Source organism: Myripristis murdjan, chromosome 15 (genome assembly GCF_902150065.1).
Source record: "Myripristis murdjan chromosome 15, fMyrMur1.1, whole genome shotgun sequence".
In the NCBI taxonomy this organism is placed as follows: domain Eukaryota; kingdom Metazoa; phylum Chordata; class Actinopteri; order Holocentriformes; family Holocentridae; genus Myripristis; species Myripristis murdjan.
In genome coordinates, this window is record NC_043994.1 from 3,700,468 (window position 1) to 3,772,500 (window position 72,033).

The window sequence follows — 72,033 nt, forward strand, 5'->3', positions numbered from 1 at the left end:
CCCTCACTACACACTTTATACACTTTTCTCAGACAGGCATTAACATTTTCTCACTTTTCTCTCCTGTTTAAACTCTCAAAGTTCAAACCTTCGTAGAAAAATAAGTCCAGTATTATAGTGATCGAAGATTTATGTAAATTCGGCAAGCTGAACGCATTCTGTACTGTACAGGAGACATGGCACAGAGGAGATTGATTGACAATGGTCTACAGTCCCTTAGCCAATCAGGACGCACAACACAATGCACGGGCTCTCCCTTAGCCAATCAGGACGCAGAACACAATGTGCTGTATAAAAAAAAAAAAAAAGCATGCAAAATTGTACTAAAAAAAATCCGCAAAACTGCGAGGCCGCGAAAGGTGAACCGCGTTATAGCGAGGGACAACTGTATTTGCAGGATAAATACTCATTAATTAGGGGACTGTAACAGGAGGAGTTACCAGAATATGTATGGCTCATGATTTTGGTGACATAATGATGGTGAGTGATTTAGGGTTAGGGTTAGGGTTAGATTTATAGTGTAATATGGATTTATCCAAAGAGCCTCAGGTACAACAATTCCTCCAGCCCATCTGAGCTCACAGGTTGTTTGTTCCAACCCTCACATATGACCCAAAGGACCGCTGCTGTGAGCTAAAGTGCTAGCAACTAAAAACACTTGGTAAAGGTTAGGAAAAGGTTATTGTTAAGGTTAGGCAAATGTTTGTTGTAGCTAACATTTGCTAATATTAAAATGAACACTGCTCGCACTTGGATTTGAACTCAGGTCAGCTGAGAGGAAGTCACGTCGACTGACCCATCCAGCACCATGCAAACCTTCTTACATGGTTATATGTTTACACTTTTGGAGTGCTTTTACAAAAACTATCACACTAGATAATTAATTGTCAAATGATGTGATAAAAGGTTTTGTCTGTCTGAAGGAAGATGAAAAACATACAAAAACAATAAAAAGAAGAAATTATTATGACACTCACTATTTCTTTACAAGAAACACTGCTTTATACACTTTATTACATTTTGACATCTGCAAAGACCAAACACATGGATGAATAAAAAAAAACAACAAAGAGTGAGGAGCAACTTGCTTTGGTGAAACAACAAGGGCAAGACAAAGTGGCAACTCGAGAAAGAAGCTCTTGCTCGTTGGTCGTGAGCGACTAACACCAATACCTTCACCACTGATGTTTTAATAGGAATAAGAAAAATGGACATAACAACAGCACAGATCCAGAAAAGCAAGGTGTTGAAGCAAAGTTAAAATATGCATGCTTCCTTACATGTCAGCTTTTCTGAAGGAAGACAAGTGGACCACCGATCTTCAACCCATCAATATTTAAATAAAGACTTTCTAAATATTTAATGGAAAAGTGCCTAGGAAGCCCTTACTTTTTTCAATAAACAGCAACACCAACGCAAATAGCCCCTCTAAAGGGATGCTTCCACATTGTCCTGTAGACATTTTAGTCTCAAAACATCCCTAGGTCTACATTTACAAAATTCATTTAAAAAAATGTCAAACAAACAAACAAACAAAAAAAAACCCAAAAAACATCCAGATTGCAGAAGATATACCCAGCCCCCAGCAGGATCAGACAGATCTTTATAATTGTGATCCTGATGTTTGGCCCTAAAGACTAAAGGGAACTAAATTAATATGTAAAAGTGTGATGTTTGTGTTTAGATGTTCCTTCACAAAACCAAACAGACTTTTTTTTTCCCACAAACTTTCTTTATTTAAAAAGTTTCACATCTCACAAGAGCAGCTGTGTTCAAGCTCAATACAAAATCAAACACTGTATCATCATGTCACAGTTTCTATATAAAGCTCTTTGTGTTTAAAAACCTGTGATGATCCTCAGCTACATTGATTCCACCTCTACAGTTGGATCAGGATCATCTGGATTTCTGATGTCAGAACTCTTATCCTCTGACTTCTGAGTTTTGAACACCTGATGTGGTTCATATCACACCGCTGGGTGGACGTTACCAGTGGTAAACCCTCCCCACAGGTATAGGCAGGTCCTTAGTGCGCCTCCTAGTGGGTCAGAGTCACTTATCATTCATTCCTATCATCAGTCTGTCTTAACCTGTCATAACAGACATGCCATGACGTGAAAAAGAGACCAACAGAGTCAGTCACAGGGGATGTGCTGGGTGGGTCAATCACACACACCTTCACTCCAGAGCCTGAGATCGAGTCCTGACTCAAGCAAGAGTGAATGTTGAGTTAAGTTTTCTAACCGTTAACATGACTGGGCCCTACCTCTTCCTAAACTTAACCATCATGACATTCCCTTTCCTAACCTTAACCATGGCCTCTCCCCAACCTCAACCAAGTAGCCAACTAAAGCTAAGCTAACCAAAGCTAACAAAAGTGGTTAAAGCAAACATTTGATTGGTTAAGGGCAGCTGATGACAGGAATAGATGATAACAGCTTATGAACCACCAGAGGGATTAGCAGGTCCCCACTGGTGTCAGTTCAATGGTGTGATAACAGCCAAAGGTTTTGAAAAATGTAGAAACAACATTAAACTTGATTAAATAATAAACTAATCCAAAATCACAATCTGAATGATCACAATCTGATTTACCTCTTTAGAAAAACCCAATTTTCAGATTTTCTCGGATCCCATCAGAGCCTATAGGTTTTGAAAACGTGGCCCCTGGTGAGAACAACTGTCATGTCAGCCTGGAGCCTGAAAATTCCTCAGGCTCCCCAGAGTCCTTCAACGCTGGTAGCCTGCCAGTCTGCCAGATATAAAAACAGTGTACAGTGATACCAACAGAGATGCCAGCATGGCAGTGATATTTAAGACGGGTCCAAGGCAAACAGAAGCTAGCAGGAGACATGGCTGTGCCTCATCCCAGGAGCTCAAGTGGACTGTCACTGAGAGCCGCCTCCAACTTTCACCCTTGGACAACCATGCCCTATAATATAGAAATATTACCCAGTATTATGTGATTGTATGTACAGCAGTGCACCATGTATCAGTCTAAGAACGGAAAAAGCATGAATAATGGGTTTTATCCAAATATCTGCTGCTTTCACAACGCATTCAGTATTTTTTTGTTTTGTTTTGTTTTGTTTTTGTTTTGTTTTTTTCAATATTGGAGTCAAAACATATTTAATGGAGAATGTGGTTGGATTTGTTCAGCTCATATAAAGCAGTTCTGAGTTACAATAATGAACTGTATTTTGATTGTTTGCAGCAAAATGAACTCATTTAGTGTTGATACTGCTTTGCATGTGATTAGCAGCAGCTCCACCGGTCTGCTGCTGCTTGTGTTTTGTTTTCCACAAAACAACAGTACCAACTGGAAATGGCTGCTTCATATGAACAATATTGGTGTCACTGAGAGATTCTCTGCTTTTTTTCATGGTTAGATTATGAAATCTGGCATAACATTCTCGACTGACGTGGGTTGGGACCTGGCTGTGCAAACAGAGCACTAATTATGAGCCAGTGTGGGCGGGGCCTATTTGCATATTCTTAGAACTGGGCGTTTTTAATGAGGGATACATTAAAGACACAAAGGGATGTTTTTTTTAATGGAAAATGTGTAATAAAGGTGTAATATGGATGAAGAGAGATTATTTTTTAGGGGCTTAATAAATGACCAAGGGACTAACCATATTCACTTACATTTTAAACCATATTCATTTCCTGTTTTAACCTAGTCCAAAGGCAGATATTTTTGCTAGCTGAACAAAAACAAATGCAAATAAAAATAGCGGCATTACTGCACAACCGTATTCGAGGACCATCTGAATGGCACCAGCAACATCAAAATCACAGTGACCAATGTCCTCACAGGTATTACTGCTTTCATAGAGTGGTTACTAATGTGTGTGTATTGACTGAAAATTTTCCATCAATCTACAATTATATAAGGAGTAATAAATAAATAATAATAAAAAAAACATCTCACCCAAAAACTTTTAGTATTCAGACTACTTGCATACTTACAGAATAATAAGGAAGTTGGGAAAACCTTTGTTTCCCCTGTCAAGTATCTTTAATCACAAAAAAATATATGAGAATATCAATGTTTCTTTCTAAAAATGTCATTTTCCCCTTACGGAAAAACAACATAGGTTTTCATGATCATGTTACTGTAGTCTCTCTTAAAGAATGTGAAAACCATGTTTGGCAACATTTTTAGCCTTTATGCTTATGCTGATGGGAAAATCCAAAACATACATACATACATGCATACAGACATAAATAAGATTTGTGAGTAGAGTGTGAGGAGTGAGAGAGTGAGTAGAAAATGACCAAAAAAAAAAGAAGTAATATTTGGGTTAATTGTTCCTTCAAGGTTACAGTCAATTTGATAGTTACATTATCACATATCTATTTTTTGCAGGTGCCAATGCACAACTAAAAGAAAAACAACAACAAAATTCCATTTTTTTTAAATATATCTGAGAGATGTCAAAATGCTTGATTGATGCTGTGTGAGCTGTCTGGATAAGCTCGCTGGATGCTTTTTACAGAGCAGCAACACGACGGCATCTAGTCTGTGTTTACATCCCCTGTTGTTAACCCATTTCGCCTCAGCCCCTTTTATAAATACATCTGACTTTTCTTCACTGGACATCCTCTGATATCAACAGAGGTGTCACCATTCCAGCTTCATGATGCTACCTCACCCTGATATCATCCCTCTGAGAATTAGCACTCAACGCGGATATCAGCGTATCAAAGGTTGGTCCAAGTTAAACAGCAGATGGCAGGGGACGTCCCACAGCCAGCAGGAGGGCGCGCGGTCACTGGGTTGGAGTGAGAGCTGACACTGATTCTGCTGGTGCTAGTGGCAGTCATCACAGTCATGTTGTGCATGTATGCATGTATGACACCTCTGTATCACATGTATGAGCACGGCTAAATATATTAAGATAAATATATTAAGATACTCAGTTTTGTCATGCTGACAAGTGTTTTTATCAGTTCAGTCCCCTCCTAGTGCTTTTGCCTGTTTTAGCTCATGTGCACTGCCTGGTGCAAATCATTCATTCATTTATTTTTCCAAATGTTTGGTTTATAAACCTACCGTAAAATATTCATGTCAGGGGTTTTATAAGTTATGGATGTGACTTACAGTAGTGGCATAGCGACATATACATAGTTGCTAATTTGTTTGAATGAGGTTATCTTGCATTCATTTCAAATGCTATTACAATATGTACCATATGTTCTGGCTTGGAAATATTGTTCATGTCAACATGCATTTGGTCATTACAACTGGAAATTTCATACTTTCCTGAAAACGTATATAGCTGAAATATCCAATGAGTTGGTGAGTCACAAAAGGCATCCTTGCATCAGTTGCACCCTGCTAGTAAATGTAAATAAATCCCAACATAATACAATTTTTTAGCACATGCATGATTTTCTTTAACTACAAACCAAGTCTGTCGTAATTTTTTTTTTTTTTTTTTTTTTTGTTAAATAAGCGGTCTAATAGTGTTGCATTGCCACTTGCTATAGACTTGAGGAATGTGAATGTTACCTTAACTTTAACTTTAGTTTCCTGTTCGGGACAGTTTGATCATAGCGATGGGAATCCACATGCCTTCCTGTATGATGTGAACACAATGTTAGTCACAGCGTTAGACAGGAAAGCTACCTGCATCTATACAATTTTTCAAGTGACTTTGGAAAAAAATAAAAGCAAAGTTTCTTCCTTTTTTTTTTTTTTTTTTAAATGTTATCTAGGGGGAAGTGCACTTGAATGGCAGGAGGCTAACAGTTAGCATTTGGAGCATCCAGCCAGTATCCAGCACTCAGTAACAATGAGAGGAAGAGAGCACCACTACTGTCCTACAGAACAGCTGGGGGGGAGGTGAAATATCAACATTTTCAAAATGAGTATCCCTCTAAGTTGAGTTTTTACAATGCGCCTTTATTGCCCAATAAGATGAACAATCCCCATGGGGAAACTGGATTGTTCAGAATACAGCTGAGAAAAATAGAATATCAACAGAAGAATGCAAACAGCTGAGGTAATACAAACCTAATATGCAGATTAGATTTTCAATACTAACAGTTGTACTTAATTAAAGATGGATTACTCGTGAGTATATTAGGCATATTATCAGTGCTAATGCACAGAATCTGTCAGGTGATATTTCAGACACCACTGGTGTGATCAAAAGTTAAATTGTGATGATGCATCTTTGCACTGTGTCCCTGCATTTGAAAAAGTTATCGATTTGTAATTCTTAGTAGGACTATACAAATGTAACCTATCAATCAGATTTCATTTTGAAGTGGAATCTGGTGAAAGATGAAAGAGGGTGACCAACTAGGTCATGCTGGTCAGATGACGTGGGTGTTATTTATAGGCTGAAAATGTAAGTTATTTATATAAGTGACACAACAGGAGAGCAAGACTGTGTGTGTGTGTGTGTGTGTGTGTGGTCAGATGTGTGTCTATGACAGTGTGTTTGCATTTATGGTTTGCATACCTGTGTGCGACTCTGTGACTTCATCTGACGACAGTGTCTGCATGAGCTTCCGCACTTACACTATATGTGTGACTGTGTGTGTGTGTGTGTGTGTGTGTGTGTGTGTGAGAGAGAGAGAGAGAGACCTGTTGTAATATTTACAGTGGCAGCAGATTGCTCCTTGTTGCGTCACCTCCCTTCCATCTGTGATACTGGTCACACGTTGATCTGCACCGCTCTGCAAAGGCACAGCCACTGTCCTTAAAAATGTCTCGTCTAAAGGTCAAAGGTCATGACTAGAGCTTGACTTTAAATGATACTGTATCTTTTAAAGGATTTTTTGTGAAGGGGTGGACATTATGTGATTAAGTAATATCATTGTAGCTGATGTAGCTGATAGGAATCCTAAACAAAAGTCATGCCTCTTGACACTTACATCAATCAGAAAGATATTACTGCTTCAGTTTAGTTAGTCATGTGGTGACTAACTCATGGCTTTATAGGGAAGTGGAGGCCTAACACCTCACTAGATACACTCATTTACCTCAACTCCTCAGTAAAAGAATCAGGAACTTGTTTATCCCCATCACGCTGACATTGCCTTTTTTTTTTTTTTTAAATACATTTATACAATGTATAAGAAGTTAAGTCCCTCCTTGTTTTTATTATTTTGATGCTATGATTTTTTTGTGTGAGTCAGTAAAGAACTATGTCTGCAAACTACATTTCCTTCGCAAGACATTCATTTTTTTTTATGCTAGAAAGGATAGGCCACAGTGTAGGCAGAGACAGTGGACGATATGTAGGGAGATGTGAGGCCGCCTCCACAGGGCAGCACAGAGCATTGAAACTGTTCCAAATAAACAGCAGTCAATGGGACTTTTCCAGAAAGTCAGCTCTTTAAATTATATTTTTTACTGTGCATTAATGAAAATTACCAGATAGTGGTTAAGAAGTGCCATATTTCTATGAGCTCAGATGAAGGAACCCTTATAGTAATATCTAGAGTAATATCTGCAAAATGTATATACTTCGCATTTTCGTTAGTATTTTCCCAAAGCCAGCAGTTGTATTTTAGAACTCCAATATCATTTTTATACCTTTTATCCAAAAATTGGTTTGATGGCTTGATAAAAATGAACTTTCACAGATTTTAAACTTTCTTCACACCAATATTCCATCACCCTGCGAGAGGTTGCCTGCCCACCCCCGAGCAGTCACACTCTGTCCCTCTCACAGAACAGGATGACTACCATTAGCGTGTGAGGTGTAAAGATGGCAACACCCCTGGCCCAGATGGGATCACAGGAAGGCTGCTCAAGAGCTCTGCCTCAGTGCTCTCTCTTGTTCTCCATTCCATTTTTAGTGTGTCACTCCAGACTGCAACTTTCACCACCCTCTGGAGAACCTCTACCATCGTTCCTGTCCCCAAGAAACCCTGCCCTTCTGACCTGAATCACTATAGACTGGCAGCGCTCACCTCAATCACTGCAAAATGCTTAAGAGAAACTGGACCTGAATCCCATCCTCCCAGTTGTTCACCCACAGGTGGTTCGCTACCAGTTTGCTTACAAGGCCAAAAAAAAGGGTGTGAGGATGTTGTGACATGCCTCCATCACGCTCTCCACCTTTAACACCTCCCAGCCGCATCTGATGATCGCCAAACTCCACCATCTCCATGTTCCACCTCTCCTCGTCTGTTGGATCCACGGTTTCTTCAGTGACAGATCCCAGGCACCCAGAGTGGGTGCCACCATGTCCCCCATCATCCTCACCCACACAACCTGCCAGCCCTCGTCAGCACTGCCACCACTCGCAGAGCAACTGAGCACACGAACCCTGCCACCCCCTCAACCCATGCTTTGCCTTCCTCCCCTCTCGCCGCAGACCTAGATTACCTCTCTACAAAAAATACACTTCGTCAAGAGTTCAGCGCCCTCATCTATTACTGCCTGAAATAGCACATTTTAACAGACTGTGTTGATGTGATGTTCTTATATGTTTATACCCTGTTTTAAATGTTATTTTGTGTACAGACTGTAAAGCAAACTGTCCTCTGTAGAGAGCAATAAACAATGAATCTGAATCGTCCACATTAGTTTCCCTAAAAGCAACAGTGTTGTGTTTTGATGATTTGAAATTGTGAAAAATGGCCTTTTCATCAGAAAATACTCCCAGGGGAAACATTTGTTTTACAAAGACAAATAAGCAGTTCTTTAGTTTTTTAATGTGGACGATTTTCTTAGCCACCAAAGCCAAACATTATAAGGCGAGTGTTTCAACTAAAAATTCAACTTTGGGATTTTGATTATATTGTAAAATTGTAAATTGTAGTAAATAGGCCAAACACTGAAATCATCACTGGTTTGGTCCTTTTAGGCTGGCTTTATTTTCAAGAAACCCCATTGGTCCTATGATTTGGCCTTGTAGTGATCAGAAGTTAACTTATTGAGTCAGAGCTTCTCTGTGGCACCACCCGTTCACTCTTAAAGATGAAGGACACTGTGCTTCTTTTGACTTCTGACAGGGTCATTGCTCACTCCATCCGCCTACCTGTCCAACAGATCCCCGTCCCTTTCCAAGACCCAAGCTGCTCTGCATAACCCTTCAGAAGCAGGGGACAAAGTCACTCATTTGTCAGCCTGACGGATCATCACCCAGACGTGTCAGACTCCAAAAACGGCCGCTGAGTGCTGCGTCATGTGCTGAGTCACCCGTCCATGATGTCATCAGCCAATGGTGACCGGTCAACAGCCACTCATTAGCACATTCCAAAAATGGTCACCACAGTCGTCATGGGAAAAGGACACAAGTCATGACGATCATCATCTTATCATCTTTTACTGTCAGTTACATGTGTGTGTGTGTGTGTGTGTGTGTGGAGAGAGAGAGGATTTTTTTAAATGAAAAAAGAAATTGCCTATTTGGATTTTGACTTGATGACAGTCATAACAGCGGTTATTTGAACTGTTACTCATGCAGGTGAGTTTGACGTAGCACATCAGCTATTTTTACCAATAACATTTCACTTCTGGAAGCTGCTGAGTGCAACCACAGCCTTCAGGTGGGCCATTTGGGTACTTTCATTTTAATTGGTAATGTACTTAATATTTATGTATGTATGTACTGTGTACTGGGGCTAGTTCCATATATCTGATGGCCAAGGAATTATGGCTTTATCATATTCCAGGTTAAGTGTTTTATGAGGAAACCAGAGTGTATTTTATTTGTTTGTTTGTTTGTTTGTTTATTTTTACTATTTGTTTTTTAATTTGTCAATAACAGTGATTTAGTATCCAATCAATCAATCACACCCAGATAGAATTCTGTGTCAAAACATGCTGCTGATGATAATGTTGTTTTTGTCCAATCAGTTTGAATCTTCCATATGCGGGGTAGTCTTAAATTTTAATGTACCAACTTGTCATCTCCACATGCACTTGTTCCTCTCCCATTTTCCTCCTTGTTGAGTTTCTTTTTCATTTAGAGTCTGTTTTCCAGTTCACTTGAGCCCTTGATTGCTTTTCCATTCATTCTTTCAGATGCGATGATTAATTCATAAACCCCTTCAGGTAGTTTTATTAGTGCTGCTAGACACCGACTGTGTCCCAGTTCAGGGGCTGCATCCTTGCAGAGCTGTGGTCTGCGTTGGTGTGGCCTGCGGAGGATGGAAGACAAGCGCTGAACCTGCACCCACAAACCAAAATCAGAATGCCCACAGTGCATCTCCAGTTATGTCACAGCAAGTTCCCACGTCTCCACACAACATTAAACACAACACAAAACAAAACAAAAAAAAAGGTCCATAAACAGTGCAATGCACTCTTGCATTAAACAAGTTGAATGATTGTCACAGGAGCGTCTGCATCCCACTGTCATCGTCTGACTCTGATTTATTACAGGATTGACATTGCTGTCATTTCAAATTTCAATACAGCAATGATCCATTTGAGTACACCATTAACTGTGATCAACCTTGCACAGTCCTGGAGGCCCTGAAAACAAGTGACAAATACAATGCACGAAAACATCCAGATGAAAATGTTGTTTACTGTTGTGAAATCTGTTAGCCTCCTGCCCCTGAGGTGGACTTCCCCCCAGCTCCCATTCTTAAAAATATCAAGATAGCACCACCACTGTCCCTCATAACAGCTACGAAAGGAAATAAAATAATAACAGAGATATACATAAAATATATAAAATTGTATACAGTTTTTCAAAATGAGTGAACTATGCCTTATAGTGACTTAAAAAGAAATCCAATTATTTATTATTTAGAGGGCCGAAAGGGCCCTCTAAATAATGTGCTGGGGGGGCCTGTACAGATCATCTTGTCCTGGGCACGAGCAAGACACACAGTGGCTCTGCACCTGCTCATCAGCACACGCAACACATGTATATATAGAACATAAAGTCAAATTGATCAAGTTGTATTCCTGGTCCGAACACACTCACACCCACACACACACACCTATCAGTCAGGAGGATAAATGGTGTCTGGGTGTGTTGCTGACGGCTCGCTTCAGACATCGTGGCGGTGACTCGGCTGTAAGACAATCCCCTCTCCTTCCCGCTGTGCGGTCGCCTCATACAGGCAGACAGACAAATAGCCAGACATATAATGTCAGGGAGGTATTGCTGACATGTAATGGATTACGGTTACCAGGTCCTTGTAAATTGATGCCATTCATTATAACATTACATTAATTTTATGTTTACAGTATTTATAAGTTCTTAAACTGTAATTGGATCACTGCAGCCTACTACATTCTTTCTGTATAATTGTATTGGAGTAAAATGATCACATTTCTGCCATCAAACTACAGTAATCCCATTAAACATAATCTGTTACAGCTCAAACTGTGATCTCATGGCTGCACTGCGTGTGCCCTTCAGTGGATTAGATTAAACAAGTTTCTTTCATCAGATTACATTTGCACAGTTAAATGTAGAATAATTACCTTACTGCATGTTTTTGGTGTTATTGCACTGGGTTAGGGTTACTGTTCTTTAATGGGTGGACAGATGTCCTATCCCACATAGTCTGGTAGAACTAAAGTGCAAGAGGTAAAACTCCCCAAACTGTGGTCTGAAGACTCATTTAAATGAATCAGTGATTCTCTGTATTCAGATTACAGCTATTATGGTAATTATATTACAGCAAAATTGAACTGTGGTAGAGTGTTGGGTTTTATAGATCCCTGACTGGTGCTATGAGTCCACATGGTGGTGAAACATCCTCATCAGTTGCTTTGTGCTCCACTGGGCTGCTGATCCACAACACTGGATTTCTATCTCTCCATTCACTTCCATAAAGGTACAGCTCCGCAAAATAGCACTATTAGCACATAAACAAACACAAATAAAGCACATTATACCAATGCAAAGATAATAAGTCCCTGCATACATTTTTTTTTTTTTTTTTTTTTTACATGTAATTAAAATTATTTGTGAAAGTACTATCAGGTCTTACATGTTTCCTGCAGATGCCATACTGGATCTGCTTTCCAGTTCCAATCGGACAAGAGTTGTTTAATTTCCTAAAAAAAAAAAAAAAACTATCTTATGTGCTAAAAGTGTTACAGTATTGTGGATGAGCAGCCCAGTGAGCACAGAGCAGCTAATAAGGTTATTTCACCACCATGTAGTCTTATACAATGCCCAGCCACTACCAGTTCAATAGGCTTCAAGTTCAATATGGCTTTAAACGTAATGTGTCCCTGACCAGTCCATGCTGACAGACACATGGTGTGCCACCTTACTAAATGGCTCGGGGATGATTGTGTGCCACTGGAGACACATTTATCTGTTAGCAGCTGCAGCCTGGCCCTCACAAAGATAAGCCTGGCACCACTACTGTGTTCACACAGTAGTGGTGTGATATATAGTGTATATAATTTATGTATGTATGTTTTTATGCACACACACACACACACACACACACACACATATATATATATATATATATATATATTATCATTTATCAGTCTTCTTCTCCATTCCTCATGCTGTGAATTTCCCCAGGTGAGGATCAATAAAGTTATCTTCTAATAATAAAATCTTATCTTATTGTTCATTTTTTTTCTTTTCATTGTTTTTTTTTTTTTTTTTTTTTTTTGGAATGGTGGCTTTACAGTTGTCTCATAAGTTCTCTATATATCCTCGTCCAGCTCCACCATGACGGTCCCGGGGAGAATTGGCTGGAGGCCTACATGTGTAATTGCTAATATCCAAGTTACAAAGAGGGAAAGGTAGAACATAGGCTTAGATTGTTTCACTTATAATGTATAAGAATATTCTTATCAGGTATGTTTGTTTCCTAATGTAAGCCTTGTCTTTAGTTTCTACTCCAAAACACCCTGAGTTGCAGCTTGACAAGAGTTAGCTCATTTAACATCAGCAAACTGGGAGCTAGCTAAAAGTCAGCTGGCAAAACAGTGTTATTTTTTCCCCCTCCTGCATTCTGCAAAGACCCGTCCATCCTCTGCCTCTGATTGGTTAACCAGAACACTAACCATTCACTAACCCTAAATAGCTCCATCAATAATTCAATAACCATCTATAATTCTTGGCCCAAACCAACCAAAACCCTAACCTTAACCATTTGGAGAGAAAACTGAATAACATAGTAGACCTGACCCTAACCTTAACTAAGTTTAACTAAACTCAGACCTTAAATAATTCCTAAATTAGGCCCAGACCAATGTAAACCCTAACCTTAGCCATGTCAGAATTAAATAACAGATTCCTGACATAACCTGACCAAACCCTTACCCCGACTCAGACATACAAGGCAGTGAATGTAAAAGTGGATCCCATATAGCACTGTTAGAATGAGGGAGAACTGCTCCTTCTAATTCATTTCCTCAATGATAAATTCCTAATAAACCTACTGTCACCGACTGTTGCAATAGCACTGGGAACCACAGGTTCTCTGATCCACAGAGAACCTTCATCACATGCCCTATCCACCAAACAACCCCATAATCACTACCGACAATACATGTAGCATATCTGGCAGGATAAAGGATCCCAGTTTGTTGCAACATGTAAAGACTAAGGGGATGAGATGATTCCATAAGGCTGGACCAAGTCTGACAGTTCCTGCCACCCTGAACCAGGCACCACAGGCTGCCACATGGTTTCACATTAACTCAGAACCGTTAACGTGTCGAGGCATGTTGTTCATCAGGGCGGTCGCAGATAAGTCATGGACATGGGCCAGTGCCTTTTCTCTTGAAAGCTCTCATTGCAAACCGACCATACTACTAAAATGGAGATGGAGTAGGTGTGAAATAGCAAGTGTATCATTCCTAACACCCAACCTTAACCAACATAACCAATAAAGGCAACGAGTTGAGCCAATCAGAGGCAGAGTAGGGTGGGCCTTATGGGTGGAAAAAAAATGGGGTGGAGTCAATGTTAACATGTGACTGCTTGTGATACTAATAGATAGAATGCCAGTGACTGTGATTACTAGTTAAATACTAGTTACTAACAGTAACTCTAACTCCAGACAGGCATGGTAATGTGCAAATGAAATGTGTTAACAAGAGGGTGATGGCTACGTTAGTTGACCAGATACTGTGGTTAGTGAGCTGACATTATCTAAACATGAAATTCATCAGCTCTATCAGCAGGGAAATGATCAGTTCCCAATCAAAACAGCACAGACATTAACAACTATTTCAATAAAGTAGGCATCTAGGGTTCTGAAAGTCAACTTCCCATTCATATTTGACATAGCAAATGTGATAACTGGCCATAAAATATTAGTTATTCAAGGTACACCGCCAGTTATAATGTTGTTATAAGGTAGCGCTCCTCCAGAAGCCATTATTTACTCTAATTTTAAATTCATTTTTATGAGACTGACTTCATTCCCAATGCTACTGCAGAGGTACTACATTACCCACAACTCTTGAAACAAGTTCCAACAATCAGAGAGCTGTTACCATGGTGATAAAAACAATGTTGAGTGTGTCTGACAGTGAAGTTTTTCATTTGTCATTGCTCGCATGATTTCATTGTCAGATATTCTGTGTTTTTTGGGTTAGGGTTAGCTGAGGAGAGTATCAGCAGGGGTGAGGGTTGAGGGTTAAGGGTTGAATAGCTTATTTTTTTAGCTCTTAAAATACAATATATACAATGAAAAAACACACAGATGGACTAAGACAGCTATTCTGGTATTGACATTAAAAAGCCTTTAATTGGCTAGTTCATAATAGAACAATTAAAATGCCTGCACGTTTCGGCATGTAGCCTTCATCAGGGCAAAATGGCACATTTTGTTGTTCAGTATCAATTTAAGTCATGATCTATCTTGTAGGGGACTGGTGCCATTCAAGTAGTCACATTCATGAAATACATTTTTTTGGTTTTGTTTTGTTTTGTTTTGTTTTGTTTTGTTTTTGAAAAGGTCTATAGGAGAAATGAATTACTTCCAGAATCTGGCTGCAGAAAGAAAGAAAAAGTGGGTGTTCACATTTGCAGATCTATAGGCCAAAGTTGTGCCACAGCCAGCTGCTCTCCCACTGTTGCCCAAGAGCTGAGGACTTCCAATATGGCTGCCCAGGGGTGATTAACATGACATGCAAGCCCCCCATAAAGAGATGAAGTAAATGTCACATCCAATACACTTCTCAATAACTCTCACTGCCATTATGAGTATGCTCCCTATTTGTGCTGTGACAAAAAAAAAGTAGAAATATGCTGTTTACTGTTTCACAAGGACTCACTGCAAAATGATTTAAAGCTGAAAGAGCTGTTCTCTCTTGGTGAGTTGAAACTCTGAATAAAGGACCTTGCAGCAGCAGACTCAATAAGGAGCTGTCCTTGCAAAATTTAAATGGGTTTGGCCTGTGAGCCTGCTGATTTGATATTGGACTGCTGCCTTTTGGAGCGCTTATGTGGAAATTTTTACTTTGTTGTCCTCTGTGCAGTTTTGACTGCACTGTATTTTGGCAATCTACATTAGTTTACCTTGCTTTTTCTTTAGTGCCCTATATTATACCTTGTTACCCTTCTATGTGTCTAATGTACAATATGTTCACTCAGGAAGAAATTCTTTATCTCAGTGGGAATATTCTACTTACAGTATATAAATAAATAAATAAATAAATAATCATCATCTTTTCAAAACAAAACAAAACAAAAAAAAAACCCTGAGAAACTGTGAGGATAATAGCCGCTGTCAGAGACAGATAAAGGTATTAGAGAGGTAGAGCCATTAATGCTTTTAAAAGTTTCTATCTATCTATCTATTGAGAGTTACATTAACACCTTGTTCTCCCAGCCACTGGCATGTTGAGTAACATGTGTGTGTGTGTGTGTGTGTGTGTGTGTTTGTCACAAGGCACAGGTGTATTTCTGGAATAGAAAGATGACATAAAGCTTTGACGCTACGCCTGGTGACATATAGGCATAACTGTGTGTGTGTGTGTGTGTGTGTTCTTGTGTTACAAGTGAGTATGGTCTTAAAGACAGAGAATGGCAACCGTGAAAAAGGAGAAAGGGAGTGTGTGAAAGTGTGAAAGTGAGAAGAGGGCAGGCAACAGAGGACATATAGCCTCTATGTGCTACATGAGAACCCTACAGGATGCTGTGAGTGTGTGTGTGGGTGTGGCTGTGTTTTATGGCAGCAGGTGTGTGACAGCATGTAGTACATATGTGAAATATGCTGTTACTTCAACACCCATGTAACTTTATACATATATAAATTACACACATCAAAAGTAGGTGCTGGACTGTCAAGCAATCATGGAGAAGTTGTAGAGCCTCCAAGCTACGACGTACCCATTCATACGCCTTGATTCAGACTGTTTCAATCCAACATGGATCAAAACAGTCCATCAACCTGATGGAGATCATCAGAACTTGAGTGGAGTAGAACGGACATTGCTCTATTTGCCATGGTCATTTAGATGGTACTGAATAAAATGGCAATTACACTTGTTTATGGCAGCAAGTCAGTAGGGCGTAAAGTGTCACATCTGCTTGAGAACAGTGCAGATACATTGTGTGTTACAGCTTCCAAGAAAAATTAGTAAAACAATTGCAAACATTTGAATGTGTGTGTCCTGCTGTGTTACATGAAGTAAGCATAAAATTAGCAGGACTGAGCTTCTCCTCTTAGCTCCTCTGATGAAGCTCTACAAACTAGCAAACCTAACTTGTCAGCATCATCAGTCAGACTTTCACTTATTATAACTCCTCAAATACTGCTTATTGTCATAGTTTAGCCCAGCTTTAACGGAGAAGGAAAGAGTATGCTGACTTTAAATGGCTAAGGTACCATGGCAACAATACATGTAAAGGTGCCATGCCATTGGTCCGCTGGCCCATTATTACAAAAACCCCAGTAGTCCAAAAAATCCCATTGGACTGAAAGTCCATTAGTCCAATGGCCCATTATCCCAAAAACAAATGGCCAATGCTCTGAAGACCCACTTGTGTGGAAATACACACTGTGGAGCTGTTGGAGCTCAGCGACTGCTGGTGATATGCCCACTTTTGTTTCCCTGCTGAGAAACGCATCCTGTACTGCTTACCCTAACCTTCACCTGAGGAAACTTCTGCCTAAACCTATCTGACCAAAGGACTTTGCCAAAAGGGACATTGTTTGGACCACTGGGGTTATGGAATAATGGGCCTTTGGACCAATTGACTATCCCTCACATAAAAATGGCCCAACAGCATGGGTTGTGGCCCATTTGATTCATTGTGATTTTTGCTGGTTTGCTGTATTACAGTGAGAGTAAATGGGGCTGATTTCTTGGATCTTTTGTTTCATGTCAGGCCTCAAGGCAATAATCTTAGACTGGTGCGAGTAGAGAATTTGACCCGGCATGTAGACATTTAATATCCTGTGTATTAGCTTGTGTGCATTTGTGTGTGTATGTGTATTCTCTGTTGTGCACCTTGAACTGCGTACTGCACTGTGACTTTGTGCGTGCACCTGTGAGTCTTTGTGCATGACCTTGTGTAGGTGCGTGTGTCTCAGGCTGGAATCGAACCCGAGCCGCTGTAAGGACGCAGTCTTGATAAGTGGTACATGCTCTGCCAGGTGAGCCACCGGGGCGCCCACCTGTGCGTACATTTTTCACAACGCTCTCTGCACATTGAGCTGTTTGCCTTGACATATTGCTGCCCGATTATCAGGTTGCAGATCTGTCTCCCACACTATCGTTTGTTGCCATATCACTTTACAAGATCTCAACCTCGGAGTCGTGCATCGACATTCCCGGCACCCGCTGCACAGCCAGCTTCCTCCAGTTACTGTAGCTGTGACTCACAGTGACTGAGAACATTCACAGCTAAATCAACCTTTGACATCAACACTTGTGACCAGAAAGCTGCTGGTTTGAATGCCTGGACTAGCTGAGGAAATCTTGGTGGGAGATGAATGAGTAATACTGTCCCCTCTGCAAAAGAAAGACAGCTCATTTTTTGGAGATTGTCCCATCACCTTAAATCTAGGTAACGTTGTAGAGTGGATGGACTTTTTTTATTAAAAATTTGAAGTGTCTCATCCATGTCGCTCCCACCCACATGCACATTTGGACGTGTGGCTCTAATGCCGATCAGTGGAGGCGCCAGAGATTTTTTCTTGCTGGTGCTGTAGTGGGGCTGAATCATTCAGTGATGGGGCTGATGGATGTACCGTATGGTGGCCTTTAGTTGCACAAAAGCTAGACTCGCAGGATTCAAAAATAGGTTTCAGATATGTTTTTATCAATGCCTCTATTGATTCACAAAACAACAGCGTTTTTTTTTGTTTAATATACAAGTGAATTGCGTCAGCAACATGGGAGACAACCCGGGCTACACAAGAGCATAAACAATAACAGAACTTCCGAGCCAGAGTGCACATCAGTCACACACCAATCCAGCAATCAGCATTAAATGTGTGCTTTTCAACTTAAAAACAATGTCTACTACTATTGATGTTACACTGACAAAGCCAAAAGACAGCCTACATTAAAGTCAAATAAGGAAAACAGCAGATGTGAGGCTTTGTAGGAGTTGTAGGACAAATTGTATGCAATAAACAAAACTATAATTAAAACAAAAACCAAGAATCACCCTTTGGAAGTCCATAAGCAAAACCAGCAGGCTTAACAGCAGTAACCGAGTGACATGTTCTGTCTCTAACCATCTCCTCCACTGCGTTTCAGCACCACTGACAGCGCTATACCTACAACAGGTTATACACACACCCACTTCAGTCAAAGCGCTGTCCATGGTATCAAGTTTTCATTAACCGTACACATTTTACCATTTCACTGCACAAACGCACACTTGCTTGACTTGAGTGTAATATTTTAGGATTTGCAGGAAGCGTGAGCGCAGATTAACATTACATTACAGCGAGACCGCGTGAGCGAGAGTGAGTGATGTTATCACCTTAAGCGACTCACCCCGAACTGACAACAAAAGAAGTGTAGAGTGGATCTGACCGTACACCAGCAGAGTAGAGTTAATAACTAAGCTAGAATTTAAATGTGGTAATTCAATTATTTTCTTGGTGGTGCTACTGTAATCTCTGTTGGTGCTATAGTACCAGCAAGCACCACCGCAGCGCTGCCCATGATGCCGATGCAAACTGGTGCCCTGCAGCTGTAGTAAGCTAAGTTAAATTACCATAGCAAATTTTTATTTATTTTTTTTTTTTTTGAGGGGATTGGTGGTGGGGTTGAAGCGAGCATACATGGCAATGGTACAGGTGTGTGTGCGCAAGGCATGATTAGACTGAGACTGCAACGCTTCTTTGAACTGATTGGTTGTTTAGTTTGTCTGTAACCTATTTTTTCGCAGTGCATTTATTCTGGTCTGGATCCTCTGTGTATAATGGTCATTTGTCAACAAATATGAAGGAAAAAGTGTCACTTGTTGGTCATTTGGTCTGGAACTCCATCCTACTACTTCAGCATACAACATGTTGAGGGATAACATTGCCCTTTTAGTATTGATTAGTAATAAAAGGTTGTTAGTGGCCAACCCTCTCTCCTAAAAATACATTCTCATAAAAATAAACTGTTGCAGGGGAAATGTATTTTGTCACTGTTTACATTTGTTTCTGACGTATCACAAGTATGTGTTTAATCAACGCATTTTGGGTGGCATTTTAGGGTGTTTTGTTACTTTAGCCACCTAAAGTACTTGGTTAAGGTTAGAGAAAGGTTAGCTCTATGCATAGAAACCACTTGGTTATAGTAATGTAACATGCACAACAAATGAACACCACGATTGCTTCACGCTGGACTGGAACTCTGGTCACCTGGTTGAAAGCCAGTTGCTTGACCCATCCACCACCAACTCACCAGCTTCCTTTTGCGGACGTCACACTGAGGCATTACAGTTGCTCTTGTGATACGTTACAAACAAACACAATCACTGCTAAAATACATTCTCCTCATGAGCCTGCAGTTTAGTTGTATGACAAATTAATTTTTTGGAGACACAGTTCAAGCAGTTTATATTACATGACTTGTAAATGTATAAATGGAAATTTAATTATCAGGAGCTCAGTATAGCTGATACAGCCGGGTTTATTTTTAAAACTATTTAAGGTCAGCAACCATGTATGCATCTGCTGTGGAGTGATATTAGGCTTTACACAATCTATCATTGCGCAACCTCCTCTCTCATATTTCATGTATGTTTGACCAGTCTCCCGCACAAAACTGCCAGACATAGCCACATATCACTGAAAATCACTTGCCTAATCATCTCTGTGCTAAAATGATAGCATGAAGCAGTGAGAGAAAGATCTGCTGGGGGTATAGAGATGATTTTGGTGCCTATGTTCTCATCACTTAAGGAGTCTCTACATGCAGTCTACACGTGCACATTCTCACTACTTAGACTCCAACACTCCTTGAAGTCTAGTAGTTTCATGACCAACCCGATCTATGATCAGGCATGTGTATCATCTTCATGAAATAAACTTTTCTTGGAGCTGTAAGACGACATCTACATTTCCAACCATGAACAGGGTCAGTTAACCTCAGCAAGTAGCATGAGGTCAGGTCAAAATTTATCAAGCAATTGCATGAGTGTGAAGCAGGGTGCAGCTGAAAAAGTGCAAAGATGATCTGCAATTAAGTAAGAAAACAGAGGCATTGTTGGTGTTCGCAGCACAAACATAAATCATTCAAATAAGTTGTTATATGGTAACATGCATCATTATTTATCAGTGGATGAAACTTGCCAGTGTGATGCTGCTGTGCTAGAAGTACTGCATGCTGCTTGATGACCTGTTTCCTTTGGTGCCTTTTTAAGACTTTTTTGAACAAATCATCTTCTTCTTATCCACATAAGCATGCCAGGTAAGTGCTATATATCTGGTTTAGTGCAGATGTAATTGCTATTATTAACTAGATGATTCTATGAACTGTTCTACGTGTTCTGAGCATTTTGGAATTAAGATCCCATAAATTCAGATAGGACTACAGTATTTAATGTCTTTTCAGGCCTAATATGTGTAAAACTGACTTTAAGATGTTGCAAACACCATGCAGGCCTGCAGACACCCTGACAGGTTTATATTACATTAAAGACAAAATCTGGAAGTCTTGCTTGATTTAAGTCTTTGGGTGATGCAGACAGCCATGGGGGAAAAAATGAAGGCATTTCATCTCTAAATGGAACATCATTTATTACTTGAGCAAGGCAACTAACCAGACCAATGTGTTTCAACTTTCAGTCTTTTCAGAGTCTGACAAATATATAATCAAAGCTACAAGTCTACATCATATTTATTTATTTATGCATTTACTAATTTATTTATATATATTTATTTATTTATTGGAGTGAAAGTTAGCTAACTGGGAAATTTGCAACAACTTTTCATTCACTCCTGCGTGACCTTCATGATGATGCAAGGTAGCTAAATAGCTAAATAATTGATATGAGGAGACTTTCTTTTTCTTAGCAAGGGTGTGATAATATCAGCTAGGTCCTCTCTTACCTCTTGTCTTTTCCACTGGGCCTCTGTTGACTCAAGAGTCTTTGGCTCCGCCCACTAATCTTTAACTCATCCAATGAGACTGTTTGTTTCCAGAGCAGCGCCACCTCACAGAAATGTTTGAGCAAGTAAAACCCCTAATCCTCCACGTAACAGGTCTCTGGATACCGTGTCATTTCAATTTAAAGCTATAAAATATCAAATTTATCAGAGTCAGGTCATCTTTAATCACCAAGTGCAGTAAATGAAGGGTAATTTGCCAGCGTGTCATTGGGTATACGGTAACATGGCACATGCACACTTAACACAAGGACAACAGGAACTCATGTACTGTGCAAAAGGACAGGGCAAGACATACTATAAACACTGTACATATCACTCTATAAATAGATTCAGCATACGCAAAGGTGCTTCTAATAGCTTTATGATCAACTGCATGTTTCACGTTCACGTGCCAAACTTAAAAAAGTACATGATGACATGACATGATGAATTTAAAGCCATAACCTCTCACACTCTGAAGGAGGTCAAACACTCTCAGGTTCTAAACTTTATTGTCTGTAATGGAAAGCTTGACTGGCAAGGCGGATTAAGTTCTGTGTCTGTTTTGATAAACAGGTTTGTGACAAAGTGCTTTACAGAGCAACAGAGGGCACAGGTATGGGTCTATATGAAGAAAATAGCTAAGTCACTTCTAAATTCTGCATCACCTCTGCATTCCTCTAAAAATATGTCACCTAAAATGTATCAGGCTGTTAATCCTGACTTTCCTCTGCTCTGTCTGGGTCACCTGTTCTGCTCTTGTTTTTGTCTTTGTCCATTTCTGCGCTTTTATTTCCAAATCTCCCTCTCTTATGTGATCAAACTCTTAACTCTCACCCTCTGACCACCAGTTAAATGTAAACATGTTTGCCTCTCTCAGCGTGTCAGTGCATTCACATTAGTTGGATGGCATCCTACTAGTTTGCATTTCAGTGATCTGTATCAAATTTCTATGGAAATTGAATAAAGAATATGAATAAAGACATGACAATAAGAGTAAAACAAGGCAGAGAAAAGATGTCACAAATTAAAACACACACACATGTGTATGTATACTTGTATCTATCTTTCTATCTATCTAGCTATCTATTTAGGTATTTATAGATACATAGTTAGATACACTGTCAGAACAGTAGGAGCTCATTTCTGTCCCCCAAGGTACAGTCTACACAAATTATTGGACATCAAGGTCATTATGTATACCTTCTTCAGAGCCAAAAAGGTAAATTTACAGTATGTTCCCAGGCGGTATGTCTGTACCGTATCCTCTAAACATTGAGCTACAACATCAGGAGAGAGTGTTTGTTAGGTCCAATACAATAAATGAATAAATGAATGAATGAGTAAATTTTTATGTAAATAAATCAATAAATTAGGTACATTTTTAATTGAAGGTAGATTTTAACTTGTGGACTATGTTTGAGTTGCCTTGAAATGCAATCAGTTTTGTAGATTTGTGAATATGAAAAATATGTCATACAATTATCCAGTCAATATTGTAGTTATAATATAGGAACAGTGCTATAAGGTGCTAATAAGCACAGGTTGTGCGATAAGGATAAGGGGAGAGAAGCTGCACCTTAGAGGGTACTGCCCCAGTGTCAAGCTGTGGCACCCCTAAAGGTACAATTATGTGCTTTATTTTCTGAGAGTGTAGATATATAGATATACCACTCTATAAATATGCACTGAACATTGTTTAGTCCTGCCAGTAGCTTTACGATCAATCACGCATGCACCAAATTCGTCCATGATCCATGATGACATCTGAGTTTCTAACCATAAACTCAGAGGTCAAGGTTGAATTGTTCCTGATTTGAAGTTGGCCTGTAGCGAGTCCAGTCAAATCACATCAGATCAAATGTATTTATAAAGCATTTTTATAAGACGGAGTTGTCACAAAATGCTTCAAAGAGAAATACTGGAACCAGAAACAGCAAAGACAAGCACATAATGTGTTTACAGATCGATTGGAGAGGTGAATCCTACATATGATGCAGCATAATTACTGTTATGATCACACACATGTAGCCTCAGCTAGCAATTATTTTTGAATGACAATGGTGACATATTTATAATACTATCTTTCTCTCTATGATATTTATTGCATTTTTCCAAATTGTTCTTTGCCCTTCAGTCAAAAAAATGAAGACTTGACACGAGCTACAAACTGTTTTTTAAGGATTATCTACATGACCTCAAAGGTAAACGGTCTCTCTATCTAATGTCTGCAAGGTTATGTGGGTGGAAATAATGTAGTAATGTTCACCTACTATATTATAACATATTTTTATTGTATCTTCAGCCAAATGCCATGTTCTGTATTTTACTATTTACTTTACAGAGTCTGTCTAACCCTAATTACAATTGAAAGAATTACACAATATCCTTAATGCTATTGCTTTCCCACCAATTTGCAGAACCTAGCTATGATAACGACTTGGTCTATAGTAAAACATGCTGTGGGATATATGGCAGAGGACATAATGAAAAATATGCTCCTATCTTAGACAATAATATATTAATGTTACCCTCATAGTTGTAGAGGTAATTATACTTATACTTTAAACTTATACTTTACCCAAAGAACAATATTGTCTTCTGTTGAATTACGTGGTAAATATCACAGTGAGAAAGAAAACATTCTTTATGTATCACTATTCTCATTCAAAAAAGCCACCACTGCTCATCTATGACATTTTCCATTGCATAGAACCTGGAACTGTGAAAAGGGTCTTTTAATATACTATTTTGTTGGACAGCATGAGCTTTCCACCCCTGACAGGGACGAGTGAATGCCATGAGGCACAACTACACACAGCAACAAGGTGAAATTTTCAACCACTAGGTGGCAGCACAATCTAGATTTTCACAGTAGTTTCATGCCCCTTTAATGTAAACAATCAGGCAAAAATATGGATCAAGTTGGGGTTAGTAGATACTTTCTTTCTTTTATTGCCTATTATTATTATTTTCTGTTGGTGAGGTTCTGTGCTGGTCCTAGGATGGAGATGCTGTAGATAGGAGAGCAGCAGCTGAGAGATGCTGTTTCAGGTGACGTTCAGACTTCAGGGCGCTTTTTGCCAAAACAGCATTATTTCTTATGGAGAGATGCAGCCTGTGCCTGCAGGACAGGCTGCAACACGGATCACTTTTCCCCCCACATGGATTGAGTTGAAAAAAGGGGTCACTGCCTAAATCTCTGCTCTAATTCTGGCAGGCGCTTGTTGCAAAATCAAAACTATTGCAAGGCGGATAGCAGATTTCAGCTGAAAAAATGCTCTGCAGCACTGCCTCACTGCAGGATATTTTGTGCAGATTTGAATATTTTTGGCAAAGTGCCTCTATCCCACCAACAATCTTTTGCAAAAGCGCATTGGTTCCCAATATTTTTTTAACCAAGGCACCCCAAAAAAACTTTGCAATGCATTCAGTAGGGCTAATGTTACATTCAGTTTAATATTTTTAAATCTGTGTAATATCTCTGTTTTATTTGCTTAAGAACGTCATTGTATATGTAATAAAATAAAGTTTATATGAGGCAAACTTTATTGAGAGGAAAAATTATATGTGAGACAAGCAGATTCTGCAGCACCCCTGGACAGCTGTCACAGGACATCAGGATGCTGTGGCACCCACTTTGGGAGCCACTGCAATACAGTACTGTTGGCAGTAAAGGATGTCCTCAATGGTATTATTGCTTTTATAGAGTAGTCACCAACACATGCGCTACCTATTAAGTTATGCAGTGATATGCATACAAATGAAACAAGCAAAACCAGCCTTGTAGCACTTGGCTAACAAACCATACAGATTACAATAAGGCCAAGAGAGCCAGCAGCAAACAGGCCTAAATCTGGACATTTACAAACAAAAGCAAACAGAGACAAATCTTGTTTAAGGCTGCCAAAATCCTAGGTTCGGCCCAGAATACAGGAAATCAAACATATCTAATCAAGCCAACAAAATTGGGCAGGCAAAACGCTCCACTTCTGAAACGCTCCCGGTGGGACTGAAGACATGTAGAGGACAGAACAAAACCATGTCGAGCTGGCCTGCCGTAGGTTCAAGCTGATTACTGAAGATGTTCAGGGCATGAACTGCCTTACCAGCTTCCATGACATGGCCCCGACCCATGACAACATGGGACCATGATTTAGGCCCATTTGGACATGAGGAAGACCAGTGATTATCTGCTGCACCTGTCCTGGGTGAGTTTCACAAAACCCCACACTAACCAGGTCGGAAAGATCTCCTGTGGCTAGTTGGTCAACCAGATCCACAAGATGCTGATGGAGCTCATGGCCCATGAGGTTTGAGTCAACAAACTCATCAACAAGCTGATCCCTGACAGTGTTGCAAGGACACGGAGGAGGCCTGCCTGTCCAGTCCATACCATCTGCATGATGTCTGTGTCCATAAGATCAAGACGCTGAATAAGCCCAAGCTTTAGCTGAGCAGACTAATGGAGCTGCGTGGTGAGGGCAGTGCCTATGGCACTGCAAAAGCACCGGGTGATGGCCAAGGTGGAGAGAGCTGAATGGCTATGAGACACTCTGGAAACATCCTGACAGATTTGAAAAAAAAAAAAAAAAAAGCCTAAATAACGGGGGAGATATTTAAATCATCTCTGACGTCTGCATTATTACAGATTATTAGAAATCACAAAGCCAATGCAAACAGTCAGTTTGGCACAGTCATACAGATGGTTCAGTAGGTCCACTGTACACAGTTAACTCCAGTTAACTCAGTATAAAAGCAATATGATCTGTGTAATTAACTAGATCACATCTTGACAACTGCAGATGAAGGGGGCTGTAAATAGGCGGTAATCTGAGGCAGTAAACAATTCACACTGAGAATATTCAAAGCTTGGTGAATGTCAGCGCTGCGGTCTGAGGCCAGAGACAGGGAGTCAGGACCAGCTGTAGGCCTGCCAAAGACACGGGATCCTACTACTGTTGGAGCACACATACACACACATACTCACACACACACACACAAATTGTCACTGTCGGGGGAAAACCTTGTATGCAAAATGTCACCTCTTCAGAACTAAGGAAAACAAACTCCGAGTTATGAGGTTTTCACATAGCAACAGTGATATTGTAGTCATGGAGGAGGAACTCTGGGAACTGGTTGCAAGACAGCACGTCATTTGGTGTCCGCACACACACACACACACACACACACACACACACACAGGCTCGTGTTGCAGTGTATGGCAGTGAAGTCAGCCACTAAGTGTAACTTACTTCTCACCACGGTGTCAAACAAGTACATTATGACTTAATTTGTTAACAACCACATCCCCTAAGCCATATTACACTGCTATTACCTTTAAGCAGTATTGGTGTGTGCATGTGTGTGTTAGAGAGAAGGGGGCTTCAGGTTAGAGTGGGCTTTGAACCACAGGTGTTTTCATGCTTCTTCTACAGTGCAATTTTATTCCTTCTAAAAGTAGAGTTTTATTTTTCTAACTTGTGAAACGCCATTCAATAATTGATTTTATTATACTTAATAATTGTGACAGCGGATCAAATATGGGTGGACAGTACACTCTTGTGGCAAGAGAAGGAAGTGACAAGTGGTTGGTAGGTAGGCTTGGGTTAGCCAAATGTTCAATGAGACAAAAAGGGGCGGTTTCCCAGACAGGGATTAAGCTGAGTCATATATTAGAATGCCTCTGACCCATTTCAGTTTGCCTTTCAAAGTCTCTAAAGTAAGAGTGTGATCAACAGGCAGACATTCATGTGTGACTGATAAGATATATCATAAATGCTAAATTTATATAATTGGAAATTTTAAATGAATAGCAATGTTGGATGAAATCAGATGCAACCTGAGTTTCAACATGGCTGATAACTCAGGTTTTGTGTAAATCATGAGTAAGAAAACTCTTAAATCTGCATGCATATTTATTGCACAATTTTTTTGTTAGCTTGACACACCATCATAACTAATTTTTGTTTCTATGCCTTTTGTTAAATTAGCCTGTCAACACGATCTTTTTCAATTCCTGAGCATGTGAATGCAACACAGATGTTTCCTGTTCTTAGTACTATACAAAGGTTACATTCCAGATTGCAGTGCTGGCAATCAGACAGTACAATATATATTTACTTTTCATTTAATTGAATGGGGATGCATCATTAGCACAACTGAAATGGCAGGAAATGCATTCTAAACCTTTACACATTTCTATGGAAGTGTAATGCACATGCTTGCCACGTTTTTCTAAAGTAATGAGAAAATGATCTCAGACATCTGAGATAACTGGCTTCTATTTTTAAGTGAATGCATTACATTTCCATTTATCTCTGCCCCCTGTAATATTTAGTGATGACGACCATGCTGGTCAGTACAGACAAACAGACAATAGCTGAAACACACAACGTTATTGTGCATCAAGCAGGTTTATTTTGTGATTTGGAGCAAATTACAATATTGTGAAGAGTTTGAGCTTCTCAGGTTTGTTAAAGCTCATTTGAAGTGCAAGTTTAAAAAATTATTTCATAAAACACTGACATGATCAATAAGAATGACTCGTTAAAAATGTATTGTAAGGCTGTGTTGTGATCAAGTGCACTTTTCATCTGGACAGACTAGGGACGACCACCTGCCCTGTAGGCATTTCATTACCTCTTTTCAACCAGGAAACATTAAGCTGGAACTTTCCTGATCCTTGTGAAGTAAATAAACTTGTAAAAAATAAACAACAGAAAGGCTTTCAATCTTGTTGTGTCTGGCTGATGATTATGAGGCAAGTGGCCATATCCTTCATGCTGTATGACTGTAGCTGCCAGGCTCACTTCAGCTGCCATCTGATCAGTGAAAAGCTAATATGAATCAGATAAGATCTTGTTGTTGTTGTTGTTTTCATTTTGGGCTTGAATACAGTTCATTCACACTGCAAAAAGATATTGTCACAAAAAGGCGTGGTAACAGAGAGATTCTGGCCATAACCGCCTGGCTGTTTTAGCAAAAGCTTGATAGAAAACACTGGACCTAGAAACGTGTGTGTAGGTGAATAGTACTGGCTGAAGTCTTGAAAAATATAAATGACAAAAGCATTAATAGCATTAGGTCACTATTAATGTTCACAATGAGTGTTTTGAAAGATAATCAATGTCAGTCTCTAAAAGACTTTTGATGGGCTGCTCTGTCAAACCAGTCCTTAAAATTTTATTTTGTAGAAGGCAGCCAGAACAATGAATACCTTTCAAAACCATGGCTTTAAAAAGGTCCATACCAGTGACTCTGGATGTTTGACCCATTTCCTACAAGTTCCCACAACAAACGATTTTGCAAATAATATGGGAGTAGTAAGATTTCACAACATATAATCAAAATCCCTCCATTTTTAAATTTGAGCTCGAAAGGTCCTCAAAGTTTAGGGTTAGGGCTAACCTTTACCCTATTTTAGTCAGTAACAAATCCTAACCTTAACCGTGTCAAAGCAAAATCAGTCTCTTCCAACTTGGCTCTAACTTTTAGAGCTGTGTCAGATAAGTCACAAATATGAGTCAGTGCTTTTTCTCCAGGACTTCACCTGACAGGCTGCCCATACTAACAAAACTGGAAATGTGGTAGGTGTGAGGGACTTGAGTGGGTTGTTTCCTAACCTGACCCTAACTATTTTGCTGCTCTTTTCACTGTGAGCAGTGAACGTAATGTGATCACAATGGTTGAAGGGGCAGCCAACTCAGATTTAGAGTTTACACGTCTTGAAAGAGACCCAAGTTCAACTTTTCATCTGAAAACAAGAAGAAGCATGAGACAATAAGGCAAGTATGTTGCACTAGAGGGCGTTAAAGCTTCATGAAAAATATGTAAAGGATGACAGGAAACAAAAATACCTCATCAGGGACATTGATTTGCCAAATTCACTGCATCGAATATCAATTGGCTCAAAAACTTCCAAACCATCTTATATCCACTTCATTCTACTGACAAAGTGAGGCAATGGCTTACTGACAACATTTTCATATTTAGTCAGTATAATAAAATAAAAGTTGTAGTGGAAATATCACCAACATCAGCTACGAAAGAAAAGTGGATCTAACTGTTCCCTGACATAACTTTCGTAAGATTTTTGACATTTTTTGGTGGTCTTTTCTCTCCATAACAAAGTTAAAAACTTGTGCCAAACTTAACGGCTAGTGATAAAAGGAATAGAAGAGAGAATAAAAAGTCAGTTATGAAGTTGTGTACATATAAACTTTGTACCCAAAAAAGCAAGCTTTTGGAAGTCAGCAATAAAACAAATAAATAATTAAAAAATGCATTCCTTGTACACTGGCTTTTTCATACAGGTGTAATGAAAAGGAAGTGTTCACAGAGTGGACCCTTGGACCCCCATGGTCCCTTGGCCCCCAGCCCTGGGTTCCTTCACTTTATTGGGTTGGCTGGGTTGGGTCAGGCTGTCCATAGCAGACAGGATGGAGGAGAAGAGGTGTTCGGTGTGCGTCTCCAGTGCTCTAGACTGCCTCTCAATCAGAAGCAGCGTGTCTCTTAAAACTGAAAGAGAGAGGATACAGAAACTTTACCAAAGAATTAAATCTATTCAGCATGACATTGACGAAGGCTGGATATTGAAGTTAGCCCCAGTTATTTAACCATAACACCAACTCACTGAAGCAACGACCCTAGTGAATTCCTGCCTCTTAACTCAGGGAGGCAGGGAGACCATGCTGAGAGAAGAGGCTGTGGTCAAGGAACAAGTGAACCCACTAGGTGAGGCATCTGAGGCAGAGTAATCTGGGTCAAGACTTATTCAGTGATCAGTGATGAGATTTACTATTACACTACATATAATCATGCAGAGAAATGCACTTAAGCACAATGACAATACAGCACATTTAACAGTTATGTTTAATGAAGAAATGTTTTTAATCATCATTTGAAGCTAAGATTAAAACCACTGTTGATTATGTACGTAATGTGAAACATGAAGGTCATGGAAGAACAGGAAACATCTGTCAATAAAAAAGGGGAACTTAGGGCAGGTGACCATCCTTTCGACATTTGTTCACTAAACAGAGTGTTTTAATCACACCTTTTCATAGACTACATAATCATTACTCTTAGGCGCATTTCTAAGCAGGATTATATCCAGTGTTCTGTCATAGTAAATTACATCTTTGACTGAGAAAAGGTGAAAATGAAGTTAAATACAGGTATGTCCAACTTATACAGATTACATGCACATTTTCTGTTGCATTGACTTTGATAGGCAACGTCAATATCTACAGGAAATCTATACTGAATGTGACGAGAGCCATTTATCTTGAAAGCACTGATCTTGTCAGAGTTATGCATGCATGGTAGCATTCTCCACAGGGGTTCCAGTGTCTCTGCAGTGAGGGCTGCTGTATAGAGTTACCCGAGCCAACCAAAACAGACCTCAGTACAGCAGCACTGACCCAAAGCAGGACCTCAAACATCCAAACAAGCTTATCTCTACAAGCACACAGTGAAACATAAGTCTTCTGTTAAAGCTGAGTGGTCAACTGTGCATGTTGGGTGGCTCCCAACAGCAGGAAGAGGTACAGTAACTGAAAAAAAAAATGAATTTCAACACCCAGAAACCCTGTAAGGCAACATCAATACAGGCTCATGTTTACCAGCCCAGCCTGTCTGTGAGGTTTTATACCAAAAGGGTGAGAGGTAAAAGATCTAATGCTGGTGAGTGCAGCTTTCTCTGCACAAAGCACGAACTCACTACTGTTTAGGGGACAATTTGTATCTTGCAATGAAGTTTTGATTCATCACTGAAAAAGGTTTCCAACCAATGTCCACACCTGACAGCAGAGTCTCTTTTGGGCAAACATTTAGCTTAAGGATATGGATGAAACGGAGCAAGACCAGTCTATGAGCAAGACATGACAAAGAAATTTCTCTCTTTGATAACATTAGAGAAAAGAATTCTCCTTCCTCCTGTCGTGATGTATTTAATGGTCTATAATGCCGCCTCTGCCTCGTTGTAGCAGGTGCATTATTGCGACCTCATCCACCGTCACCATGTTTGTTGTTGTCAGAAACTTTTGACTCTGAGTGGCCCTCTGGTGGATGTACTGCTTAACAACCACAACAACATAAAACATGGCACATGGCAGTATGTGGGCAGTGATGGCTCCATTGTTAGAAATGGACACATTTATTTTCAGACATGAAATGAGCATAAATAAGCCTTTAAGATGATGAGATGGCTGGATTTTACATAAAAATCTTGTGTGCTGCTTAACATCCAAACCATTCAGCCTATGTAATGGAACAAGGAGCTAATGCCACAAAGACAGACACTCTTGTCAAAGACTGAAACTAGACTGTGAGGGGCATCGTCCTGCTGAAACAGAAAAGGGCTGTTTTATGGTGTGGGCTCAGTCCCTTAGTTCCAGTGAAGACAAATCTTAGTGCTACAGCATTTACGTCTAGAAAACTGTCTGCTTCCAACAATTTAGGGAGGCCCCTTGTTTGTTTCAGCATGACAGTGCCCCTGCACCTGAAGCCAGGCTCATAAAGGAATGATTTACCTGAACCCCACCAAACACTATGGGCTGGCTTGAAACTTGTAGTGGAAAGTCTTCCCAGAGGAGTGGAGGACCAACTCCATATTAAGAGCCATGGTTTTGAAATTCAGTGTTCAGCAAGCACATATGGGAGTGGTGTTTGGGACTACACAAACTTTTGGCCATGTAGTGCATCTTTACTGCAATACAGTGCAATGCATGTGCAGCAGAAAGTTGTAGCAGTAATGGATCTTCTCATCTGAAATGAATCAGCAGGCATTCTGTATGTGATGCATGGTTAGATGGTTTAGCTAAGTGTCTTTTTGCTAACCCGTGTACTGTAGTTTAGTGTACATTGTAAAGTACCCAGTACATGATCATGTTAAAGTGGAACCTAAGCCTCTCTAATGAGTTACCCACACCCTAATTTGCAGTGTGGGACAATGAGAGTAAATGAACTGATTTTGTGGCATTAATGTGGCATTTCTATATAGATTTTATGCACACACACACACACACACACACACACACACACACACACACACACACACACACACACACAATTTAATGTATCAATTTAATGTACCAAGTACGACACCCACCCAGTGTTTAGTAGAATTTCTGCACGGATTTTACTAAATCAAACTATATTAAAATTACACATATGAGTATACATCTATTTTGCATATACATATTCTGTTCTACAGATATTTTGTAGAAATATTTAATTACAAATAAAGTCTATACAAAAGTTCAAAAGTGAAAGGTCTATAGCTATAGATTCTATAGATTTTGTGTTCTTTATTTTTTTTTATTACTCTAATAGGGTAGAGAGGTAGGTATACAGGTATAGTGTTGAGAGGTATATTTTGTGTAGTCTACTATTGTTCTTTGCAATGTCTGCACAATCTGTTGCTGGAACACAAGAACTTCCCAATTTGGGATCAATAAAGCACATCCATCCATCCATCCATCTATCTATCTATCTAGCCATCCATCCATCTATCTATCCATCTATCTATCTATCCATCCATCCATCATAACCTAGTGGACAGTAGTGTTTTATTGAACCTAATGTACATTGCAGGGACTGCACAAAATAGCCAGGAACTTGAAACCAACTCGTCAAAATGATGTACGTGTATAAATGTCAATACAATACAAGTGAAAAATGCAGACCACTACACAGATGCAAATGAATTGTCAAACACAGCCCACTATCAGTTAGAACAGAGCCACAAATCAACTCGCAAGTGGTGAGACTCACCTGGAGATGTGCTGTTGATGCAGGCGAGGAGAAGCTCTCCGGTCTGCAGAACAGAAGTGGTCAGGGGCTGATGGTCACTCACTTCCCTCTGAAAACTCTGAAAATTGGAATATGAAATAATGCCAATACAAAACATACTGAGTGTCAACCTAATATTGTATTCAGATAAATGTCACTTTTACAACAGGACAATACATTTCTGTTCACAAGGGCGAGACAAAGAAAGACCAGTTCAGATGAAGCCAAAAAAAATAACTTGCAGCCTGGCACCATCGGTGTCAAGAGTGCAAGACATTGCTACTCAAGTAGAAACATTTTTACTTTGCTGATATTTTACTTAAGCATAAGTACAAGTCCTACTGTAAAAATTTACTTAAATCAGAGTAAAAAGTAGCTCATCTGAAATGCCCTCAGACTACCTGCTACCAAGTTACTTTTAAGAACAATAACTTTGTTAGATACAATCTTTTCCATTCAACTATAGAAGGATGAGAGCACAAAGTTCAAACTAGATTCATTTAAATGAAAATTCAGAAACAGCAAAAGAATGAGCACAAACAAAGTAAACCCATATTACTCTTCTCGTCTCTGGCGATTAACATGTTCAGCGTGAAAGGCTCCACAATTTGTCAATTTCTTCCATTTTCTGAGGGCCTACTCTGAAGTAGATGGGATTTAAAACATAGCACCTATACTTAAGTTAAAGTAAAATTCCTGACTTTAAAAAACACTCAAAAAGTAGTACACAGACAAGATACTTCAAGCTCATACAGCCCTGTCAAGCTATTTTCAAATCAGTATGCTGTGAATGAAAAAGTCAAACATGCTGGAGGGTCATCCTTCAGCTGATTATGAGGGTCATCGCTCACCTGATATTCAGCTAGCGACGCCTTAACACTCTCAATGTCCACAGTGGGTGGAGCCAGCCCTTCAATCCTATCCGAAACAGCATAAAGCCACCGGATGAGCTGCTCCAGGTTTGAACAGAACATCTGGTGGGTGCAAGAGATTCATAGCTGCTTTAGAACATTATGGTTATGCACAATGTACAAGTTATTCAAAGTAAAAAAAAAATCCCTATTACAGCCTCAATGTTTTAAATCTGCAATATCAGAATGAATTTAATATTCTGTTTCGCCCTAAACAGAGTTCAGTATTTTATGCAGATACCTCTTTTTTATTTTAGGTGCCATGTGGTATTTTACTGTAGTGTAATTTAGTGAAAATTTGTGATACTGCCTCATATTATTGCATGTACACTGTGCTGTGCAGCATGAGTGAATCAGTGTTTACAGCAGCTAATCCTACAGAACATTCCCAGGTGACATATCACACCTGCTGGTGGAAACACTGGAGATCCTCTACCTTTGGACAGTTGTGAAAAGCAGATGACATTTCTAAACTCATATAGGTGAAGAATTTACCATTTACATGAGGTCAGCTTGTCTGTAAGCTTTTTCTTGTTGTTAACACAAGTAAGTACACTGGCAAAGTTCGTAGTGGATAGTAGTTGCGCATTATTTAATTTACTAAATCAGCATACACGGCTGAATTGGTGGCTGATTACTTTAAAAGCCAATAACCAACAATTTTTCCAGGCTGTGCTTACTCTTCTCAAGCTCACAGCCAATTCTCCAGGGAGTCCTCTAAGAAGGGACCAGTCGTGATTTCTTTGAGAAGCCCCTACAGTAAGTGAGACTGTGTCAATACCTGGATGTGCTGCATGAGGGATTCAGATTGCTCCTGATCTTCCTGGCTCCTCCTCTGCATGTCGGGCAGGGTCAGGCCACTCAGCTGCTCCACCAAAGCCTCCACCTCCCTGAGACTGGAGCGACTCAGTCCTCCACTGACAGACTCCATCCAGGCTCTAGGACCCTTCCTCTCAGCCTCAGAGGAATCACCATGATGAAGTGCTAATAGGCAGATTTGTTCCACAAATGTTTGTACAGGAATATGTTTTTATTCAATCAAGTAGTCACTTATGGGATATTGTCAGAGGTTCTTATGCTCCAATAACATCTACAGTAGTGCCTCCTGTTAGCATTAGTAGATAGATAGATAGATATACTTTATTGATCCCAACCAGGGAAATTCTGGAACAGGGAATTCTAGTACATTTTCTTTGGCATTATTTTAACAGGAACCACACACCTAGAACTGTCCCCTACAGTTTATTTACAAATGTCCTTCATGACTGAAATCAATAAATGATGAGAGCTTCCACCTAGTCTGTCTTTTTCATTGATAAAACAGGTGGCTCTGGACACACATTGGCTAACTGTGACTCAAACATGGTTAAAAGGTAAAATGCCTACATTTACTGTGGTACTGAGATGTCTCCGGCACACATCCTTCCACATTTTCTTTTCCTTCATCTGTTTCTTGACCATCACCCTCCTGTTCTCTGACTTGCTCTTCCACTTCTTCAGCATCCTGTTTCTCAGGCAGGGTGATGGAAGAGAGGATGGAGGTGGTGCCTGGCTCCAGAGACTCCCAGCTGGCTGTGACAGGCTGGCTCAGTTGGGCTGTCACTTCCCTTACCTGCACCCATGGAAAAAATACTTCAGCTCTTGAGTGAATTCAAGAACTACTCACGCTCATGCTAAAAAAAAAAAAAAAACTTGTGCAAGAGACCATTCAAAATTATATTTATCTCAATGTGTATGAACAAGACGTTTCAGATTCTGATTAAGTCCTGAATATCTTATGTCACATTATGTATTATGTATATTATGTAAATACTGTATATACAGCTAAATACACTACTCACAAAAAGTTAGGGATATTCGGCTTTCGGGTGAAATTTCAGGATGAACCTAAAATGCATTATAACCTTTACAGGTGAACTTAATGTGACCTTCTGTAAACTTTTGAATGCACATGTCCAACTGTTCAATGTTTCAGTACTTTTTGCACAAGTTGCTGTTCTCTAACAAGGAGTTTAACGGCAAAATTCACATCAGGTGTTTGATGCTCCAGCTCATCGAGGTCGCATCATTAGGGAACGGCTGCTGGAGACTGGGGTACCTCAAATGGAGTGGCCTGCACTTTCTCCAGACCTGAATCCCATAGAAAACCTATGGGATCAGCTGAGTCACCGTGTAGAGGCTTGGAGCTCTGTACCCCAGAACCTCAATGTCCTGAGGGCCGCCCTTCAAGAAGAGTGGGATGCCATGCCTCAGCAGACAATAAGTCGACTTGTGAACAGCATGAGACGTCGTTGTCAAGCTGTAATTGATGCTCAAGGGCACATGACAAGTTATTGACACTGACATTTTTTGTTGTGGTATATCCACCACTGTTGTTGGCTTTTGTTTCAAGAAATTGTTTGAGATGAGGAAATCACCAGTGTATGCTTCTACTTAAATGCCCTACTTTCATGATATAATATCACTGTAGCGTGAACTTTTTATATTTTCCATAAATTTCACCCAAAAGCCAAATATCCCTAACTTTTTGTGAGCAGTGTATATATTTAAGTCTTAAACTCAGGATTGGAGGTTGCAGTGTTCTTGGTATGTTGCAATCAACCAGCCATGCTGATTTATATTCTCATAGGTCAGTTGTTCTTGCTTTCATGTTCATTTCAACCGCCATTAGTTGGCATCACAATGAGCATCAGCCCAGACAGTGGATGTGCTTTGGTTTACTTTGTTATGCTGTGCCTTCCAAACAGGAGGAACTGCTGCCTATCAGGTGTCAACATCTGCCTCCTGTATTCCCATAAAACCATGCATTTTTGAGGTGCTTACTGTAACTGGTTCAAATTATGTTCTCAGTCCTGACAGACCAAATAGGCACTGTGTGAAGGAATCTTATGTATTGAGTACAGCACCTGAGTTGAGGTAAATTGTAGTAACTACTGACCTGCCTGGATAGAACCTGCAGCTCTTCCAGCTGGTCCGGGAGCGGACGGAACTCCTCATCCCACTCCACACCACCGACACCTCCAGGCCGGGGAAGAAGTCTGGTGGAGCGGATAAAGGCAGTGGAGGAGGAGGACTGTGATGCATGGTGATGATGGTAGTGACAATCACCTTCATTACGAGTGCCCTTCATTCCACCTCTATCCTTATTGCTGTCCAGACTTTCCAAGGACAAACCAATAGGATCAGTTAAGGAGAGTGAGCTACCCAAAGCCAGGCCATCTGAGGATTTCGAGAGCCCACGGAGGTCACACAACCTATGACCTGCACTAAGAGTTGCCTTTTCTCTGATCTGTCCTGTGCCGCTCAGGGGAAAGTCCAAACCTGATAGGCTGGTGGAGTTGCAAAGGTGGTCAAGTTCAATTCCTGAGTCCTGGAAGCCTGGATCTGTTTGGAGGTTAGATTGATCCTGCAGTTCAGACCCATCCCACTCACTGACAACCCTTCCTGCCCTCAGAGGGTATGTGTAGTCCAAGAGGGCCTGGTACTCTCTGTCTGGGTCCCAGCTTGGAGAACTCCTGTTTGGGGATGGGGGCAAAGACTCAGGGATGGCGCAGGCCCAGTAGTTAGCCTGATTGGGGGACATGGTGTGGAGAGCGGGTGAAAACCGTCTCTTTAAGTAACCTATGGAAGAGCACATAGTTAGGTCTCTCTCCACTTCTCCTGCTCTTCCTCCCTTGCCACCTAACCTGACCTCTGTTCGCTGAGACCTGGAGTAACGTGAGCGGGGAGTGTAAGTAGGAGACAGGAGAGTCGAAGCCAGTCGAGGCCTGAGAGGCGAGGTTAGGGTATGGACCTCCAGGGATGGGCTGGAGAGGCTGTGTCGAGCCACTATGCTACCTAGGTAGGGTGATCCAAAGGTGGGTTCTTCATGGGACAGCCTGCCCATAAGATCTGAGACACCCAGGGATGAACTGAGGTCTTCTCTGCAGGTTGAAGGAGGTGAGGCGTTACCCTGAGAGAGGCCAAGGCTGTCTGAGGTCACCTCTTCTCTTGGTCTGGTCAGGAAGTCCATATTAGCCTGCTGCTGATATCTTTCTGTCCTGCAACCTGTCCAGTGTTTGTCCTTCAAGGAAGGAGATGCATAGAATTAACAAATGATGGCTATTGCTGTGATATAATTCAAACAAAAAAAAATGCAGTTCTATATGAAAACAGTATGCTGCAGTATCAAATAAATTAGCTCCATGAGGTTTTATCTTTTTTCCTATAAGGTTACGGTAGCAACAAACACATTTATTTTATATTCTAAGAGTTCATTCATCTGTCATTCTCCTCACCTTCTCAGGGTGCTCCTGTGGGTGTGTCTTCTTCAAGATAGACGTCTGCTGTTCCACAGAGAACAAAGGTTTCCTCATGACATACTGCCGGTCAGTTAAATACCTGGAGGTGGGTGCCATGGTAACACTTTTTCGTGGACCTCCTCTTTCCCTTTCTTTCTCCATGCTCTCTCTTTCTGTGTCTTTGGTAGACTGGGGTGGGCTTCTGGTGTGTATAAACTGTGGGATCTGTGTCCTCCATCGCCTGCTGCAGTGCTTGGCTTCCATTGGGTGGGAGACACCTGTCAACTGACAGAATAAAATAGTTCAGTTACTACTGGAGAAAAAAGCTTTTGTATTAAAAACAAACATGTTAGGGTTAGCCTGATAAAAGCTCTAACAACCAAAATGTGTTAGGGTTTTGAACATTAAGGCTTTGCTCTCCAAGGTTAGCTCAGTTGTTTCATTCTCATGGGTCATTTTCATTCATGCACCTTGGAGGAGCTGTCATGATGCAGCAGACTGTTTTTTTGTCCAAGGTCCTGTCAACTTCCAGCATCATGCCTCTGGTATAAGGCATGCTGACACCTCATGTGTCCCTGGCAAACACTGTAATAGTACAAGAAAAAGTGCAGCGATCACGTCTGCCGAATAAAAGACTACGTGAAAACATTAAACAAGACATAGAAATATAGAAGATATAGAAGATATTATGTTAAGCTACAATGTGCAACTTTTCACCTTACTGCCCTGTGCTAATGACTTCCCTTCTCTTTGTTAATTGATAACATAAGCCTACACACACCTTGTTTTAATTACACACACACTCTATTTTGCACTTGGACACTTAAAGTTGCTTAGCAAGCGGAATCCCTCTACTTGCTGTCTGAGATCAACAAGCACGGAGCCTGATAACTATCGCATTGGATCCCTGTGGGTGTAATGATATGTTTGCACCTCCTGGCAAACTCACCTTACCGATCTCATTAAGACTGCATGCACAGACTTGCCTGAGCTCACTGGACCAAAGAAGAACACCACTCTTTGTCCACTGGGCCTGCTGACTCACTGGCAGTGTGGGCCACAACTATAGACAGTGTGTCCACTGTGGGTTTAGCCTCACAGCTTTAACTCATGCTTTAACTCAACTCCATGGTTAGACTCCTGCAATGGAGGTGGCAGCATTCAATAAATAATCAATAACCAAAAATGTTGGGAGTAGGTATCGTTTGCACAAAGTACCTTGAGATTCCATGCCAGAAAAACTTCGAGAATCTTGCGCACACTGTTACTTTTTTTGCCCAAAATGCACTGCCCCATAGCACTTTGTTGGTCATGTGAAAAAACACTGAAGGAAAAAAAATCAGTCTTTCTCCCAACTTTGATTTGGTGTTCAACAAATTAATCACTGTCAAATAAATATTGCAAAAGAATACTAGGCCAGGGATAACACTCAAACTATGATAAACTGTTTGCATGCTCTGACAACGGCTGCTAAAATCAAGCCATGACATATGTCTGGAAAAATTGATTAAAATAAAGAATGATAGGGTAGTAGCAAAATGAAGAAATGGCTAAATATTTTATCACAACTGGAATGCTGCTCCTGTCCTAGTTTTCCTTTGTGGCACAGGTGTCAGACCATGTGCACTGGAGGACCGAGAGCAGGCAGGTTTACACTGCAACCAAACACCACACTGAGCCTGTGTTCGCAGTGTGGTGCTACTCATGATTAACACTAAGCCCGACATTAAATGAGTATATAGTCTGTTCCCCCTTAATCACAGATCAATTTTGTGGATGTGAAAAATTCCCCAGTATGTTTTCTGAATGTGTTGGCATACCAGACATATTTGACATTTATAGGACTGGGCAATATCTCACTATTCTATTGATGGCATATATATGGCTTAAGTGTTTTTTAAGACTGCATTACAGTAAAGGGGTTCAGTTTTCTGAACCTATTAGGCAGTTATTGCTTTTTTTATTATTTGCCTGTGCCTGCTTAATCATCATATTCATATTACTAATCTCTGTTTATCAGAAATTTCATGTGTGTTAGTATCTTATGAAATCACCAAGTCATTTATACAATATCATCATTACAATATCATCACAATATCAATATTGCAGTATTCAGTCAAAGACATCATAGTATTTGAATTTGTCTACATCACTCAGCCCTATGATGTACGTTAAAATAAGTGAAATAAGTCAGCCTTACAGAATTATGAATAATATATATAATGTCACTGGATAACAGGAAATGTGAACTTCATCAGCATGATTAGTAATGTGATCTGGTCATTTTATGCACTGAGTGTACTGCATGTATTGTGATTCTGATTTCACCGATCAGCACACCAGAGAGGAGGAACTAAACACTGAAATCACTTCTGCCATTCCTGCCTTGGGGGAACTGTTAGAGTGACACAGAGGGTTGAGCAAGAAGGCTGCTTTCCATCAGCCATCCTTTCACTGCAGCTGCTTGCAACTCATCTTAAAGTTCAAATTTTTCAAATTTTTCATTACCTGTTGCTGCCATTTGGAGCCATAAACACGCACAGTTACCATGTGCAAAACAAATGTGGTGAAAAGGTGATGTAACACATATTTTTAGCAAATTCTGTGTTGTTCAACTCTCTTTTACATTGACCCATAGTAGCAGACCTCTAACAAGCCAATAAGGTAACCCACACCAGAGCCACTGCTGTGACACGGTAGCTTGTGGGGTCTTGTGGGGCCACTTGTCCCCTCTACAGAACTAGGAAGTGTTGGCTGCAAATACTTTGTATAATTCATCCATCATAGTAAGGTTGAGTTCACATTATTCCCCTTTTTTCAACAGCTTTTAACCTGAAACCTGTGAACGTTTATTTTGGAGCGTGCTATTTAGCCCAGCCATGTGTTATTTAATAATAATAATAATAATAATAATAATAATAAATAAATAAATGAATAAATAATAAAACACCTTCTTAGAAAGTGTAAAGACTTGTCTAAAACAAAATACTGCAATAAAAATACAATTAGTCAACAAAAATGTTGTTATTATGTTGTTAAACGCAAAGAAAAGGAATGACTGTTTTAATTTTATTAAGCTTATTTTTTCATTTTTTTTTTGACAAGAATCTATGTTTTCCTACCAAATAAATGCATGCTTATAGGCCAAAAGTGATGTTTAAACATATGTCTGACAAACAAAGGGCGAATTTTCTGTTCAAAGGGTTAAATAAAATATAAATTAATAAATAAATAAAGCCTCTAAGCTCATGGGTTTCACTCAGAAATCCTGGAAGGTGATGCTAGTAAACTGCACATAGCATACTCATGTTTGTACTTGACAATTAGGTTTCGATTTGCTCCCTGCAGGCAGAGAAGTGATCATGTGAGACATAATTTTATGTGGCTAAACAGCAAACTGTATGCAGTCTCGGTTGGTAGGGACGGGGCCCTTTTCTCTCATTCAGCTTTATACCACAGATGTATTTTTACCAAAAAAAAAAAATGCTGAATGCAGCTTTATGGGAAAGAGCAGAGAAAGACTCTGAACCTAAACCTTAAATAGACTTCCCACATGCTAAAATGGAACAAATTATTCACAATGCATGGCAATGATGCACACCTTGCATCAAAAATGTTTACCAACTTGTAAAGGTACAGATGTACAAAATGATAAGGAATGCATAAGTTCTATGCAGCACATTGTTCTACCTCCATCGCTTATTTTCAGGATATGGGACAGTGGACTAACCCTTAACAATATCTTCCCTTGTCTGAATGTGTCTGGTTTCCGTGGTGATGGCCTACAGAGGGTGGTGCTAGACTCAAGCGGGAGTTGTCAATTGAACACTACAACAGAACAAAGGCGGCGACCACGGCACTACACCATTACAATGTTTAGCCTACCTTGCCTCTTTGTTACAATGGCAGAAAATATGATAGCAGGTTTTTATGATCTTAATCCTGTTCATTTCTCCTCTTCACATGCAATATAGCTCAGTTCCAAGGGTGTACTCTGACTTCCACACACAACACTGAATCACATGCCTGCAGAAAGGCTTGAAGATAAGTAGGTACATGTGTAAAACCTCTAAGTATTAGTGAGAGGCTAAAGGGCAAATATACGGTGGAAATCTGAGCCCTGCCACTTTCACCTGGTTCTCCAGTGTTCAACAGCTGCGGCAGTGTTGTAAGACAATGTGCAACCCTTACAATACAACAGCTCAAAGGATTTCATTACCACTGTACAACCCAACCTATTGCACTTGTAGCATTTATAAACTAATATGGTTACAGTGTGAAGCAAACTATATCACTAAATTCCCCTGGTCAAGCAATCATAAAGCTATCATACTGCTCACAAGCACACGGAGAGCTGCCAATCGCAAGATCTGTATTTGAGACTTTGCTCAATTGAACAACCTAATGCATATGGCAAACATGAGGGACACTGGTCAGTGTGGGACTGTGTATCTGGTGCTGTGAGGAACCATAGCAACAAGTAGTGACACCAAACAGAAATGACCTGGGGCAAAGCAAGGTGCCATTGTAGTGGGGCAGAGTCAGGATCACTGGACAGTCAGCTGAAGGATGTTGTTCTGAAAGAGCCTCTAAAGGACAAAAGGCATGGCTTCCAAATGTCTGTGGCAGGAGGTTAAGACGCTGAATGGAACATGTAAACAATGGAACCTTACAAAAACAACTACACTATTACAAAGTCACATTAAAAATATGGCAATTTAATGTGCTCTTACTTACAGACATACGTATATACCTGCAAGAATACAGCTTAGGACATTTTAAAAATTACAACGATCTTCTGGTAAATTCGGCATACATATGATCTATCAAGCAGCACTGCATTTTTATAAACTTTGGATTTGAATGAATGGGTCACAGTGAAAGCGAGCTAGGCTATCGCCCACCACTGAACAACTAGTCGGAAAGTGAATCAACTATGAAAAATGCTTTATAATAAAGAAATGTATGCAGCTCGGTGTATTGTCTGTATGCCGAATGGAAGAGTGGGCTATTGTAATTCTGAATTCAATTTAAAACATGTTTCACCGTGTATATATCTCTGACAATAAGGAAGGATATATCAAATCGACAGATATTTGGATGAATTCTGGCGTACAGTTTTATACATACAAGAGGAAGTGCATGCCTCGTCCTTCACAAAATGCAGAAATGAAAGCCACTACACATTACTCATCTAGACGAAAACATGTCAGAAACCTGTGTTCCAGACACTTTAAGAAAATAAATATCCTACTCAGAGATGTAGGCTAACGATACAGTAGCTTTCTGGCTAATTTTCTCCAGTCTCTTTGACTAACTAACCCCAGCAAGGTTTTTAAACACTGACCCGGACTCAGAACGATACAAGTACAAATCATAACCACTCACCCCATTTAGCACAATAATGATGTAAAGCTGCGATTTGTCCAGTTGCTACGACGTTATCTTTGAGGCAACATTGTTTCTGTAGCCTCCCTCCTCCCAAAAAAATTCTGCTGCTTTCAAATGTTTCACATAAAATCGGATTTCCTCCCTCTTGAAAGGTTTTACATGATTCTGTAATACCCGTTTACTTTGGTTGGGAAAATAAAATGGACCCTGTTATAAAAAAATGTAAAGCCACAAAACTCCATTTTCACAGTAGTAATTATTTACCACTTTTTGTGTGGAGTGCCAAATTCACATTGTTTCTGACGGCACAAGAAGGCAGCACAACAGGCACCGGAGTTCATAAAAAACATGAGTAAAACGGAAGTCTCTTTACTCCCCTCTAGTGGACACAGAAAGAAGTGCATATATCTTCTATACAGTTCCACGTTCGGTTCTTGATGGAAACAATGTAGCGATCTTGTGTATCATTTTTACATATAGATACATTTACAGTTCCAACAGTTTGGAACATTTCAGGATGCTTTATCCATTTACATGTTGCAACAGTCTATTATGGAATAATGGAAGTCAGTGAAGAAACTTGTGAAGAAGAAACAGGGAAGAAACTACTTTGCATATAATGAAAAAAATGAATAAATAATGAATAATGAACAAAACATGAATCCATCAGTTGACTTGCAGATATAATAATCTTGCTTTTTATTGATCAAGACATTCAGACTTTTGTACAAGATGGAATGACCTGGCATGACCAGCATTCACTCACATAAAACAAAACATCACCAATGTGCAAAATATGTCTTCCAACAAATATGAGTGATCGCTGTTGAGATTTAACTAAAACAAAATAATTTACAGTGTGACTGGGTAATGCTCTGTCTGACTCCTCTGAAGCAGTCAAGATGCACTTTAAGTTACTCACAAGATAAAGTGGCATTAAGGGAAATAATGGCAAACTACAACTGCTTTTGCTTTATAACCATTTAATTTATAAGATAACGTCCTAATATTTATGCTAACACAATCAAATAGGTAGGACAAAGGTGTTGAAGCTGTTACACCTCTAAAATATTTTCCTGTATGGTAAATATGTATCACAATGAGCAGCAGTCTGTACTTCTGTTAATGTGGATGCAGCATGTCACGCACCCGCCCTGTCACCTTAACCACCGACAAACCCATCTCCGCCATGCAGCAGCGATCAAGCAGACACATAGACAATCAACTAGAAGTCTATACAGCGGCCCTTCCTCTCCCAGTCTCCATAGCGTGTGGGCTCCGGACCCCTGGGGCCCCCTTTCTCCTTAGTTTCAGGGTTCACATCATCAGGGAATTCTAAAGGGACAGAGAGGAAATATTTCACTTACAAGGAGTTTCACCTGTGCCATAAGCCCCCTAAACAGTCTTGGAGTTGCATCAATTAGCTTTGACTGGAAAGCTGAGACTCTTGTGGATTCAATGAGCCACATTTGATTCATGTGTGATGTTAGCCCCGATAGCAGCCATTTCACTGCAGTCAGAGCATTTTTTCAAACTTGACATCACTGTATAAAATGACCTATAGTGACCTCAAGGATGTTCACAGCCTCATGAAACTTTACAGCCACAAATTAGAGACCGAGGCTGTTCAGAGGATGATTTTTTCTGTGGTGTTCCTCAAGGTCTTGGTATCCTAATGTGGCATTTTGAAGGGATTTTTGACCATTTTTGTTTATTTTCAAGTGGTCAAACATGTTTTAAACCAAATCTGTGTAACAAATGCTATCAACATAAAAATCGCTGCAACAACTTATGACACATAATGGATTATGGCAACAGCTATCAAAGGCTCCTATCATAATGCTGTACCCATTATAAACTCTAATAAATAAATAAATAAATAAATAAATAAATAAATAGGCACATAACCAAGACACAATATTTATTACAGATTTATGACTGGCATAACTTGCTGGGCTGCATCTCAAATTAATCTTCAGGTTCCCAACTCTCAGATAATGTTGACCTCTTCTATTTGGCTTCTATTGTTAACCCTTTATTTCCCCCTGAAGATCTCCTGCCCCCCTGATACTGGTTGTCTAGAAGGTCCCTTCACTCAGCTGATTCTAATAAAACATTATGATCAGATTCCACCCTTGCATATCCATGCAAAAGGAAGCATGAATGCATTCAGTGTTAGTTTTAATTATCATCATTGTGGGTTTCAGTGTCCCACAATAGTCTAAATGCTGTTTCAGACACTTCTGGGGGAACACTGACTACTTCTAATGGGAATATATACAGATTATTGGTGCTGCAGTCCAAAAATATCAGTACCCATATTAGCGAATCATCTTGTAAACTAAAATAAATGCCAAGCAGATAACATTCCCCCCTTTTGTCACTTTGTTGTCAGACTGTCCCTCAACAACCCGGTATTCATTAAGCTTTCTCACTTTCCAAGACGTCCTTGCTCTTCTCCTCGGTCATGTCAAAGCGGCCCTGCGGGGTCTTAGCTTTCCTCAGCGGCTCCTGGTCCTTCGCGGCCCCGCTGGCCGTCCGGGCACATCCTGCAACAAGACAGCAACCGTGGTGAGCAGGCAGAATGCACATAGAGCAACACAACTCAAGCATACTGGCTAGCTACTGTGGTTAAAAAAAATACAAAATAATTACCAATTGTTTTCAATAGGTTTGGCATCAACCACCTTAAAAATCCCATAACAACTCTAATATGTTTGTAGATGGTGGAAATACTACTGATGTTAGTATAGCTTATTAAAAATGTATGAAAAATAAAATAAAAGTGAAGCTGTCATGGATGTTTCGACAAACACATCAGGGTTGGTTTGGGTCTTCTGAGACACACAGTTGCAAAGCAATTGAAATTATTTTGTAAATATTAGACTCTGTTATGAATATTTGTAAAACTAACTAACTGACAACCCAAATACATAACTAAGAGTAGAAAGTGGGGATGTCTTGGGGCTGAACCACATCACAGCTGGTCTGACACTGGTGAATGACACAGTGGGGCCGCTTTTGATGCGTTCAAGGGCGAATATTTGTCTCAATAGCGAACGTCCAATATAAAACTAACTTCACTCAGCATGGAGAGAACTTCACACGAAACTTCAACCAAAAAAGACTCTTTAATGATACCATGTTATTGGCAAAAGTAAATGCAGGAAGGAACAGTGTCTAAATCTTACCACTCACTATGAGCTCACCCATCAATTCGGCATACATCAACACACCAGAAAAACACTCATTTAATCCAAATTTCAATTTATAGCACTGACTTCCGGAGGTCGCGACGACAGATAGTAACATCTGCCGACCAACAAAGTGATGTCAAAAATGTCAGATTTTTGAATGGGATTCGGCGGGTGTTTAGGGAACTGAACGCAGAGCTGCTGCAGCAGACACACTGACCTGTAAAGAGAGAGTCGCCGAGGAGCCGCTTGGGCGCGAAGTGTTTGGCTGTGGAAGCACACAACCGCAGAAGAGACATGCCGCTTGTTTTTAACAGAACTACCAAACAACGTGACTTTGTTTCAAGTGTGTGCGGACAGTTACACAATGTTGTTGTTACCGTGTTTTGTCCAGCTTTAATGACGCCTTTGACGTCATCACCTAGCGACAAAGTCCGGTGTAATGCTCAATTATGTCCACAAGATGGAGACAAAATGCAAGGTTTGAGATATGTGGGTTCCCACGAGGTAAAACATGTGCATGAGTCCCAAAACAATGAATTATTATTATTATTATTATTATTATTATTATTGTTGTTGTTGTTGTTGTTGTTGTTGTTGTTGTTTTTGCTATTATTATTATTATTATTATTATTATTATTATTATTATTATTACTATTATTACTATTATCAAAATTATTGGTGGTAGTAGTAGTAGTAAAAGCACCGGTTTTGGGATTTTATCCTTAAAAGACCATATTCTTATATAACTTTTATCAACACTCACTGTGATATAAATATATACTATGTATTTAAGTCAGGTATTTACGTGAGTATTTAAGTGAGCTTACCCTCCACCGTGTGGTATGGTCATCAAGTCAAATTTTTCATTTCTTTTGTATGCAGTTTGAAATCCATGGACTTTTTCCCCTCCACTAAGCCATACAACACTGTGCATTCTGCTCCTACAAGCCTCTGCTGGAATGAATGAATGGCTGTGGTAGCCTCTTCAAGGCAAAGCAATTGAATTTACCGGCCCACTGTAATCGCATTCCAGGCAACATTCCAAAATTAATAGGGAATTATTTTCTGCAATATTCGCTAGACATGTTGATTTATTGCAAATTAAACACTTCGGGAACTTGAGTAATGTGTTTTGTGTTGCTCCCATCTGATGAATAAGAAATGAACATGGCTCAGAGAGAATTATGGGTCAGCAGGAGCTCCAAAGAAGCTGCATTCAAACACCCAGCCTTTTTCACAATAGACTATATGTGTGGGAACATATATATCTGCTGTGTGGATATATCTCAGTATATGACATGAGGGACACTGAGCAGTGTTTGGACATTGCAATGTACATAACCCATAATATGAATCCATTTAACCTCACATGGCAGCAGCAAAAACCACGACAGCTCATTGTCCTGGAAATGAGCTCAGTATTTAGAGAAAAAGCACAGGAGCTGTTTGGAGACGCCCAGGAAAAGATCCTGAAACTGCGCCGCAAATATGGAGAGGAACTGTGGGCAGATGTCAGCCGTTTGCGCAACGTTACTTACCTTTATCAGCTCCTGTGACCACTTTTCTTTCTGGAGGGCGAGAAAAAAAAATGTGTGTGTGTGTGTGTGTGTGTGTGTGTGTGTGTGTGTGTGTGTGTGTGTGTGTGCATCTTCGTCCAAAGGAATTTCAGGAGGTTTTCCAGCGTAGCCCCACTCCAGTGCCTCGCTGCAGATATTTCTGAGTGGATGATGAAATTCTCCTTCACATTCCTCTTCAGCCTTTTGGATAGAAGTCCTGGACAGCGTCACGTCTCACACAGACACACACAGACACACACAGACACACACACACACACACACACACACACACACACATACACACACTAACAGCTGGCTCAGCATGCCGTTCACATTCACACACAGAAAAATCCATGGCAAAAAAATCCATTTTCACGTGTACTTCAGAATAGATTCATACATGTCGATAACATTTGTTTGAAAATATATTTTGAAATTGTATATTAGAAATAGCTGAAGATATGCAGTTTGTTGTGAAAGAGAACATCAGTTGACAGTGTTATTTGCACTGGCCAGAATGTATTTTGGGATATACCTGCTAGATAAATGTATTTTAATAAAAACACCTAAGAATAAAATTTACTCCTGCTAGCCAAAATATGATGCAGTTTGAATTAATGTCATCTAATATTATCAGGGAATGATGCATTTTGAAACATGTCTTTAAATATATTCTGAAGAACAGGTGAAATTATTTGGGGTTTTTCATTAAGGGCATGCTAACATGCCTGTAAAGACATGCAAAGAAATGCAAAAGCATGCGCATGCTCTCACACACACACACACACACACACACACACACACACACACACACACACACACACACACTTTTCTTGGCAACCCTCTGGTCCTAAACAGCTAACCTGTGGACTCCTGACAGTCACAAACCCTCTTCCTCTTCCTCTAGAAACTTGTTCAGATTTATTAGTCATAATTCTCAAAAGACAACTAATCATAAAAACTAACACACACCAGTCCAAGACTGCGGGCTTAAATGTCATTTACACACATTCACTCTCACTCTGTCTCACACACAAACAAATGTAGCAAAATTCCTTCTGGTCTAATTAATATGGCAGATTATAAATGCATACAAAGGAATGAATAATAACTTCTGTCTTAATAGTTTTCTGTGTTGGTTTGTTGGTTTCAGCCTGACAGGCCAGACACATTTTGCTTTTAGTTCAAGTTGTAGTTACACAGTGGAAAACATCACCACCAGTTTCTGAGGAGTTAAACTATAGATGGAGTCTATAGGAGCCCACTGATGTGAGAAACGTGTTCAAATGTGCTTTAAGATATTTTTTGTGTGTGTCATAGCCACATAAACCTTATTAAATGTAGCCACAAATATAGAATTTATTTCCAGTTCTAACTATTTGGAAAATATGTTTGTGGAGAACTTTTTTTTGTTGTTGCTGTTTAAAGTTCTTTGAAGATCCATTCCATCAGCACCTCAAAGAACTTTTTTGATGGGCCTTTGAAGCACTTATTTTTATTTTTATTTTTTTGCTTTAAAGACCTGCGGTCTGAAATGTTCCTTGTGGAATCAGATATGGTACTCCTTCAGAACCTGTATTTTCACTTTCAGTTCATACCTTCATTTTTCCTTTAACAGATGAGACATAACTGCTATTCCTCAAAGATCTGTTTTTATGGCTCTTTGAAGCACCTTTGAACCATTTAGACAAATGGTTATTTGAAGAACTGTGATGTGAAAGATCCTTTGGGGAACCAGAAAAGCTTCTCCTGTGGCATCACTCTGAAGAGTCATTTTCCATTCCAGCTGCCACCTTTATTTTTCTGTGTGCAGTGGGTGATATAGGGAATAAATAAACTCAATGTGTGTTGCCCTTAAAGCTGTTAAAAGCCTGTGTAAATCATCATGTGGAACCAGGTGTATTAAGGTAAGGTAGATAGGTCAAAGCATACAAAGGTACTAAAACAACTTGAAGTGCTATCTTATTTTTCATCTGAGTAAAAAGTCCATTAACAATACAGATAAACATCAAAAGACTCTGTGATGGCAAAGATGAACAGACGTTTTTCTTTTCTTTTTTGTCAGACATATGAAAATATGCTGTTTGTGAAACCTCACGTCCCTCACAGGTGGCCTATAATACAATAAAAGTCCCTCATGCCAGGCACGCCATCACCCGGGTCCTCTGGAGTCACTTTTCCAAAGTTTCTCTGTGCTTTTATGGAGTAAATCGTCCCTTGTGAAAGGTTTCCAAAAGACCAGATGGAAAAGTCTGGTCTCTCCGAAGGCTGAAACAGGGGTCCCGAAGCTTTTTCATGTCCCGGCCCCCCGGATAGGCCCACATCAGCTGAAGAAGAGCTGTCCTGAGGAGCCCGATGTGAGAGCTTGTTGTTAGATATGACTGGGAGCTAGATAACTGTCTATACTCATGTACATTTCCCCATCGTGTTAGCCTCTAGTGAGTGAAGTAACCGTGACATTAAACAAGTCTACATTTGTGCTGCATGTGGACCCCTAGAGCCCCCCGCCCCTCCCACAGGACCCCTGGTCTGGCCCTCTAAGCTCAAGTCCTGCAGCAGAGAAAGTGCACAAGTGGAGCGTGGAGCGCGTGTACGCGGCGCGCGTGCGCCCCTCCTAGTCGCAGGCGGACACGCTGCTGATCTTGGCGGTGTTCTCCGTCCACGGCTGCAGGTTCTGCAGGGCGAACAGGGAGCTGTTGTGGAGGCACAGCGGGTCCGGCGTCACCGGCTGGTTGATGGTTTTCTGGAAGGCCTCCTGTTGCAGCTGCATGAGGATCCGGTTGGCCTGCTGCCGCTCCGCCTCCCGCTCCTCCGCCGTCTGCCGCCTGCAGCGCCGGACACCGGCGGGGAAGGAACCGGAGAAACATCGCGTTTAACTGGCAAGGTTCCCGAAACATCGGGGGGGAATTCTTGTGCCTTGTAATATTCCTACTGGGACCTCTGACTGAGTTTCCAATGATAATCCTGTAATATTTCTATAACATTTCTAAGGAACAGTGATTTTTAGTGTGTCTATTGTACTCCATGGTATTTATAATGTTTCATGGTATTTTTACATTTTATATGCTACACTCTATCACTAGAATATTCTTGCAATATTTTGTAATATATTTATTGGCTTTATGGAACATTTTTATTATTCCATTATGCATGTGTGTGTGTGTGTGTGTGTGTGTGTGTGTGTGTGTGTGTGTGTGTATATATATATATATATATATATATATATATATATATATATATAATTCTTAAAACAAACAAACAGACAAAAAAAATAATAATAATAATCACCTAAATAAAACAGTATCAGTGGAATTTTTGGAATAATAAAAATGTTGATTAAAGCCAATAAATATATTGCATAATAACTACATGATTATATCTTCATATTGCAGGTAGTCATATTTGCAGGTATCAAGCCATGCTGTAACCTAATAAATGTGACAAAGATTTATATTGAAGAAAATAGCCAATGAAATGTCTGCCATGGAAAAGCAGTCAAATATTGCGACGATATTCACCAGTTATTAGTATCTTCATTTCCAGCTGCAGAATATAAAACAATGCACTTCGCGACAGAGATCATTTCGTTTTAACCGATTATTCGTTCATTTCTTAGCTGGTGCGCATGCACATTGTCTGCACAGAAGCTGATTTACGTCTAAGTAAGAATTTGTAAAGTGTTCACAGTTCACAAATTCACAATAATAGGCCTACATAATGTAACTTAAGCTAGGATATAAAAGCGAGAAGGCAGGTTGTTTGAAAAGGCCCGCGTTGCTCGTCATCACAGTTTCAAACTGCTTGAGGCTTCATTCAAGAACACAGCTTCTAATAAAATGTTACGCAGAAAAATACCAAAAAAGTCAACATCGAATCTTGTGATAGATAAATGCGGATAGGCAAATGGAGAAGAATTTTAAAAATAATAATAATAACTAGAGTTTTGAAGGCAGCTTTAGTTAATTAGTAATTTAGTTAAATTGGTTAATTAGTAATTAGTTAGTTAATTAATAATAAAATAGGCTTATAATAATACTATAGACCTACTAAACACTAAGACCTATTTTAATTAAAATACTATGTATATTTCTTCGACCTCATTTAACTCAATGCTCAGTGCTTTTTTTCAGTGAATAACCTACTCTTCAAATGTGGACTTAAGTTAACAAGAAAACACTTCAACCTCCCATTCCTTTTAAGCTATATGAATCCTAACATAAATCTACTTAATCACCACTCATCTAGAGAGTAAAATTAAAGGGGTTTATGCTTTATTGTGCATACAAGCTACAGGACTGTCTTTTGCTCTTATAAAATATTTTTTATCTGCTGCAAAGGAAACTCAAAGGGTGTCTCTTTTCGCTTGGTTCATGACTTGAGAGCAGAAACCCAATACATTCCCATTTGATGAAATTTTGCCCTGAAGATTGTTATTGTTCATTACAATCATGAATTAGAAGTATTTTTAAGTTTTGCTGCATACAGACCCTTTGCTGGTAATCCTCAAAAACTAGTGAACCACTAGCCTTACTTTGGTAAGGTTAGTGGTTCACTATATAATGTCCAGAAATCCTGTTATTTTCCACTTATTATTTGCTGTTGAACGTGTGAGGTCAGAATAAATACGTGTGTGGGGTTTAAAAGTTATTTCAATGCTGGTGACTTGGAGAATGCATCTTCAAAAGGATTGTTCATACCACCATGAATGGCTGATGTAGAAATATATAATCCTACTGCTATAAAGAACCTTTTTAAAGTAGTGTTTTATGGTAGCACCAGGGGTCAAGCTGCATAGGAAGTCTGGAGAACTATATTCTGGTACTGTCAAATCCCTGGTTGGTAAAAGTGAATGCTCACAGGAAAATTAAACCACAAAGGCCCTGACTGTTCCACTCATTGCTTCAAATTTTTGGTGATCTAGAAACTGAAAAATGTGCATAACCATCAGCTACACCAATAATGTAAAATGTGAATGCAAACATGTTATGTATACTGTATATTTCTTCTAAATTTGCACATTGACCTACCTCTATGCACATTTTATACACCCATGCACACGGTTTTTTCTGTTTTTTTTTTTTTTTTTTTTTTTTTTTTTTTGCACATTGCTTTTTGCACACTGGGTTGTACTTAGATCTTATTCTGTTGTACTCAGATCTTATTCTTATTTTTTTTTTAAATCTTTTTTTATTGATTTATTTATTTAACCCTAATCTGTGGATACTGCTGAAAAACTGCGAATTTCCTGCGGGATGAATAAAGTATCTATCTATCTCGATCTATCTATCTGTCTATGAATCAGAGACATTTGTGGACATATTTCTGTTTGCATGTGCGCTTCCATCTGCACTTCTGCACAGCTGGCAAAGCGCATGGCAAAAAGGAAAAGACAGTGTGAGCAGTATGGTTTCACCTCCATTTGGTGCGTCTGTTTTGGAACCAGGTTTTGACCTGAGCGTCAGTCATCTTCAGGGCTTTGGCGAGGGCGGCGCGCTCAGCGGACGCCAGGTACTTCTGCCGGTGGAATCGCTTCTCCAGCTCGCAGATCTGCAGGCGAGTGAACGACGTCCGGGGCTTCTTCTTCTTGGGCGGTGTCCGGTTCTGGTAAGGATGGCCTACACGGCGTGTTACAGTGAGGGGTGAGAGAGACACTGAATGGTATAGGATAGGATAGGTCAGGACGGGACGGGACAGGACAGGACAGGATATGAGGGGACAGTACAGAAGAAGAGAATGCAACAGACACAGAACAGGATAGGATGGGACATGACAGGACAGGATATGACAGGACAAGACAGGACAGGACAGAGCATGACAAGACAGGACACAACAAGATAGGACAAGACAAGATAGGACGGGACAGGACAGGACAGAATGGTATATAACAGGACAGGACAGAATATGATGGAATGGGACAGGACAGGATATAACAGGACCCAATATGACAGGACAGGACAGGAAAGAATATGATGGGATAGGACAGGAAAGGATATGCCAGGACAGGACAGAGAAGCATATGATTTGATGGAACAGGACAGGACACGATATGACAGGACAGGATACAATAAGATAGGACAGGACAAGAGATGACGGGATATGACAGAACAGGCCAGGATATGATGGGACAGGACAAGACAGAGCAGAGCAGGGTAGGGCAGAATATGGTGGGACAGAGCAAGGAGGCACAAAATCAGCAAGAGAGCACTGACAGAGCAGCAGTAGCAGCAGAGCACAGGTGACAGCTGGACATGGCAAAGTGTGACCTTGACAGTGAGTGTGTCCACATTACATCTTTAATGTTTAATAACCCAGAGAGAGCAAAAACAAAGACAAAAATCTTCAGGGGAGTCTTCAGGGTCAATGTCTCCTCTAAAGTGATAATTCGGTGTCCTACTCTTGAAAACAGATTGCATTTAGCACCAGCTCATTTTCATTAAAGCCTTGCTTGTTTGCAGAGCCTTTTCTGGAGCAAAAAGGAACCATTTCACCAAATCAGAAGCCTCTTTGACTCATCCACCTTAAGCAAGGAACCACTGAACACCCCCTCCTCCCTCTTCTTCTCTTCCAATTTATCACATGGACAAAATAATATTTTCTTGTCAGTCGTAAGTAATTGCTCTGTTTGCTCTCCCCAAATGTGGTATATTTTCATCAGTGGCTTTTGAAGCTTGGTGGCAAATTAGAGGTGCAGGGATTATGGGCTTGAGGTTTTAGTGAAATGCCGCCATGGCAGCGGTGCAGGTTAAAGAAACACCCAGAGACACACAGAGAGACAGAGACACACTGCAGGAGGAAAGCCACAGCAGCTACAGCGTTAAAGCACCTAAAGGGATAGCCTGCATGGCTCAAATTTCCCAGCCAGTTACATGGCACAGATGAAGAGGCGTTTTGTTATGAAATGTCAAACAATGTATTTAAAGAGTATGAGCATAAAGCAATAATAGTAATACACAATAAAGGGTACTTCAGCCCTCCTGCCAATATGGCATAGCAGGCCTGTAGCATGACCTCATCTATGCAACCATTTTATATGGGTCTACAAAAACAGACACATGAAAAATAAATAAATAAATTAAATTAAAAAATACAAATTTGCCCTTTTTGATACCCTTAGAGAAGGCACTGGCCATTTTGAAATATGCCATATTTGTTCATGTGATTCTGCCATAACATATATACAAAATACTAAACAAAGATGTGTTATTTTTATTACCTAAAGTCGGTTGCAGATTAAATTCTCTAAACCTAGCATTAAAAAAAAAAAAAAATCTTTGGCCTTCATCAGAAACATGTGCAGTTGGCTGTGTGAAGGTAAACAAAGCGGACTGCTGTTTTTTCCACTGCAGGTGTTGCCAGGTCGGAGTGCCTCTCACCCGGTTACACTGAACCGGCTGCGGTGTGGACTCCACCAGTCCTAATGCTTTTATATCTAAGATCCAGGCCCACCCGAGAGAGCTCTGGCACATTTAAAAATAATAATAATAATAATAACCTTGAAAATAACCACTGCAAATGCAGACAGAAGCACTTACGTTGTCGAGCTTAATAAACAATGTTTCTCTTGTTGGTTGGATGAAGAAGTTGTGGACCTTTTTATGATAAACAGAAGCATTTATTTTTTTATTTTTTTATTTATTTTTTTACTTCAGCGCCAATTAGTGATATCTGAAATGAGATCTGATCTGCAAGTTTTCATTATTAAAATTGAGACCGATAAAAAGAGCGAGCAGAACTGTCAGATTTGTTTGTTTGGTGGGAAAAAATCATATCAGAGGAGCAGTGTTTCGATAGTGATCGATTATTGACCAAGGCTATATTAGTAATTGATCACATGTGATCAATTACTAATATAGCCTTAATAATATCATGTCAGTCACTATACCACTAACAATTTATCACCTAATAACTGTTTCTTATCGGTCATCAGTCATGTCTCCACTTCCAGAAATCACACTTTTTAAACAAGCATCATTTTGGCATGATATTATACATAATTTGAGGTCTTTTTTCATGGTTGAAATTTTAGTAAATTCCACTTTTTTTGTGATCAACAATTTTTATTCTTGAACACACAAGACACACAGAGACAACAGCAACAAGGCGGCACACCAACACTAATGTGAAGACAAGCAGCAATGCCTGGATCCTGTTAGATTAAAAAAGAAAGAGTTGTTGCACATTTTATTTATTAATTTATGTATTTATGTATGTATGTATGTATGTATGTATGTATTTATTTATCTATTATATTTTTTCTTGTATTATTTATCGGAGGTAGCTTAAATTTTCCTCAAGGCCTCAACAACTCGTGTTTATTGGCCTACATTGCGCATGGCACACACATATTATGTTATGTTATGTTATATTATATTATATTATATTATATTATATTATATTATATTATATTATATTATATTATATTATATTATTTCCTACCTGTGAACCTGTCTTTGGTGTACCGTCTGTTGCTCTCCATCCAGGGGAATGTCAGGCCGGTCAGGTTATTTACGGTCCCGGTCATCGGCGGCACTGACGAGTGTCCGCTGCTCAGCGGCCGGTGTGCGGGCACACGGATGACCCCTGCGGCGTTCACGTTATTCCCGTTCACGTTCACGCCCATGTTCATGTTGTAAGCCCCGCCGAAAGATCCGACCCCGCACGCACCGCCGCCGTTATATCCGCCGTTGCTGCAAGCGAAGCCGCCGCCGCCGTTCGCGCCGGTGCTCGCGCCGCCGTTGTACGCCGGGTGTCCGTAGTCCGCCTCGTGCATCCTCGCGCCCAACATGCAGCTCTGCTCCACGTTGCTGAGGATCTGGTCGATGCCGAAGCTGATGGGCTCCACGTGCGTGTGCTGCTGCAGATGCGCCCCTAATATTCCAATGTGATCCATGGCCTCCGCGAGCCCCCCGCTCCGGCGCGAGGAGGAACAGAGGTTGCTCCACGCGCCGCTCCCTGGACTCTTCTTGTCTGGGGTTCCTCGGCTCGCGCTCCGGTCGTTATCTGGTGAGAGTGGCTGCGCGCGTGTGAGTCTATGTACGTGTACGCAAGCGAGCGAGCAGAGCGAGGCTGGACTGAACGTGCCGGCTGTTTGTCCCCCCTCCCCGCGCGCCTCCGGTGCGCGAGGACATCAATCAAACTGCCAAATAGACAGCGCGAGATTAAGACCCAATTTTCGGGCCTGAAAACTCAATTGGCTAAAGACTCTATCAGCTCTACGGAGGCTTTTATGGCACACTTCATAAAACACTGATTAACAGCTGGAGAAGATCAATAACATAACCGTGGAGGATTCATGTGCTTCACCCTCTCCCAGCGGGGGGCACACAACCTGCAAATGAGCTCATTTCAGAGTGAAGCTTTAGCAGACACCATCAGACACATCCAGCATGGCCAGCTCTCCATCAGGCCTGTGCTGGTGTCATTCCACCGTGCTCCACATGCTGCCTGCAGCCTGACAATAAAACCTATTCATTCCAGCAGTAGCTTGGTGCTGGTGGCTGCTCTTGCCTCTCAGTTGGGAGAATCAATTGCAAGTGTCTCCGATCATAGGCTACACTTTTGGTAGTTTTTAACTCTGCAAAATATCTTCATAATCAGCATGGCTTCACAAACTCCATCTCTTAATTCCTCCGTTAAAGCCATACACCACTGCGCCAGCATCTTCATTTTGAGCCCGTTATACTACTGACAGTTATTTCTCCTAATAATTGCTCGTAATCAAACAGTGAAACAAATGATAATATGATGCGACAGCTTCACACAAAGAGAAAGCAACAGAAACAGCAGGAATAAGAAGTGAGGCCTTATTGTTCTAGTAGGAGGTAAACTGTTAATAAACTGGAGCTAAACAGCAGAGGGCCGAGCCAATTATTTTAGGGTGCAAGCTATTTTGAACCATAAAGGTAAGGACATAAAAACATAAGTCCATTAAGAAATTGCCCCATGAGTTGATTTCTGCATTAATAAATCATTGCAGATTTATTCATATTGCATGTAACTGTGCTTAGAAGAAATAGGGCCAGATCATGTTCAGTCTTCCAGGCGCTTTTTGTTAATTAGCCATTGAGGGAGCGGCGCTGCATAATGCCGCGATATTTTTCTGTGATGTTTCCACATGTTTCATGGCATTCTTCCAAGACCCAGAGCAAACAGAAATTCCAAAACTTAGTCTAATACAAATAATGCAAGGGTAATTAGGCCATTTGACAAAATGTTCATAAAAATATTATTAATGAATCTGAGAAATGGAGGCTATACATTTTCAACAGGCTATAAATTAGGGAAATATTCACAGCAATAACAAATAGTTAGAATATAAATAACTGGCGGCATTTACAGATTATGTCCCATTAATGATGTATGCACTGTCTGGCTCCTAGCCTACCCAATCTAACAACCACTCCAAGACGCAAAAAATATAAACTCCAAAACAATTAAATGAAAAATTAAACCATGTGGCTCATTGATTTTCTCTCCTTCTAAAAGCCACTGGGACTTAATTACTTAACACGGGGCATTAACGTATTAATATTTGATATGGTTTTACCAGTTCTCATTGGCCAATTGACCGGCATCAAACTTTAATGCAAGCAGTAGCCTATCCACACGCTCCTGCGGTGCACCTATTCGTTCAGATTTGGCCCAATAATGAGCATAAGGGACTTTAGAAGCGGGTAAATTATTGAGATGAAATGCAATAGTCTACTAATGCAGTGCAGCGCCTATACCGCAAAACTTCAGCTGTGTTTAAAAAGGCAGCTGCGGCCAAACCATGTGCACAGCGCTCATTCACATGCATATCATGTAACAGATTCAAAATGCTGCAGCGGATACCAGCAGATTTCGGAGGCCTGTAAGCCATAGGCTGCAGGTTGGATGTGGAAAAAAATGGCTCATCCCGTGTTATGCGGACATTGATGCGTTTATTTATTTATTTATTTTAATTTTATCATTAAAACAACAGAAAAGTCCCATGCTTTTGTTTCAGGAATTTCAGCAGCTTTCACTTGCTTGAAATGGGACAGATCACGGAAATGACAGAGAGATAAATCAGTGGCGAGCGAGTGGAATTATTACACTTTGTTATAATTTATCATTGATTCTTCTAAATAGCCAAATGATTGTAATGTTGTTGTTTTTTTCCCCCTTTTTTTTTTTTTTTTTTTTTTTTTGCTGATATGTGCTATGGAGACACATGCAGCCTGACTATTTGTATGCAACAAAACTATCTGTGTTGTCCTATCATGAAAGCAATAAGTGATAATTATTATCAGCAGTCAGTGGCAGTGGTACGCATATAATAACGCCTGACAGTAATACTAGCACTGGCATCTTTTCAAACTCAATTATCGAGCGAGCATTTTCATTTAAGCGGCTCGAATGTCCTTGTGGGGTTTGGAAAAAAAACTTCCCTCCTCACTTCAGATGGAGACACTTATCGATTTCTCTCCCTTTAAGCAGCATAGAGCCCCGACAGGCCTTAATCCCAGTCGCTGATGCTGCCATGTGTCATCATAAATTCAGCTCGGCCTATTAAATATAGCCACACTCTCAACAAAAATGGCTTTAGATAGAACCAAAAAATGGTTGTCATAACAGAACCCTGATGTGTTGCTGTGACAGAGAATCCTTAAATGGCTGTACTCGACTTTTCAATTGTGCTGAAAGGAACAATGTAAAGGGAACACACACACACACACACACACACACACACTTCTAAACATTAGAATACTCTAAACACAGCCATTAGCAACATATCTTGTATTTCTGGGTCTATTTTGTTATTTTCTGGTGTGTTTTTCCCTGTTTTCCATGCAGCCACTGTAAATGATCAGACTTAGACAACTACACCTCGTTTTGAGATATTCCCAGCACAGTTACAATGGAGCTGGAGAGCATAAAATGTTTCAGTGTTCTAAAACAGTGGTTCTCAAATGGGGGTATGTGTAACTCTAGGAGTACGTTGGAGTACTGCAGGGGAGTGAGATTTTTTTTACATTTAAAAAATGTAAGTCAGGAATAATTCCCAAATTAATTAGCCTATGTGCTGATAAGTTCAATAATAAAATGTATTGATAAAACACATTTTATCCTCAGTTTTCCCTCCGGGTTTCCTGAAGGTGTCAGATGTGTGTGTTTGTGGTTTAAATCTGCTGCTGTGATTGTCAAGCGAGGATGTTTGTTCACTACAAAGTCCAGAAAATGGATTAGTGGTTGAAACTCAGCAGCAACACAATGTAAAACAAGGAGAAAGAAGTGAAAAAGACGTAAACACAAAGCCAATATGATATTATAACAGGTTGTTGTTTCAGATGCTGATGACACTGTATTGTATTTCTTTATATAGGCTTTTTGGCCAACCAGTTTTTTCCCCCACTGGTCAGAAGGGGAACTTGCCTGAAAAAAAAAAAAAAAAAAAATTCAAAGCGGGGTACATTATTTCAAAAAAGTTTGAGAACCACTGTTCCAGGTAACCAGTGTACTAATGTAGTATTACAGTAATATGGGCATGTGGCTAATCAGTCAAACAGCATCATATCAGTTTGAGAGCCACTGATGTGAAACATCAACAGTTAACATAAGGTATTGGTGTCCACCCAAGATGAAATCCATCATAGAGGAGACAGAGATAGACAGAGATACAAGTTTGTCCATCATTAGTAGCATCGTTAGACCTGAATACAATGCAGCAACAAGACATGTGCTCAGAGTAAGATGAGGCACAAGAACACAAGAATTGTTCCATATCAGCAGCATTAAAAGAACATTTTAAATCATTCAGTTGTTCCTATGTGGCGTTAATGCAACAAGAGCTCTGTGCCCTACATGGTTTAGTTTATCACTGGTAACTCGCCCAAGGACCATCTCCTGGCTCTTTGTCAGGACTTTCAGTGATATTACTGATATGTAATATGTAACTTCAGAATACACATTTTTTTGTTGTTGTTGTTATTCCTATGGTCTGATTGTTGTGAACAGGAACAGCTCATCCCTGAGGAAGATGACAGTAAAGATGTCTGAGAGAACAGCTAGAGGAATTTCAGCGAGAGGAGTACATTTCCTTGTTTCAAGCTGACAAAACAGTTTTAGAAGAAAGCTCTTTTGGGTATACAAATGCATGTAACCATCCTGCATGGTTTTCATTACAAAAGTTCATTAGGCCCAAAAACATTTTTTTCACTTTCACTTTCATATCTTTTTAACTACTTTTGCACAAGCCATGTCTGGGTTTGATCTCAAAACTGAAACATTAGTTTTAACCAATCAACTCCCATTCTTCTCTTTGTAATAGAGGTGGATTTAGATATTGAAATCATTAAGGAACTGTTGATTACATCTAGATTCACATGTTCAGAGTATTTCATGAAAAGTCTAGACTTTCGGTAGACCAGTGGTTCTCCTTTAGTAATCCATGGCACACTGGGGACTTTTTGGCCTGTTGGTGGCGCTGTGGTGGGCCATCAGTTTCATCTTATTGATACTGGATATCAGTGTAAGAACGCATAATTGCTTAAAGATTCATCAAATATGACTGAGCAATGTCCGGTATATTAAGTGTGAAACTTTGGACCATGTTGGTCTGGTGGTGGCGCTGTGGTGGACTAATCAGGTTTATATTCAAAATGCCAGAACCTGGTGTCAAAATCCATCATTAGCCCTAGTTTCATCCCCAAGCCAGGAGAAGCTCAGAGGACACACGTGACAGATGGACAGATAGTTTCCAGGTATGGTATATTCTCCTATCTTGGACTGTGGGGGACAGAAACACATACATTTATCTATGTAAGAAAACATAACTAATACAAACAATAACCGAGACATCATGTTGAAACATGTCGCAACATCTTCTGTAACCAAGAATGGTTCAAACATGCTGGCCTTTTACTCAGTCATCATTAATTACATTTGACTTCAATTTGAACTGGTGGAACAGGTTACATGACTGTAAATACTTCTAAGTGCACAATGTACAAGTAAATCAGCTACATGTCTACATACATTCTCTCATCATGTCTACTCAGAGAAATAACGATGAAATTATTGTTTAATTTCATTGTCGTCATCTCTCTAGGACAATACCTGGAGGTCCCCCGACCCTAGTTTGATAACTACCATTCTAGAGAAAACTCATCTTGCATTGAGAGGACGAGCTGATGGAGCTGGCGCCAGAGAGGTTGAGGTCAAGGGTCAAGGGCTCTGCAGGTAGACCCCCTCCCTCCAGCCATCTGAGATGACAGACACAAAAAAAAGACAAAACAGGAGCTACAGGACATACAACCTCTGGGACGGACGCACCAGGCGGTCTGGAAGAATGAAGGAAAAGTTCTTCCTCGCATAGACTAGACCTGTTCTGACACTGCAGAACATTACTGCTGTCCAATAAAAAACATGTATTTCCATAATATCAGCTTTCTGAGATGATTGTACATTTTTTAGTTTATAAAATTAGTTTTGTAAAAGTTTCATGGCACCAAGGCTCGTAGAACTTTCTGAACCCAAGACTTAACTCAAAGAAAATGCAAGGTTCTTCAGAAGTCCTTTAGTTAAGTTAGTGGCTCTATACAAACGCCTCAAACAAACCCCTAATTTGCTAGAAAGAAAACAACTGACAGTATCAGAATAACCCTCGGTGCTTTAAACATAATGGATGTTTTAACTGATACGACTGAGTTCATATTTTAGAGCAGCTCAAACTCTGCCACGCCAACCACAGAGTCTACAATAAGTGAACAACTTATGGTTCTGCTTTCCACCTTCAAGCCAAGATGAAACTGAAAGCTGAAGTGAACATTATTTTTTAAGTAGGGAGCTTGTATTTCCCATATTTCCCATTCCCATGAATGCAACATGATCCCGACTGATATTATCCCTGGCACATGGGATAGGAACTCTGTTTATGTGCTGCTGCTTTTGGTGACTGACAGCAGTTAATGAAGACTCTCTCCCTCTCTCTCTCTCTCTCTCTCTCTCTCTCTCTCTCTCTCTCTCTATCTCTCTCCCTCTCCCTCTCTCTCTCTCCCTCTCTCTTTTTTTTTCTCTCTCTCTCTCCCTCTCTCTCTCAGGTCTGAAATAACAGTTTGAGGTACTGAGACAAGGAGATAAGTGAGTGATCATCCTGTTTGTTTAGTAACACAGGGAAATGGCAGCCACCGTAGGGAACCAACAGTAGCCCCACACCATCTCTGCTTCCCCTCAGGAGCACACACACACACACACACACACCCCTACTGTACATGCACATACCTGCACATACCCAGGGCTGTCAGGGAAACAGGCTGTTTTGGTTCTCTGTGCTGCAGGCCATCAGAGTTCACCCTGCTTCAGTGTCACATTAGTGAGTATCATAAGGTGACAAAGACAACAGATTTTGTCTCATACACTTTTAAAATGCTTTGAAAAAATGGGAATAGACACTTTTGGGATTCACCATACTATTAACTCAGCAGCAGAGGGTTGTCAGTGCAGCACACCTTTGACAAATACAAGATATAAACTGTAAAAAATGTCCACCTTACTGTAACAAGTCTCAGTCTTAAAATCTTGGTTTCCTTAAATCAAGTGAAACATTTTTGAGATTTCCTCATTTGTTCCTAAAGCACAGTCACTTAGTTCAGGAGTTTTGGTCAAAATATGGCAGAATAAGTTGGATCAGCCTACTAATGTCAAGAAGATGACACTTGATTCAAGAAAATTCTGGAAAAAAGTTGATTAGCAGTGGAGACTATCGGGATTATCTTGAAGATTGTTTCACTTGCATTAAGAAAAACATTATTTAGGATATTTAGGATGCAGCTCTCATTCAGTGAGTTAGTCTTCACCAGTTAAAGGCTGTATAAAATAGGAATCTACAATATTTCTGTTAAAAAAAATATAAATATGGCTGAACTTTCTATGTTGATGAAGCACAATAGTGATCCAATCTGTAGCCGGCTTGAGAATTTTTTCATGTTTGTTGTCTAATAGCTTATTCCTGAGGGGGAAAAAAATCTTCTGGTCCGCAGGAAGTGATGTGTTTTGTTTGGAACAACCAAAGAGAGACATCTACAGCAACTCCAACTTCACTAAGACAACATGCAAAGAAAAAAAAAGACGTCAATGTCCCGCCCACAGCGTTTGACTGACAGTTGATCTCTGGGACTTGCAGTGCAGAAACACCACAGCAACAAGAAAAAATGAAATTACATTAAAAAAAAAAAAAAAAAAAAAAAAGAATTATCATTTTAACTTTTAAACCCACATTAGTTGTAGGTTTTAAAACCATCAAAACACATTTGTAACGTTATTGATTTCCTTTGCTGTAGATTTATCTCCCAGACCTCTTACAGTGGTTTTGTGATGTACCTGAAATGTAGCCTTCATGCTTCAAATTCTGTTTTATTTCAACCTACACCAGAATCAGAGCTTGGTACCAAGCAGAAATAGACCTGGAATCCAAACCAGAATCACCCCTAGCCACCACACGGGCCATTCCAGATGTGCATTATACTCTATTATATAATGAAACCCTATACGCTGGTATGCCAGATATATTGTTCACAAGTACACTTTTGTCATGAGAGGACATGAAAACATTCAAATGTACACGAGGTCTTAACAGTGGAAGTATGATGACAGTGATCACAGATATTTTCTGGGGATATTAAAATCAGAAGAGGCTGTTGTCCCTGTGTTTTGATGTTTCCGCGTGGTTACGAGGTAGTTTTGCTCGGTATATAGTCCAGGCCATAGGTGTAGCCACGTTAGGCCGATGACAGATACAATGACCTCATGTTGTCTGTCAACACGGAAAAACTCTCCCTCTCCCTCTCTCTCTCTCTCTCTCTCTCTGATAATTGCCTCAGGGGAGACCTTTTCGCTTCCCTTACTTACTTCACTTTATATTTTCCGCAAGTTTGCGGCGTTTTACGTGTGGAAAAAAGCGCCGCTTTGATGGTATTCATATTTTCCGGGCCTAGCTGAAAACGAGGCCTGCTGTTTTCCTTCCCGCCGTGTGATTGGCAGCTCCCTATCAGTGTACTTATCATTTGAATGTCAAGGACTTCCAGAAAATCCCATTTTCAAGTGATTGATGGAAACCAGTCAGTGAGCAAGAGACGGAGAGACTGACATAGAGAAAGAATCAGTGAGAGAGAGTGAGTCGGAGAGAACTGGAAAAAAAAGAGAGAGCTGACCATAACAAAAAACACTCTTGAACCTAGAATTAGAACATCAGCAAGGGAAAGGAGGAACACAGTCCTGCATCTTCCTGTGACCACACTGCACATCTTAGTTTGATGACAGGCATGGGACGACTGACAAAAGAGTGACAATTACTCAAAATCTCAAGTAGAAGTGTTGTTGCTTTGCTTAAATTTTATTTATAAAGATGCCAAATTCAAATCTACTTAAGAAAGATTTTAAGACAGCAAGTTTAAAAATGTGCTTGGAGTTAGACTCACTGAGCTTTCTGACATAAGACAACATTGCTACATAGGATGAAGAGAACATTTCATTGGCTCATGCTAACAGTTCAGCATACACTATGCTGACAGATAGGCCAGACATTATAATCGTGGCCAGACTTGCAGCGTGTTATCTCTACCTGCTGTCGAGTGTCTAAACCGCCTTCTAATGGGCTGAGAGTGCTGCATTAAAGTCAGTGAGACTCACCGGCCATTACGCTCTTTGCATTGCATTTTGTTGTTCGCCTTAAGGCTCATTTAGGCCGGGCTCGCTTTACATAAGAACACAAACGCATCTGTTTCAAACGATGTAACAGTCACTGCCCACATGCTTCCATGCTTCTTTTATGTCGGCATGGATGTTTTGGGGTTTTTTAAAATCATTTTTTGGGGGGATTTCTGCTTTATTTGACAGTCACAGTAGAGAGAGACAGGGGAGGCAGGGGAGAGAAAGGGGATGCCACACAGAAAAGGGCCTGGGCAGGGATTCGAACCCAGGACGCTGCGATCAGGACTCGGCCTTAACAAGTGGTACACGCTCTTATCGAGTGGAGCACCCCACGTCAGCATGGATGTTAAGCAATAAATCCACTAGGGGGGAGCTCAGAGTCCAAAGTTTCTGACAACAACAAACATGGCGATGGTGGAGGAGGTCGTAATGATGGAGCTGCTACAAAGAGGCAAAAGAAGAGGCGACGGTCTGTGAGGTCATTAAACACATCACCACAGGAGGACGGTGGTCTGTGAGGCCATTAAATTTTCCACTGGCTACGTCGCCCCCATGATTTCCAGTGGTTCTGCTCCATTTCGTCCATATCTGTAGGCTCCTGAAAACGTGCAGAAATACGGGCAAAATGAAGGCAGAGTATAGACAGAAAGCTCCGTCCATATCCATATCTGTATTTAACGTTGAGCATAAATGAACCTGTGGTAGTTTACTTGACAGAAGCATTTCAGTGTTTAAATTCAAATGAAAGGGTTTTTTTTTTCTTTGAGAACACATTGTCCACACTAGTGCCGTGACTAACAGCTTCTGATTACTGAAAGAGCCACTGATAAATAGTAGCTCTCTCCCAGAGTGTTAGTTTGTGTGGCTAGCCTGCTGTTAGCTTAGGCCCACTAACACACCACCAGAGACAATGTAAAATGGCATTCAGCAAACTCTCACCGTCTGTACCTTAGTGACTGGATTTAATGTAGTTAGGATTCTCTCTGAAGTAAAGACTGATTTGTGCGTTAGTCCTTTCAGAGTTGACTAGTCTCATTCTCACCCGTGCCAGATCTCTTCCAGCTGGTTAACGCAGTTGGCAAACACATTTGTTCCTGTTTCCAGCGTACCAAGGACTCTCTTTTGCAGTTTTTCAGGAAAAAAAAATCAGATATGTCCCTCAGATGTGTCCTATATTGCTTCCAGAAAGGTTGTGTTTGCCAACGCTGCCATAGGTAACGATAGAGACTGAAGTATAAATCACTCAAGCTGAAGAAAACTGGCACATGTGCAGCTGAGCGAATCAGCTCTTTGAGTTAAAATGTGCTTTTGTACAAAACTTTGAGAATGGAGACCATAAACAGTGTGAAGAAAATTCTCTCATTAACTTAGATATTAACAGAGGTGGATTTAGGTATGGGCGACATAGGCAGCCACGCAGTGCGGCATTTGTCTCTTTATGTATTTATCAATTTTTCAATGATCGCTCATTTGATGGATGATGATGAATCTATCAAAAATAGCACACCTTTAGACTTGTACAGAACAAGTAAAATCAATCAAAATTTATTCATAATACTGTGAATACATGCTTCCACTGACATAGTGTTACATTTTTTCTGCTTTGGGCATAATTGTTAAGAATAATATAAATAGTGAGGTAGTGTGATAGCATAGTAGTGAAACAATTTGATTCTTTTTTATTTGTGCTTATATACTAAAGTGTTTTTGTTACTTCTTTTTGATATGTATGAGTCTTATTTTACTGTTACTGTGCTTGTCTCAAGTGCTTCTTACTGCAATTTGGACTGTCTTTTTTGCATATTGGCACACACATATGCTCATATGGATATGTGCTGAGCCAGTATCTGCCGATAATATTGACCAGCCAATATATCAGTTCGGTTCTAGTGTATACTAACAATACCCACACAGGCAAACCAGGAATTAATGGAAGCACTGGCTGAGGTCTTTTCCCATAAAAGGCCTCCTGTCTCTCAGGTTCAGTGTGGTTGACCTCTCGAGGGGAATTGATGGCATTGGCTGAGGGGAGTAACCAGTGAGACCATGCTAAAGAACGGGGAGGACACTGGGAATGCTTGCTGCTTGGCCCGAGCACTTGGACCGGAAGATGAAGCTTTAAGATCTCGATGAAGAAACCTTCTCTCACTGTGAACTTTGACGTGGGATTTCAGATGGTAGCCGTGCACACGCTGTGTGAATTTCCAAAGAGGAAGATCCATCTTGTCACCGATCAATCACACTGACTGAGTGCTGAAAGTGGAGTTTGGTTTCATTGTGGCTCCTGTCTTTTAGGGTTGGGTTAAGACCCAAAATAGGTTAAAGACTGGTGGGTACCCACATGACCAGAGCGGTAATAAGCTTTCATAAGCTGACGTTATGAAATGCCTTTATGATTATGCTGCAAACCAGTCTACCACAGGGACAAATAATACATATCTATCTCAGCTTGAGTCACACAAAAAGAAACTTTATTTCTTAATTGCATCTATGGACTATACAGGATTAGTACAAATGACACAAATATCAAAAGTTATTTGGATTTTTTTTCTTTGCTTAATACTGGAAGGATTTTAGAAGCAAAGGGATCCAAAATTAACAGACATTAATCAGATAACATGTTTGAGTGTTACATTGCTCTTTACTCTTTTCTGAAGGTAATGCAGCTAGAATAAACCTCTGTTTCAGCTCAGTGTTGTCTTTGAGACAGTAATCATGGCGCTCACATGAACTGATAACAATGACCAATACGGGTTTTTAAGGCTGACTGGTATTTTGTACCAATTAAAGACAGTGAATACCTTTGAAAAATATTATCTGTTGCCAGCTTAAATCCAAAATACTGTTAATGGCCTTAAAACTCTCACCTCAGTCAAACCCTTGTGATAAATGCTGTGGAAACAAATGAGGGCAACATGTGCCATTAGAGCCCAAAGCCATAGACACAACAACAGGCCTGTGATGCTGCAGTCCGTCACTGCAGCCTCTGTCAAATGGCCCTCTTTAGACCAAACATAATCTATCATTTCCCATTCTATGAAACCATCAGTCTAATGACGATGGTGTGTAAATGTCACCAGAGTAAACTACCTCTGTCCACAGTTTAGTTTGGAACAGTGTTGGAACTTATTATATCTTCTGCAAATTATATGCAGTCTGTTGTGTGTGTATTTCTTTTGATTGTCTTATCACCATGACACAAGTCAAATATCAATACATTTTGATCCTAAGTGGCAAGATTCTCTACTCAATTTGACACTTTACTCTGGATATTTGTAATATGAAAAAGTCTCATTATCATGGTAACTTGTGAGAATCCCAGGTACTTTTGCATTACACTGTGTGGGTGGGACTGTGATGCCTTTTTCCTTGGATTTTCTGTGGATGGAGTTTGAGTTTCTGCAGGTGTTGCTCTTTTCTTTGTCTGTTCAATCATGGTGGCTGTCTCTGCACATGCTAACTACCCAGTTCTTAATTTATCCCAAACAAACTGCAAACCTAAAAGGCAGAATTTCCTGTGTACTTCCTCATTTTATCCCAGGAAATAAATTCCCAGAGACTGAGTGTTTAGAACAGCAAATGTAAAAACGTTCATCAACTGGTTATAAGTTGCATCACCACTGCCTTATAGTAATAGATAGAATCCAAAATGGATATGTAAAGTGTCGTAAAGCAGCTGGTCAAGTATGGAGTCCAGTTGTCACTATGGCCACTGGCTGAAAAAGTGTGTTTCCTACCTGAAATGTTATCCAGTCCAGTTCTTGGAAGGCATGTACTTGACTAAAAACACCGTCTCAATTTTGGCTTTGGTGGCTTAGCTCCTCCAGAAGCTCACCGGACCTTTTGTCACAGGGGCAAAATTGTCTTGACGAAATGCACCATTTGACCAATCGACATCCAGTGCGAACTTGTAACTTTGATCTGGGAGTTTTGCTGGTGTGATTTGAAATTATTGTCTTGGATTGTATAAAGACAATGTGTTCATATTATGTGTGGATTGCTAGTAAGCCTTTGAGTTTATACACTGACTATCCACACACACACACATGCACACACGTTCAGGCCAGCAGATGGACTCTGTCCAGAGGAACGGTAGCCCCTGTCAGCACCCTGACACCCCCCAAACCCCCCACCATCATCCTCCCAGTGCATGGTGGGTGCCTCCCGTCCTGTTGGAGTGCAAGCTTCCTGCCGTCTATGTCACACTGGATGGGATGAGATGAGTGGTGCCTATTCCCTTTTCCAGTTCCCATCCATCCATCCAACGCGGCCAGCTGGGAGACTTTGGCTCCTGCAGGACAGATGGGATTGTCTTGCCGGACGCCGGCCTCAAACTTCTGTTACTCCTACTCCCAAACCCTCCTCTTTACTTAACACAAAGCCCTAATGAGCTCACTGTAGGCTCCATATTATTGTATATTAAGGTTTGATCAATATGGATTTATGAAAGCTGATACTGATAATGGTAGACTGAAGTCATCAAAGGCCCCTTATACCTTTTGTGTGAAAATTCACCACTGTTTTTTAATCGCATCAAGGCCTTACATTTATGTGATTTACTTTTTATACATGTTAAGAATCTGCAGATTTGGGAGGGGGGGGGGGGCGGGTGGGGAGGGACTGAACATCCTTATTTGATCTGTAATGAATCTGTTAAATTAACAACATAAATGTAAACTAATAAAAGAAAAGAAAATGCCAGGTGATGCCACATGAAGTCTCCCAGTCAGTGATATTTTCTTTTATATATTCTTCTTTTTTAATGCAAATAACTTACAATGTTTAAGATTTTTTTTTTTTTTTTTTTTTTTTTATCTGCAGACAGCTCACAATTTTAGTGTAAATCTGTGGGTGCACCAGCTTGAAATTGAGGTGTCACAGCCCCACCCTGACTTTAAATGTTTTCCCCCTCTTGCTAAAATCACAGTGTGCTACTATTTGTCCATGAGAAGCTGTCTGTGAACTCGCCTCCCTCCATTGTGCTGCCCGAGTCTCTTTCAGGCTTCCTATTCTGACAGTCTCAAGCGACCCACTCAGACACAGCTAAAGGTCTTTCCCAAAGTCTTTTGTTTTCTATTAGCCAAGTATATTATAATGGCAATATATTATCATTTGCACTTTGTAAAAAAATAGTTGGCAACTATAAGTCATTGCTGGAAAGATTTTATTCTAAAAGTAAAACACAGCTGTGCAAAATCATACAGAAACAACATGTAACAGTGCACACAGTGCTCTGAATGCTGTTTTTACATTTACTGTATATCCCAGTTCAGGTGGCACTCCATTCCGTTGGATGGAACCAAAGGACTGTGTGAAGGTGGTTGTGGGGACATTAATCAAAGAGGCACACAATGAGGGAAAAGGATCGCTCTCTGTTAATTGGGCCCATTATATCGCTGCTATTTCATACATTTATTTATGACCTCTAGCATGCAATAATCTTTCATTAAGCACAGACTAGTGGGTCATATCTGTACAGAGAAGAGAGAGAAGCAGACAGACACAGAAAGAAGTGAGAGATAACGATATAACCAGGGTTGCAGTGGGGAAGAAACCCACATTTTGTACTTGTGTAATAATAATAATAATAATAATAATATCTATACACACACACACACCCACACATATATATGTGTGTGTGTGTTTGTGTGTGCACATCATACATACACACACATATGTAGATAGATATAGATAGATATAGATAAATATATATTCTTCACAGTAGAGTCACCATAGAATAATAACTCGTTTTTAATGTTCGAACAAA

The 72,033-nt window shown here is 40.1% G+C and overlaps 3 protein-coding genes across 4 annotated transcripts; all 3 read right to left on the reverse strand.

Annotated features, from left to right (window-relative positions):
* Positions 1-29,276: 29,276 nt before the first annotated feature.
* cep68 (centrosomal protein 68) lies at positions 29,277-44,093 on the reverse strand. Of its 2 annotated transcripts, XM_030071205.1 has the most exons (9): positions 43,841-44,093; positions 38,923-39,037; positions 38,450-38,737; positions 37,111-38,235; positions 35,559-35,784; positions 34,954-35,156; positions 34,113-34,235; positions 33,244-33,340; positions 29,277-29,985 (listed from the first exon to the last, which is right to left on the reverse strand). In XM_030071205.1, the coding sequence occupies exons 3-9, from the start codon at positions 38,714-38,716 to the stop codon at positions 29,801-29,803; spliced, it is 2,226 nt and encodes a 741-aa protein (XP_029927065.1). In that variant the 5' UTR covers positions 38,717-38,737; positions 38,923-39,037; positions 43,841-44,093; the 3' UTR covers positions 29,277-29,800. The 2 variants fall into 2 exon arrangements, with proteins under 2 accessions (XP_029927065.1, XP_029927066.1); XM_030071206.1 differs by lacking the exon at positions 38,923-39,037.
* A 416-nt stretch (positions 44,094-44,509) lies between these two features.
* On the reverse strand, positions 44,510-47,444 carry sdhaf4 (succinate dehydrogenase complex assembly factor 4). The gene is made up of 3 exons (XM_030069897.1): positions 47,258-47,444; positions 46,279-46,392; positions 44,510-45,178 (listed from the first exon to the last, which is right to left on the reverse strand). The coding sequence occupies exons 1-3, from the start codon at positions 47,334-47,336 to the stop codon at positions 45,069-45,071; spliced, it is 303 nt and encodes a 100-aa protein (XP_029925757.1). The 5' UTR covers positions 47,337-47,444; the 3' UTR covers positions 44,510-45,068.
* Positions 47,445-51,210: 3,766 nt separating this feature from the next.
* Positions 51,211-57,486, reverse strand: tlx1 (T cell leukemia homeobox 1). Its single transcript, XM_030070831.1, has 3 exons — positions 57,033-57,486; positions 54,010-54,247; positions 51,211-51,421 (listed from the first exon to the last, which is right to left on the reverse strand). Exons 1-3 carry the CDS (start codon positions 57,484-57,486, stop codon positions 51,211-51,213), a joined length of 903 nt encoding a protein of 300 aa, XP_029926691.1.
* Positions 57,487-72,033: the final 14,547 nt, after the last annotated feature.

Coding starts and splice junctions, on each gene's coding strand:
- cep68 (XM_030071206.1), bottom strand. CDS start 38,716: ATGGAAGCCAAGCACTGCAGCAGGCGATGGAGGACACAGATCCCACAG. Junction 38,236..38,449: donor CACAGGAGCACCCTGAGAAG/GTGAGGAGAATG, acceptor CCTTCCTTGAAG/GACAAACACTGGACAGGTTG. Junction 33,341..34,112: donor CGTCGCTAGCTGAATATCAG/GTGAGCGATGAC, acceptor TCCAATTTTCAG/AGTTTTCAGAGGGAAGTGAG.
- sdhaf4 (XM_030069897.1), bottom strand. CDS start 47,336: ATGTCTCTTCTGCGGTTGTGTGCTTCCACAGCCAAACACTTCGCGCCC. Junction 46,393..47,257: donor CGGCGACTCTCTCTTTACAG/GTCAGTGTGTCT, acceptor GTCTTGTTGCAG/GATGTGCCCGGACGGCCAGC. Junction 45,179..46,278: donor GAGCAAGGACGTCTTGGAAA/GTGAGAAAGCTT, acceptor CTGTCCCTTTAG/AATTCCCTGATGATGTGAAC.
- tlx1 (XM_030070831.1), bottom strand. CDS start 57,486: ATGGATCACATTGGAATATTAGGGGCGCATCTGCAGCAGCACACGCAC. Junction 54,248..57,032: donor CACCAAAGACAGGTTCACAG/GTAGGAAATAAT, acceptor TATACCATTCAG/TGTCTCTCTCACCCCTCACT. Junction 51,422..54,009: donor AACAGACGCACCAAATGGAG/GTGAAACCATAC, acceptor CCGGCGCTGCAG/GCGGCAGACGGCGGAGGAGC.